The following is a 72,089-nucleotide window of genomic DNA, read 5'->3' as shown; positions in this document are numbered from 1 at the left end:
CACTACTAGAAAAGTGCCGTTTTCCGAGGGAAATAACACCCTGTTTTCCGTCGGAAATAGGGTTTCCGACGGAATTCTATCGGAACGTGTCGTCGGAAAACATTTCGTAGGAAAAATGGCCTTTTCCGACGAAATTTCCGTCGAAAACACATTTTCGACGGAAATCATGCATCGGAAGACAAATTGGGGCCCGGAAAAGTCTGTCGTAAATTTCCGATGGAAACCAAATCCGTCGGAAACTTCTAACAAAAAAAAAAAAACCCACCCACACACCACCACCCACCACCACGTCCAACCCCCACTGCCACCCTACAAGCCAAAAATAAAAAAAAAACCCACCCCACCCCCTCACCACCACGCACCACCACGTCCAACCCCCACTGCCACCCCACAAGCCCTAAGCCAAACTCTAAGCCGCCGCCACCACCTTAACCCATTTAACCCTAACCCACCTAACCCGAACTAACCCACCCACCAGACCCACCACGACCCTAACCCAATAACCTAGATCCACCACAACCTTAACCCATTCAACCCTAACCCACCTAACCCGAACTAACCCACCCACCAGACCCATCACGACCCTAACCCAATATCCCAGATCTACCACCACCTTAACCCATTTAACCCTTACCCATTTAACTATAACCCACCTAACCCATAAAACCCACCACATCCAACCAAACCACCAGATCCGACCACCTACCTAACCCATAAAACCGACCAACCCACCTAACCCATAAAAACAAAACCATCACCGCACCAAGCCACCACAAAACCAATAAAAAAAAAAAAAAAGAAGACAAAAAAAACATACCTTTTTTTTTTACTGAAATTGGCTTCGAATTCTTGAAATTTGGTTTTAATAGGCCAAATTCGATCATGAAAAATATAGATCTACACTTTTCATGGTCGAATTTGACTAAAGAAACCATTAATTTCGATTTTTGACCATGAAACCCCAAGAAATAGAAGAGAAATAAGGAAAGAGAAGAAGAAGAAGAAGATGGAGGAGGAGAGAGGAATTGAAGAGAAGGAGCGGAGGAGAGAGAGAAATAGAGAAAGAGAAGAAGTGGAAGAGAGAGAAAAAGAAGAGCGGAAGAGAGAGAAATAGAAGCTGGAGAGAGAGAGGAGGCTGATGAAAGAGAAGCTGGAGAGAGGAGGAGAAAACCCTAGAAGATTATAAAAGGCCGGGTTTTTTTTATTATATATAATCATATATTCCGACGGATTTTAATTCCGTCGGAAAATTAATTTTCCAACAGAATTTTCCGTCGGAAATTTTCGGCGGATTTTAATTCCGTAGGAAATTAAATATTCCGACGGAAAATTCCGTCGGAAAGTGTATTTATACCGACATATTTTTGTTCCGTCGTAAATTTCCGACGGATTTCTGACGGAATGTTAAAATCCGTCGGAAATAATCGACGGAATAAAAATCCGTCGAAAATTCCGAAGTTTACGACGGAATTTCGTGTCCGTCGGAAATCAGCCTTTTTCTAGTAGTGTATTTCTGTCAGTTCATACTTTAAATCCGTGAATTGTTTCCTCCAACAACTATAACTAAGTTTTCAACTCTATTATACAGAATAAATTCATCAAAACATGTCCACAGCAAGAAACCGCAAGCAGCAACTCCACGCATCATCCGATAGGATTAGCAACTTGCCACTAAACGTCTCACAACAAATCCTTGAATGTTTACCCCTGCAACAAGCAGCGAGGACAAGCATCTTATCCAAGTATTGGAGGAACAAATGGGCTTCGATTTCTCAGCTGATTCTTGATGAGTCATTCTTTACATGCATCCTCGATAAGAGAAGTGAACTTTCTGACAGGTTATTGGCATACAATAAAGCTGTTAATGATATTCTTTTAAGTCATGTTGGACCGTTATGTAAGTTTGTTCTTTACATTCCCTGTTGGTGTAAAAAAGAAACAGACTTTTGTTCGTGGTTACGATTTGTTCATGCTAATGGTGTCAAGGAAATTACTTTGGAAGATTATCGCCGTCCAGCTAGAAACTTTCCAACTTGTTTGTTCTCTTTTGTTAGATTGACACATTTGACAAACGTCAATTGCAATCTTTTATCTCTTTCTCCAACATTTAGGGGATTTTCATGTCTTATTAGTCTAAAGCTCAGTAACCCCTATGAAGTAGGATCTAGTTATAGGGGAATTCCAAGTTTATCTTCATGATTGACAAACTTTGTCAATCTAAGGGTATTTATGGTATTTTACCTTGGTTAGTTGAGGATGTAATTGTCAATTCCAGCAGCTGACTGGATATAATTGCCTTGACTAAGCATCCAACATGTGCAAGCCTCAGCCTTTTTGGACTTCACGGCACATGCCCAAGCCTTATTGGATTTCACGGCTGCCATCTGTTAGGGGTCCAGCCCAAGTTATGGTAAAATGTTCATAATTTTGGTCTTCATGAATGACCCAAATTGCATTACATTTTACTTAGTATTATGAGTCCATCTTGGGGCTTATTTTTGGCGGCTTGTTTAGCAAGCTTGTTAAGGGTAATTCTTTTTAAGAGTGGCCAGCAAGTGTTGTAGGAGTAGTAGAACAAAAACACACACAAAAGTGAGAGTTTTGAGTGAAGGTGGTTTTCAGATTTTCAGGGACAACTTTCATAGATTTGTCCGTCACCAAAAATTCCACTGTTGGATCGTCTCTAAATTGTGACAGCTTACTCCTGACATCAAGGGATTCATTTTGGACGGTTGGATCGTCGTTTTGAGGTCTGGTTTTGTCAGAATCTGCTTCGGACACAACTGCTGTTTTGGGTGAATTCTACTCTTTTGCTCTCTAATTTTGATCTCTTGTTGTTTGTTGTTGTTGGTGGGTTGTTAAACCTTTTGTAGACTGATTTGGGTTTATTTTACCCTCAATTATCAATAAGAGAAGCTAGGGTGGACTCCTTAAACGGTCCCGTGGTTTTTATCCTTCACATCGAAGGGGTTTTCCACGTATAATCTGTGTGTGTTGATTCTTGTTGTTTCTTTCGATTATTGTTGGTATTGTTGTTCATTTGCTACTACCCTTTTCCTGTCTTGGTGTTTCTATATTGGTTGTGTGAGTAATTTGTTTGATTGGATTGAATTTGGGAGTTGATTGTCTTGTGTGTGACATAGTGGGTGTCGTAGTGACCCATATCCGATGCCTAAAACTTGGTATCAGAGCCGAAATTTAATTTGTCACAGTATGGAGTCGACTAGTGGTAGTTCGATGGTTAAATTGACATCAACTAATTATTCAATTTGGAGACCTTTGATGGAAGATTTGTTATATTGTAAAGACTTACATGAACCAATAGAAACAACCACAAATACTAATGGTGGCATTATTAAACCAACGAAACCTGAAAAGATGGATGATAAAGATTGGGTAAAGTTGAAAAGGAAGACTTTAGGGACTATTAGACAATGGATTGATATTAGAATATTCAACCATGTGTCACAGGAGTCCGACCCATATGATTTGTGGAAGAAACTTGAAGGTCTTTATGAGAGGAAGACCGCTCATAACAAAGTTTCATTGATTAAGAAACTTGTTAATTTGAAATTGAAGGGTGGAAAGTTAGTTTCTAAGCATCTTAATGACTTCCAGGATATTATTAACAAGTTGACTACCATGAAGATTGTTCTTGATGATGAATTGCAGGCTTTGTTCTTATTGAGTTCTTTGCCAGGTAGTTGGGAAACTTTGGTTGTGGCTATTAGTAACTCTGCTCCAAATGGTGTGATATCATTGGATGTGATCAAAGAGAGCATGTTCAATGAAGAAATCAGAAGAAAGGAGATGGGAGTTGATAATTCACAAGATGTTGTTATTGAGAACAGAGGAAGAGGCAAGAGTAGGGGTCCCAAAAATCGTGATAACTCAAAGAGTAGGTCCAAATCCAGTGATGGAAGAAATGTGACTACATGCAACTACTGCAAGAATCCTGGTCATATCAAGAAGTATTGTTTCCGTTTAAAAAAGGAACAAAGACAGAAGAATGATTCACAGAAAGAGGGAGATGATAAAAACACTGCAGCAACAGCTTCCAAGAGTGATGATGAGGTCACTTTGATTTGTGCAACTAGTGAGTGTCATCATGTTGATAGTTCAGACACAGAGTGGCTCATAGATACAAGGGCTTCATACCATTGTGTTCCTAGGAGAGAGTACTTCATGAACTACAAGTCTGGTGACTTTGGTAGTGTGAAGATGGGAAATCAGAGCTCAGCAAGCATTGTTGGGTTAGGTGATATTCGTGTGAAGACAAGTGTTAGGTGTGTGCTTACATTGAGGAATGTGCGCCATATTCCAGATCTACGCCTTAATTTATTGTCTGCTAATGTTCTTGATTTAGAGGGCTTCCGACATACTTTTCACTACGTGAAAAAATAAAATAGGCACCGGTTCAAACCCGGCCTAAGGCACCGGTTTGAACCGGTGCCAATGTGGGGGGTGCCAATTACCCCCCTTTTTGGCACCGGTTCAAAACCGGTGCCATAAACAGGTTTTGGCACTGGTTAACCGGTGCCAAAAATACATTAAAAAAAAATTTATCCTTCTTTTGGCACCGGTTAACCGGTGCCAAAAATGTCAAAAAAATAATTTATTTTTTTTTTTGGTTTTTTTTCACTTACCGATTAAATCAATCAACTGAAAAAAAAATAACAATCACAACAAAAATTGAATTGGTTTCAATTTATATAATAAAAAATTTACAATACATAATCAAATCCAAAATTACAATATAGCTCAATTAGAACTAACATATAAATAAATAAATAAAAAATTACATTATAAATCATAAAAAAAAATTATAGTGTAAAAATAGAAAAATTACAATATAGATCAATTACAACTTGCATAATCTTCTGTAACTGCACTAATTAAAACAGAAAAAAAAAAATCAATTGGTAAAAATAAGCTTAAGAATAAATAAAAAAAAAACCCCAAAAATTCAAGTCGAAATAAAAATTTATAATAAATAAAAAAAACCCAAAAATTCATAGTCGAAATTATCAAAAACGAAAAAAAAACCAATTAAAAATCAAAATCAAAATCGGAAAAAAAATCAAAATCGAAATTATCAAAAACGAAAAAAAAAAACCAAAATTCAAATCGAAAAAAAGAAACCAAAAATTCAAAAAAAACAAAATTAAAAACGGAAAAAAAAAAACAATTAATATTGGAACCCAAAAAACCAAAATCAAAAACAAAATCCTAGAAATCGAAAACAAAATCCAAAATCAAAAATCAAAATCAATATTGAAAACCAAAAAACCAAAATCAAAAACAAAATTCTAGAAATCGGAAAAAAAAAAACCAAAATAAAAAACCAAAATCAAAATTGAAACCCAGAAAACCAAAATCGAAAAAAAAATCCAACAAATCGAAAAAAAAAACCAAAATCGAAATTAAAAGGAAAAATCGAAAAAAAAACCAATTACGAAAAACAAAACCAAAATCGAAATTGGTGAATCGAAAACAAAAACAATTAAAATCGAAAAAATAAAGCCAGAACTTGAACTTTGAGAGATTTTGTGGTGGTAGCGGCGGCTGTTGTTGTTGGTGCTCGAACGTTGTGGTGGTGGCGGCGGCTGTTGTTGTAGATCGAAGGGAGAATATGAGGGAGAGGAGATCGATGGAGATGAAAGAATAAAAAAGAACGAATAGAGAGAGAGAAGAACGAACAGAGAGAGGGAGGAGATCGAAAGAAGAATGAACAATGGAGATTGAAAGAACAATAGAGATTGAAAGAAGAATGAACAGAGAGAGAAGGAGAGGAGAAGAAATGGGGGCGGATTAAACGATTTTAGGGTATAAATGTTTAATGCTCCGTTTTTTTTTTAAAAAAAGGGTGAACCGGTTTAGTGGCACCGGTTCAAACCGGTTCCATTTGTATTTTTGGCACCGGTTTGATCTGAATCGGTGCCATTTCTCTTGGTCTAAAATCTCGCCCATTTTTAGGGCGGTTTTTGGCACCGGTTTGGTTTGAACCGGTGCCATTTGGGGGTTGCCTTTTTGTATTTTTCTACTAGTGTTTGGTGATGGTAAGTGGAAGTTGTCTAAGGGTTTGATAACAGTTGCTCGAGGCAAGTTGTGTTGCTCTTTGTATAAGACATACTTGACTGTATGTTCTGGTGAGCTGAATGCAGTTGAAGAGAAGAATTCTCCTAATCTGTGGCATCGAAGATTGGGACATATGAGTGACAAGGGATTGAAACTTTTAGCAGGTAAAACACTGATTCCTGTTGATAAAATTGTTTCTCTTGACCCTTGTGATCATTGTTTGGCAGGAAAGCAGCACAGAGCTTCCTTTTCCAGGAAGTCTACTAGAAAGCAAGCCAAGTTGGAGTTAGTATACTTCGATGTTTGTGGTCCCATTGAAGTTGAATCTCTTGGTGGCAATAGATATTTTGTCACTTTCATTGATGATGCTACTCGAAGAACTTGGGTGTATATGTTGAAGACAAAAAGCCAAGTGTTCGAGGTCTTCCAGAAATTTCATGCTATGGTAGAAAGGGAGACATAAAGAAAGTTGAAGCGTCTTCGAACTGATAACGGTGGTGAGTATACTTCGAAAGAGTTCAAGCATTATTGCTCCCAGCATGGCATTAAACATGAGAAGACAGAGCCCGGTACACCACAATACAATGGAGTTGCAGAAAGGATGAACAGAACCATTGTGGAGAAAGTGAGATGTATGCTTAGAATGTCTGATCTTCCTAAGACATTCTGGGCCAAAGCAGTTCAGTGTGCCGTGTATTTGATCAACCGTTCTCCATCAGTTCCTCTTGGTCTTGACATTCCAAATAGAGCATGGAAGGGGTGTGATCCTTCATATTCACACTTGAGAGTCTTTGGATGCAAGACATTCATGCATGTGCCGAAAGATCAGAGATCGAAGCTTGATTCCAAAACCAACCCATATGTTTTTGTTGGCTATGGTGATGAAGAGTATAGTTTTAGACTATATGATCCTAAAAAGAAGAAGGTTGTGAGAAGCAGATATGTAGTATTCTTTGAGCATGAGACACTAGTAGAAAAAAACAATAAGGCACCCCCATAAAGGCACTGGTTCAGGCCAAACCGGTGCCCTAAACCGGCCCAAAATTGGGCGCAATTTTACACAAATAGAAAAGGCACCGGTTCAACCCAAACCGGTGCCAAAAATAAAAAGAGCACCGGTTTGAACCGGTGCCATTTCGAACCGGGTCAGTTAAATATATTAAAAAAGAACGCCCTTATAAACTACCCCCAAACCCTAGCTAATTCATTAGGTCGTTCTCTTCCTCTCTCCTCTCCTCTCCTCTTTCTCTCTCCTCTCCTCTCCTCCTCTTTCGCCTCTTTATCTTTCTGGATCTCCTACCTCCTCCTTTCTATCATCACTCGAAAACCACCAACAAATCGAAGACAACAACATGCAACAACGATTTTGAGGTTTTTCAATCGATTTCTTGTTTTTTTTTCCATTTCAATCGATTTCTGGGTTTTTTCGATTTTAATTTTTTTTTTCAATTATTTCGATTTTGATTGTTTATTCTGATTTCTGGTTTTTTTATAATTCGAATTTAATAGTGTTTTTTTTTTCGATTTTGATTTTTTCAATTTCGATTTCTGGGTTTTATAATTCTTTTTTCGAATTTGTTTTTTTTTTTTCTATTTCTGGGTTTTTTTCAATTTTTTTTTATTGTGTTTTATTTGATTTTGATTTTGTTTTTCAATTTCAATTTTGATTTCTGGGTTAATTTTCTGTTAAAATAATTGATTATTTTGGGTTAATGCATGCGGTTTTGGGGTTTTTATTTTCGTGATTTTTAGGTTTTTTTTCCTGGGTTTTTTTTCCCATTTCAATTCTCTTCTAATTGGGTTTTTTTTTTCGATTTTCATTTTTGATTTTGGATCTCTGGGTTTATTTTATTTTTGATTTCATTTTTGTTTTTCGATCTCTGGGTTTATTTTTTTTTTTTCCAGATTTCAATTTTTTTTCGATTTTAAATTTTTTGTTTTCTGTGTTTCGAATACTGTGGTTTTTTAATTTATTTTCTGGATTTTAATTTTTTTATATTTATTTTTTGGGTTTTTTTAATCGAATTTAATTATATTTATTTTCTATGTTTTTTTTTTATGATTTTTGATTTTGATTTTATTCGATTTTTTCTGGGTTTTTTTTAATATTTTTATTTTTCGATTTGCTTTTTAACTGATGTTCTGGGTGTTTTTTTTCTTTTCAATTGCTTTTCTTTATTATTTTTTTGATTTTCTGGATTTTTTTAAAAAAAAATTTCGCAGCTTAATTAAATCTTTTTAATCAATTTATTTTGGTTGTTTTAATTGGTGCAGGTACTTAGATCTTAAATTGAAGAATCAAGATGCAAGTATACTGATTTAGATGTTGTATGGGTTTTTTTTTATTGTAAATTTGTAAATTTTTATTTTTATTTATATTGTATTTTTTTATAATTCATATGTTGTAATTTTTTTATTTTGATTTATATGTTGTAATTTTTTTTATTGATCTATATTGTAATTTTTTTTTATTATATATATATTGAACAGATTTGATTTATATATTGTGATGTTCGATTTATATTGTGTATTTTCATTTAATTGTAGTTTATTTAATTTTTAAGAAGAAAAAAAAATTAATTTTTTTGGCACTTTTGGCACCGGTTAACCAGTGCCAAAAGTGGTGAATTAAATTTTGTAGGTACTTTTTGGCACCGGTTAACCGGTGCCAATTTAAAGTTTTGGCACCGGTTTGAACCGGTGCCTTTTTATACCCCTTTTGGCACCCCTCACATTGGCACCGGTTCAAACCGATGCCTTAGGCCGGGTTTGAACCGGTGCCAAATTCAATTTTTCACGTAGTGAGAAGGGTGCAGATCTTCTGAGTACAAGGTATACTCTTACTTCATAATTAACTTTTGATACTACTGATGATGTTTCTTCTCCTATACCTCTTGTAAATCAGTCAGCAGATGAGAATGTTGAGGAGAATCATGAAGATGTTGGTGAGGTACAACCTGATGGTGATGTACCAGTTCATGATGAGGATGGTGTTCATGATGATGGTGGTGGTGTTGATCTTGACGAGTCTTCATCAGATGAGGAAGAAGTTCATGAAGAAGAGGTTCATGAGTAGGGGGAGCAGCCTACCCCTGAAGTTGAGGATACACAGGTTCGAAGGTCAACCAGAGAGCGTAAACCTTCAACAAAGTATCCAAGCTCAGAGTTCATTCTACTCACTGAGGATGGAGAGCCAGAAAACTATCAAGAAGTGTTGTCTCTTGAAGAGAAAGATATGTGGCTCAATGCAATGAAGGAATAAATAGAGTCCTTACAGAAGAATGAAACTTATGAGTTGGTGATGCCTCCCAAGGGAAAGAAAGTCTTGAAAAACAGGTGGGTTTTCAAGAACAAGAAAGATGGTGAGAAGATAGTGAAGCGCAAAGCCAGATTGGTGGTAAAGGGATGCAACCAGAAAAAAGGCATTGACTTTGATGAGATCTTCTCCCCTGTTGTCAAAATGACTTCTATTAGAACTGTGCTGGGATTAGCTGCAAGTCTTGATCTTGAGTTGGAGCAGCTTGATGTTAAAACTGCTTTTTTACACGGTGACTTGCATGAAGAAATCTACATGGAGCAACCTGAAGGATTTGAAGAAAAAGGGAAAGAAAAGTTTGTTTGCAAACTGAAGAAGAGTCTTTATGGGCTTAAACAGGCACCAAGGCAGTGGTACAAGAAATTTGATTCATTTATGACAAGCAATGGTTATAAACGAACTTTGGCAGATCCTTGTGTGTATATTAGAAAGTTCCCTGGAGGTAACTTCATCATCCTTCTTTTATATGTGGATGATATGCTGATAGTTGGACAAGATGCAGAAATGATTCAAAGTTTGAAGAAAGACTTGTCCAAGTCATTTGACATGAAAGACTTGGGTCCTGCAAAGAAAATCTTAGGCATAGAGATTGCTCGTGACAGGAAGGCTGGAAAGCTGTGGCTTTCACAAGAAAAGTATATTGAACGGGTGCTTGAAAGGTTCAATATGAAGCATGCCAAGCCTGTTAATACACCATTAGCAACACATTTCAAGCTAAGTAAGAGAGCTTGTCCTACAACAGAGAAGGAGAAAGAAAGTATGTCAACTATTCCTTACTCTTCTGCTGTTGGTTCTTTGATGTATGCTATGGTGTGTATTAGGCCAGATATTGCACATTCTGTTGGTTTAGTGAGCAGATACTTATCTAATCCGGGTAAGGCTCACTGGGAAGCAGTGAAGTGGATCTTCAGATACTTGCGTGGTACCTCCAAACTTTGTTTGTGTTATGGAGGTAGTAAACCTATTCTTGAAGGTTATACAGATGCAGACATGGCAGGTGATCTTGATAACAGAAAATCTACCTCAGGTTATGTGTTTACATTTTCAGGGGGAGCCATTTCATGGCAATCCAAGCTACAAAAATGTGTAGCATTGTCAACAACTGAGGCAGAGTACATTGCAGCTGTGGAAGCGGGCAAAGAGATGATATGGCTTAAGAGGTTCCTTCGAGAGCTGGGTTTGAAGCAAGGAGAATATGTAGTACTTTGTGACAGTCAAAGTGCTATGGATTTGAATAAAAATGCTATGTACCATGCTCTTACCAAGCATATTGATGTTCGATATCATTGGTTACGAGATGTGATTGAAGAGAAGCATTTGAAACTGAAGAAAGTCCACACTGACAAGAATGGTGCAGATATATTAACAAAAGTAGTTCCCGGGAGCAAGTTTGATGTTTGTAGCAAGCTTGTGGGAATGAGCTTCAAGTGATGATTGAAGCATGTTAGTCTTCCCCGTGTTGGGCTGGAGGGGGAGATTGTTAGGGGTCCAGCCCGAGTTATGGTAAAATGTTCATAATTTTGGTCTTCATGAATGGCCCAAATTGCATTACATTTTACTTAGTATTATGAGTCCATCTTGGGGCTTATTTTTGGCGGCTTGTTTAGCAAGCTTGTTAAGGGTAATTCTTTCTAAGAGTGGCCAGCAAGTGTTGTAGGAGTAGTAGAACAAAAACACACACAAAAGTGAGAGTTTTGAGTGAAGGTGGTTTTCAGATTTTCAGGGACAACTTTCATAGATTTGTCCGTCACCAAAAATTCCACTGTTGGATCGTCTCTAAATTGTGACAGCTTACTCCTGACATCAAGGGATTCATTTTGGACGGTTGGATCGTCGTTTTGAGGTCTGGTTTTGTCAGAATCTGCTTCGGACAGAACTGCTGTTTTTGAGTGAATTCTACTCTTTTGCTCTCTAATTTTGATCTCTTGTTGTTTGTTGTTGTTGGTGGGTTGTTAAACCTTTTGTAGAATGATTTTTTGGGTTTATTTTACCCTCAATTATCAATAAGAGAAGCTAGGGTGGACTCCTTAAACGGTCCCGTGGTTTTTATCCTTCACATCGAAGGGGTTTTCCACGTATAATTTGTGTGTGTTGATTCTTATTGTTTCTTCCGATTATTGTTGGTATTGTTGTTCATTTGCTACTGCCTTATTCCTGTCTTGGTGTTGCTATATTGGTTGTGTGAGTAATTTGTTTGATTGGATTGAATTTGGGAGTTAATTGTCTTGTGTGTGACATAGTGGGTGTCGTAGTGACCCCTATCCGATCCCTACACCATCAACCATATTCTTACGTTAGTCAAACAAATTCTCATCAATTCATGCAAATTTGTTTCAATGTAATTACCCCACAAGTGGAAGAATATGATTTGGGAAGAAGGAGGCATATTCCCTTTGTATATTTACTTTCTTTATATGTATAAATCAACATGCAAATTTGCTTAATTTTCAGTAAAATAGATTTTCAATATTATAGTAAATTTATATTGTAATTCGGTTGATTTGGGAAGAAGGATGCATCTTTTCAAAGTATATAGAATTACTTTCTTTATTTGTATAAATCAACATCTAATTTAATATTGTAGTTAAATTTGTAAGGTGTTATATTTATCTGATATTTTTTTTATAAAAAATTGTAATATATTAATCACCGTCTAAATTAATATTGTAGTTATATTTGTATGGTGTTATATTTATCTGATATTTTTATTTAATTAAATTTTGGTATTTTTATTATTTTCTTATGTTACGATTCAATGTAATTGTAGATATGACGAAATTGATACTCCCTCCGTGTTTTTTTTAAGTATTACAGTTTGACCGGCACATAGTTTTAGACAAATTAATTGAGTTAAATAAAATAATAGGTAAGTGGGGTAGCTAGAGTATTAAAAAATTTTAAAAGAAAGATGGTGGGGTTAATAGTTTATTGAAAAGTAATGAATATGAAAGGAAAGATATAATAAAAAAAAGTAGTTGTGGGTTTGGATGGGGACCATGAGAGGAGAGAGATATAATATTTTAATGCAGTTTTTTTGCCAAAAAAAGGAAGTGTAACACTTATTAAAACACGGAGGGAGTAATGAAAATTTTATGGTTTTTGTTTTGAGTTGGTGGGCATTTGGTAAAAGATAATTTATCAAAGGAAACTGTGTGTCGAATCAAATGGAAGTCAATTGCACTCAACCAAGGTAAATGAATCACATTAAAGTCAATTTAGATCTTGATTTATATATTACTATTTTAAAAAAAAATATCAGATAATATAACACCTTACAAACACATTCAAACAAAGTTTTTTGAATAAAGTGAAAGTCAAATGCATTTAACAATATCTAATTAAGTCAAAAGAAAGTCAAACACCAAACAAAACAAACCTATTTAAATCAAATGAAAGTCAAATGCACTTAACAAAAGCTAATTGAGTCAAATGGAAATCATTTGCACTCAACAGAGCTAATTGAATCAAATAAAAGTCAAACTCATTCAAACATAGCATTTTGAATAAAATGAAAGTCAAATGCATTCGACAAAGCTAATTGAGTCAAATGAAAGTCAAACACATTCACACAATGCATTATGAATCGAATAAAAGTCAAACCCATTCAAATGAAGCTTTTTGAATAAAATGAAAGTCAAATGCATTCGACAAAGGTAATTGAGTCAAATGAAAGCCAAACACATTCAACAAAGCTTTTTGAATCAAATGAAAGTCAATGACACTCAACAAAGCTAATTAAATAAAATGAAAGTCAAACAAAGCTTTTTTAAATCAATTAATTGAATCAAATGAAAGTCAAACGAAGCCTTTTGAAATTAATTGAAAGTCAAATGCTTGAGTTGAATCAAATGAATCTCAAACACATTCAAACAAAGCTAATTGAATCAAATCAAAGTCAAATACATTCAAATACGTTGAATAAAATGAAAGTAAAAAACATTCAAGTGATTCGATACCCTCAAGTGTGGGTATCAATGATCCCTTCTTAAGGAAAGAGACCATTGACATACTATAAACCTCTAAAATTCAGTAAAATGAAAGTCAAACACATTAAAATAATGCTTTATAAATCAAATTAAAGTCAAACTCATTCAAATAAATCTTTTTGAATCAAATGAAAGTCAAATGCATTCGACAAAGCTAATTGAATCAAATGAAAGTCAATTGCAGTTAACAAAGCTAATTGAATCAAATGAAAAATAAACACATTCAAATAATTTATTTAAATCAAATAAAAATGAAATTCATTCAACAAAGCTAATTGAATCAAATGAGCTATTGTGCACAAGTTCCTTGAATTTGATGAAAGTCAAATGCATTCAAACAAACCTTTTTAAATTAAATGAAAGTCAAATGTATTCAACAAAGCTAGTTGAATCAAATAAATGTCAAAACACCTGTCAAACAAGGTTATTTGAATCAAATGAAAATGAAATTCATTAAACAAAGCTAATTGAATCAAATGAATGTCAAACACCTATCAAACAAAGGACTCAAATTTTAATTTTTGTGTTTTTTTTTTGTTACGCCTAAAAAAAATTTAATGTTAAGTGAAAGTCTTATGCAAATCTAGTTGAATTGAATGAAATTCAAATACATTCAACAAAGCTAGTTGAATCAAATAAAAGTCAAATGCAAAGCTAGTTTAATCAAATGAACGTCAAACAAATTCAAACAAGACCTTTTGGATCAAATGAAAATCATATGCATTCAACAAAGCTAATTGAATCAAATGAAAGTCAAATGCGTTCAACAGATCTTTTTGAATCGAATGTAAGTCAAATGCATTCGACAAAGCTAGTTGAATCAAATGAATGTCAAACACATTCTTACAAAACTAACCGAATCAAATGAACGTGAAATGCATTCAACAAATCTAACTGAATCAAATGAAAGTAAAATGCGTTCAACAAAGCTTAATGACTCAAATGGAAGTCAAAAACATTCAAACATAGTTTTTTTAATCAAATGAATTTCAAACACATTCAAACAAAGTTTTTTGAATCATTGAAAGTTTAATGCATTCAACTAAGCTAATTGAATCAAATCAATGTAAAACATATTCAAACAAAGATTTTAGAATCAAATAAACGTCAAATGCATTCAACTAAGCTAATTGATAAAAAAAGAAAGTCAAACACATTCATACAAAGCTTTTATAATTCGAATTGTTATTTGGTGCATTCAACAAAGCTAGTTGAATCAAATGAAAGTCAAATACATTTTTGATTATTAGGGATATAAACAAAATAACTTTATTTATAACTATTTCGAAAACGAAAATGAACATGTCCAACTATTAATTTATGCTCACGATTGTTATTTATATATTTTGAAATGGATTTTCGCTCGTGTTAAAACTAGTGTCACATCTTTTTTTTTCTTTTTTTTTTCATACCCTATATTGAATATTAATATAACAATTCACATAGTCTTCCTCAATACTCGATCTCTATGGTAATCGAAAAGTAATATGTATGTATCTTCTATCTCAATATCTTAGTTTCAATGTACTATGAAACTCACTTGATTTATTTATTTTTCACAATAATTTTACTAATACAGTTATACCACATAGTATTTTTAAATTTCTTCACTCAATTATTAAGATATAATTTATTTTTTGATCTAATTGAAACACTATTTATAAAAGAAGAGTTCATATTTTACTAAATGTTACTTGTACTACATTGCTATGAAGTACCTACCACCAATAAATGCCTTACACTTGTATTTAGCTTTAATGATAACTTCTTGACCAAGAATATGTTGACCCATGCAGATTACATCTATATATACCAGTTAAGTGGCACAAGATTGTCAATATTATCAAATTATCAATCCATTGCTAGTTTATTTCTCTTCTTGCAATGACTAGATGTTGCAGAACAAGAAGTGGAAATTTAGGTCTTATATTTTTCACTCCACCATCCGTGCTTGAATCTGAGATGGATTTCTCATCATTTCTAAAATATCCTAAAGAACCAACTGGTTTCACATAACTTTCATTGGATTTCGGATCTTTTACCAAAATGGCCATTTTAACAAAAGTATTTACTAAAATGGCCATTTATGAAGTTAAAAAATAAAATAACTGAAGTAAATCGATTTCACCTAAAATGTATATAATCCTCTAATTTCAACTAAAATGTATATAATCGTACATGGTATTGTACTATTGCCTGGCTGTGACTTTGTAATAATATATAAAATTGAATCTATGAGTTAAATTATATTTTATATCTCATTGAAATACGAATGTAATTGTAAAATATTGAATGCTATTTTATTTGAGAAAGTATCCAATTAACAAAATTTATATCAATTATTATATCTAAAGTAAATTTCAATACTGATACCAATACATGATTTTGTAAATTATTCATAAGTGAAGTATATGTTTGTAAATTTAGCAAAAATTATTCTTAATACATTGTTTAAGTTGCTAAAAAATTATAGGTAGTAAACTAGTGATGCATAAGAAGCTAGTATATATGTAGTATAGAGTAGGTCATTTAAGGGTATAGTCTACACCCTACACCTCAAACATGCAAAACTTTGTATTGGACATGCAAGACTTCAATTCAACATGCAAGAATAGTTTGTGTTCCACATGCAAAGCTTGTTTGAATTCAACATGCAAGACTATGACCTCAATGATGACTTTGGCTATTATTGACTTCAACAAGAAGACTTGAGTAACAAATGAAGACTTGCATAGTTTATTGTCATGGACTCATGGTATCATGCACCCTTTGATTTTTTTGTCCATTAACCAATAGATGATCTTGGCTTCTATGACAAGTTATTAGAAAATAATTAAATAATTATTAAACGTAGTTCTATATAAATGTATATCATCATTTTATATTTGATACATGCAAAACCACTTCGAAAACGTGTACAACAAGATTATTAATCCATTTAATAAAAAGTTTTTTGATTATTCGTTCATGGCATGATAGTAATTAATTGCACGTATATTTGTAATTAATTAAATAATTAATATTTAAAAAAATATTAAATTTTCAAATAAAATTATTAATGAAACTTGATTAATTTTTTTTTTGGTTTGATTATTGTTTTATCTTAATTAAATGATTTTAGCAAATTTAACCTTTAATTGTATGGGATTAAGTGAGAGGTAATATTTCCGTCAAAAAAAAGGGGAAATTCTCTTTGGTGAACTCTTATTATTTAATTTTCCAAGTGGTGAACATTCTTAAAATTAAATATCAATGGTAAACTTAACTTTTTTATTTTAAATCAATGGTAACATTAATGATTAATTTAACTAAACATTTAACTATAGTTAGTTAGTTAGTTTTTTTTTTTCCACCTAATTCCCCCACTTCTCCCTTCCCCACCCCCACCCACGCCGGCGCATCGGCTGCCCAACCATCCTTCACCGGTGCGCCACCTAACAACCAACCGCTGACCGCCCTAACCACCCCGAAAACCGGCACCCTTCCCTAGTACGTACCACTTTGTTAGTAAACCCTAAACCCAACCCAAAAACACTGCAAAACCCAAACTCATTTAGGGGTTTTAAACCAAACCCAGAAATTGGGTATGGGTTTTAAGGTGGTTTTGGTAGGGTTTAAGGTTTTCACACTGCGCGAAAGGGGAAGGGGACTCGTCGGTTTTCGGGGACGCGTAAGGGATAGGGGTCGAATCGGGGTAGGGGTCAGGGGAGGGGGGCCGATTCCGACAAGGAGAGGGTGGTGTCGGGGAAACGAGTTTGGGTTTTGCGGTGGTGGGAGGTTATTTTCGAGGGAGAGTGGGTGGTCGCCGGCGCTAGGGGGAGAGTCGCCGGTTTCCGGCCGCCGGGAGGGGGCTGGGCAGTGGGAGGGTTTTTTTTTTAATTTAATATAATTAAAAAAAATAAAAAAAACTAACTATAGTTAAGGAAATAACACTTATCAATGGTAATCAATAATTTAGGTTTACTATTGATAATTAATTTTAAGAATGTTCACCATGTAAAATTAAATAATTGGAGTTTACCGGTGAGAATTTCCCAAAAAAAAAAGTGAGAGGTAGTATCTCTCTTTTTTTTTTTACATACTTTATGTTAGCTTATTTCCAGGTAATGATGGATCATTTTATCACATACTGAAACACCTTAAGAAGACACTAATTTACGTGCATAATTACTGCTTCATGAACGACTTTCTTGGTTCATTATCATTTTATTATTTTTACATACCTTATGTCTAGCGTTTTTATCTTCTTTAGTGAGTAATACCTACTCAGTAAGTTTAGTTTTTTTCACAGATAATAAGGTTAGAGATTCTTCTATGTAATATGCTCATTCGGGTACGGTGGTCTCATAAATTTGTTCTTTGTAGTATTTCATTCGTATACAATACATTACTATTGGATTTAGTATGATACATTTATACATTATGCTTTATCCATAGTTGAAACTTGTAAGTAGAAGTCACAATTGACTGGAATGATTAAGTTGTAAGTAGAAGTAACAACAGACATTTAAATTTTAAAATACAAAGGAGTATTTTTTTTTTGGTAAAAGTTGTCAAATTAGCCTTGTAGAGTTATAGTTCCAATCTATTACGGAGTATCTATTAATTAATGTTAATAGTCTTATTGAAATGGTTAGGTTGTTTGTTTGATAGATGGTAAATTGGCTTGTGGTGTGATTTTGATTATTTATCGCAATTCAAATTTAGATTGTATAACGAAGGTCATGACATATACCCACAGTGGCGGACCTAGAAATTTGACAATGGGGGGACAATTTCGATAATTTAACTAACAATAACCTATTTAAAAAAAAATGGGTACACAATACAAGTATTTTGGGTTTGGTTGGGAAATAGGAATAAGGGAATAGTCGAGTGGTATGGTTGAAATAAAACACCAAAAAAAAAAAAAAAGGAGTGATGTTACAAGGGGGATTCGAATGCCATATTATCTTGTGATGTTAATTTCTTAGCAAACATTTGCCAAAGATGCTCGTTGCAGTCCGTGACTCGTGAGTCGTGACCGCGTGGGTGGTACGTGGTTCGTGCCCCGTGGTTGGGAAATAGGAATAAGGAAGTAGTCGAGTGGTTTGGTTAAAATAAAGGAATTTTTAATTTTATCACCTCCAAAAACAACTTAATTGCTTTTACCACCTCCATAAAAAAAGTTTTATTTTATCATCACATAAAAAAAAATGAAAATTGACTTTTACTACCAATCACCGCCAACTAACGGATTTTATCCATAAATTCGTTAGTGGAGCCTATCATGTCCACGTGTCACCATATTATTAAGTAAAAAAATAAATAAATTAACAAATAAAAAACAAAACCCAATAATATGGTGACACGTGGACATGGTACGCCCCTAACGGATTTATGGACGGAATCCGTTAGTTGGAGGTATTAGTGGTAAAAGCCAATTTTTTTTTATTTTTTTTTTATGTGGTCGTAAAATAAAACCTTTTTTTATGGAGGTGGTAATACCAAATTTTTCGTTTTTTACGGTTGGTAAAAGTTAAAATAACCTAAAATAAAACACTCACCAAAAAAAAAGAAAAATGATGTTACTAGGGGGATTTGAACCCTCATCTAGGTAAACCTGAACTTGGGCCCCTTGACAAATTGTTTCTAGCCCACTAACAACTTAGCTAAGGCAAACTTTTTGTTTATTTTTACATTCAATTTTATATAACTATTTTCCAGTTTTATTTTTTTTCCTAAATTTTTTTTTTCCTCTGTTTTTTTTTTCGAACGTGGGGGGACAATGGTCCCCCCTTGTTCCTTCATGGGTCCGCCCATGTATACCCAACATTCATGACATATATTTGCATGGTCAAACCAACAATAAATGCAATTAATGATGACAAAGCAAGTGACGGAGCTGTTAATCATTTCCATCCAAGTTGTATACTTCAACATGTGACTAGGATGCTGATTGGGTTGCTTACTGGACTCCCTCAAATGCAGCAAGCTGATGTGGCTGTGAAGATTGACAAAAAACGTTAATCATGAAGATTAACTGGGCAGCCCTCTTATTAGTTATAACCTGAATGAGTTTAAAGATCTTATTTCCAAATGCCCGTTGCTTGAGCACCTCCATTTATCCTTTACTTTTTCTGAAGGCTATCTGACTATTCGTGCTCCGAAACTACGAGAGTTTTTTCTTGAAGGCGATTTTGTTAAGGATTTATCGTTGGAAGAAACTAGAGCTATAGAAATTTTGTCTCTACGTATTGATTGCCTAAAGTTGCAAGGGAGCAAAAACATAACTTATTTCTTTAGTTGTTTGGCCAACGTTGAAAAGCTCACTTTATGGGTTAGTAAATTTATTTTGAGGTTAAATATAGCAGCTGAAATTTTGCTCCTTGAATTCTTTATTAATCAGTGGTAACTATTGTATAACTGTATGTTTGATTTGCAGGTATACAATTTCAGTGGTTTTGCATATCCAAAAGTGTTTCCAAAGTCACTTACAAGGTTACAAGTACTTGAACTTAAAAATATACCTCTGAATTGTGATTCCGGCATCTCTCTTAGCTTGCTCTCTGCTTGTTATTGAGCTCACCAAATCTAGGGCGACTACATATCCAAGTAAGTTTTTGATTCTAATGTATCTTATTAGCTAGCTTCTCCTTGATATTACATTACTAATCATGATTCTGTCTGTCTTTGTAATATAGGTTATAGACCTTATATTAGGTCATCGAGTAGAATCAGATGATCATCAGTTAAATCAGTTCGATGACTCTTGTATATTTCAATGCCTTAAAACTGTACACCTTTTTGGTATCACAGGATTATTGAGCAAGGAGCTAAAACTATAAGATTTCTACTCGCCTGCTCTCCCGTGCTGACTATTAAACTGTGTATGGCAATGGGAGGTGCCGACAAACAGGCTAATTTCTTCAAGGAGTTGAATCAATGTCGTCGAGCCTCTCCAAATGCCGTGATGATTATTAAAACTTAGAATACGAATGTTGGCTACACTGATCATTTTTTTATGTAACAGATGTTCTTTGATTTGACTTTTGCTACGTACTCTTTTTGCCTTAGAATCTTAGAAGCTGTATTAGTTTCATCTTAACTTCCATTGACTTAAGATATAGCTTATTTTGCCCCAAGATATTTCGAACTTTTTAGTGTGGATACTGGTGGAAATTAAATGATGTATGGTGATTTTAGCTATACATACATTATTGGCTATTTATGATAAATTTTGCATATAGCAGGACCACTATCTTGAGTTTACAGTGATGGCTAGCCACATGATATCAAATGCTTACTTTTTTGTTTGGTAGAAAGGAACTAGATTTGATTACGATAGTATCTTGCAAAAAAAAAAAAAAAAAAACAAAAAAAAAGACTATGATAGTACTCATAGTAGGAACATACATCATTATTAGACAAAATTGAATTGGCTTCAACAACATTACTATAGCTTTGGTTACTCTTATGGCACAACCTTAAGCCAATTCAGCCCACACCATGAACTATATGGAATTGGTTCACTTGGCCCTTGGGTGTACCATAGCAACAAATTATGTTTCTAAATGATATAAATGAAATGACATTATCTACTACGAGTATTACGTATTTTATTTCACATTTAATGATCAATGTAATTTTCATGAACTATATGGTCTTGATTCACTTGAATCCGAGAAATAGCATAAATTAGAGAATCGGACAGTCTTGTATTTTATATCACCTCTAGTGCCTTTTATGCCATTTCATGCACTCAATGTTAGGGTATGGTGGGGGGACGGGGAATGGGCGGGCCTATTTTGGGGGACGAGAGAAAGGGGTGTAAGGTCGGAGAAAGGGAGGGATGGAGGTGTCGTGGCTGGGGGAAAGGGAGGTCGCAAGCAAGGGAGCTGGGCGGTGACATAGAGGGTGGATTTTCCTTTTTTTTTTTTAACTATTAGAAAAATATTTAAACTATAAATGTTCATGCGACAAGGCAAAGTACCCCTTGACCAAATAACCCATAACCAACAAAGTAGCCCCTAATCAGCCACATATTAAACTTTGTAAACTTAGTATCAAAAATATAACATTACCAAAGATAATAAATCTTTTTTTATATTTCATCAAATAAAAAATTAACAAAGATAATTTCTAATTTAACCCTTATCACTGGCTTTGTAACTAGGGTACATCAATTGATATTACTTGCAATTCTATTTTGCATTATATATTTCTCATATTATTATTTAGGAATACGAAATTCTCATTGAATTTGACTGGGATAGTAGATTGGTTGAGCGGCAATCGTGACCTTCTCAGCGACTTCTGAATTTGTATCGTTTTCCATTATAAGGTTTTCTATTGCATCCCCAATCCCATCTGTTATGGAGAATCAGGATGTGCCAGTGCCCGACGTCATGAAAATACCAATAAGACCAGGTAATTTCAAAAAATATTATTATACATTTAGATTTCATTGAAATTAATTAAAATTATACTCCCTCCGTCCCAAAAACAACGACCCATTTCGGTTGATTACGCGGGTATTAAGGAAAGTAGGTAAAAAAAAAAAAGTATATTGGAAAGATAAATTTACATGGAGTTTGTAAAAAAATAGAGAGAGAAAGTAATAAAATAAACGGAGGGAGTATTTGATTATTGAAATAACGATTGTAATTTTTATTTATTTTTGTTTGTTTATATACTACTAAATTAGCTATCTAGCAAATCTTGTAGGAGTTGAGGAAGTGTACTACATTTGAAGTAGACAGTAGTTTGGATTTCGGGTGTACATAGAGATAGTGCACCTCGTGGCTGTGTTCATAGATATTGTTCGTGTTTATGGTTTAGCAAAGAGACACTTATTGCTAACACTCGTTCATTCCTTATTGTTATCGCTTTATCACATTGCTATATTTATCGAGCAATTAGCAATGCTATCAAGTGCATTAGAAAATTAATTTTATAGCATTTTTGTAGGTATGATTTAAAACAGTCAAATGAAGTAAGTCATTATAGTAGATCCAATTTGTCTTATTTTTGTTTGAGTGGTTGAGTTTATATCTCATAAAACTGTGTTAGTTTATAGGTTGGTTAATTTAATCATTCTGTTTAATATAGTATCTTTAATTTAGTCCATGCTCATTGCTCAGAAGCTAATTCAATTCCTAATTTATAAGTATTATAATGTGTAGATTTTGCAACTCTATTTAGAAAATGGAGCATGGACGATCTAATTAGCAATTTGCCCAAAGATGTAAGGTATGGGATCATGGAACGCTTACCCTTAAGAGATGCAGCAAGGATGAGTACATTGTCGAAACAATGGAAAGAGGCTTGGAAAACACTTCCATCTCTTGTGTTTGATGGTGAATTCTTTAGAGAAGTACTAGGGAAAAAACGATATATAAAGCTCGAGTACACTAACATTGTGAGTAAAATACTCTTGCAACATGACGGTCCAATTGCTAAATTCAGTCTTCATATTCCGCGACATATACAGAAACACCCAGATGATGTTGTGCTCTGGATAATGAACCTATCCATGAATTGCATCAATGATTTTACTCTGAATAATTGGAAATACTCATCGCCTTTTAAGTTGCCTTCTCAACTTTTTGGTTGTACCAATTTAACTGTGTTGAAGCTGGATTATTGTATATTCAATCCTCCTAGTTCTTTTAAGGGATTTCCGAAGTTGGTATGCAATTATCTTGAGAATATTCATTTTCCGAGTGATGATGTTGTTGGAAGCTTTGTTGCTAAATGCCCGAGCCTTGAGAAGTTGGTTATACAAGGCGAAGATGGTAATGATGAACTACCAAACCTGGTTATCAATGCACCTAATCTCAAGTACTTGACCATCTCTAGTACATTTCACTCTATATGTCTGGACGGTTCGGAAGCTCTTTCGTCGGTTTCATTTACATTACAGAAATTGGTAGATCAAAAAAAGAAAAGAACACGAAACATGATAAAGTTTCTTACTTCTACATGTAGGATTGAAAACCTTAGTTTCAGAAAGCACTTTGTCAAGGTATGTAAGCGTTTTTTAATTTTTTTTTATTTTAATTTTTAATTTTTATTTACTACGGAGTATCTAGATTTCTTTTTATTTGCAACAAAGAGGTATTTTATGTGAGATACAAGCAATTCATTTGTTGTAAATAAAAAGAAACGGATATAGCTACTAGCTAGTATATCTTTTATTCATGGTTTCCTATATGAATCTCAATCAAAAGAATAATGTGTTTCAACCTGGCGTGTGCATCCTGGATCGAAGTTCTTGGCCGCGTGTGGTGTATCAAGAATGCTACCATTTACCTTTACTCATGTGAGAAATTTACGACTCACAAGCATTAATTCCTCTACGGATCTCTCCTGCGCTGTTGTCATACTACGAAGCTGTCCTAATGTCGAAAAGTTGCAAATTTCGGTAAGTCACATACTTACACTAGCACTTAACATCTAATGATATTTTGCCAACTTCAAATTTGAAGTATCTCATCGTTGCAATTACACCTAAATGTAGGTGAAAATTTCGGAGAATACTGCTGATTCTGTTGAGGACAACTGGAGTTGTAACCTTTCAAGTAAGTTTCTCCAACTCCGTAGCATCGATGTGAGACTGAACAGTGGATCAGCTGAAGAGCTGAAGCTCGTTGAGTTTTTGTTAGCCTGCTCTCCTGTGTTGCATACATTCAATCTCGAGTTTTTTGAAGAACTCGATGTAGACGACAAGATGAAGATGTCAAAGAAATTGATGCAATTTCATAGGGCATTTTCCAACATTACTGTCTTTCTTATCTTCATAGAAGGCAAATGTGATAGATGATGATTATGTAAACTTCATGCTGAATTTTTTATACCAATATAGGTCCGAAACTACCAGATTTGAGCGTTCATTAAAATAGATTGTGTAGCTAATGTTTGTTGATCGGACAAAGCACTGAAGCACATCCATAGTTTCTCTAATATTAGTGGTCCACAATAAATTAGCGTGAACCAGGTTTAACTAAACAAACTCCACTATCATGATATTTTCCTCTATTTAACTCACATTTCTAAAACTATGTACTAGTTATTTTTAGTTGTTACTCTTACAAAAATGTACCATTTTTTTTACGCAAAAGGGGAAAGATATATATATTACATCAAGGTGGTATGAGCAAAAGATGAATAAGGCCCTATTCTCTTCACCTTAAAAAATTAATATTAAGTATAAATAATTTCAGTTCACTAAAATTAAGTTCAATTCAGTAAAGATTATTTTAGTTCAGTAAAAATAAGTTCAGTTCAGTAAAATTAAGTTTTCTTAAAGAAGAATTATAATAGAAAATCGGTAAAAATAATTTCAATTTAGCAAAAATAATTCAATTTAGTAAAATTTATTTAAGTATAGTAAAAATGATTTAAGTTCAGCAAATATAATTTTGTTTCAGTAAAAATAATTTTAATTCAGCAAAAATAAGGCGGAGAGAATGGGACCTAAGTTCGCGCATGTGTAGCAGCCAAATACTTATCCATAAACTTAGTTACTGTAACATAAAAAGCAGTAAGAAAGTTGTTATAAGTTTGTACCAGTTATTTTGAATTGTTACTCTTAAAAATATGAAAGGGGGATCATTTTTCATGTGCTACCCACATGTTTTTGTAATATATATTACTCCCTCGGTTTCCAAAACTTCGAACCTTTTGGGTTGATTTTGCGGGTATTAAAAAAGTTAAACAAAAAGAAGTGAAAGTATATTGAAAAGATAAATTTTAATGTGGTTTGTAAACAAATAGGGAGAGAAAGTAATAAAAATAAAGGGAAAAACAAAATTTTATATGAGGAAGCTAATTTTGCACAAATATTATTGCAAATTAATGGATATTTTAATGCAAATTGGTCGATCATTTTGGGACTAAAATTAGGCCAAAAGGTCGAAGTTTTGGGATGGAAGGAGTAAACATAAATTAATTGCAAATGTTTCATTAATTCATGGTTACTTAATTTTGCAAGTTCTTTTAGGAAAATTAAGGGCATTGTGAATAAATTAATTAATACAATAACAGGCATGTGGGGTTATTGGGGTAATTTTACTAGAGTTTGTAAGAGAGAAACAATAATCAATGCAAATGAGTATAGTGCAATAGTAGGGGAGATAAATTATTTGCCCCCTCCATCCCAAAACAGATTTATTGAATTGAACTAATTGGAGCTAAACTGAAATAAATAGAGCTAAAATGAATTATTTATTAGAGAATGAAATTATGAACTAAATTGAACTTAACTGATTGGAACTGAACTAAACTAAAATTAAGCCGAAAAAAGTAGAAAACAACCTTTAAAATAAAGCACAATGTTAAAAACATTTTTTTAAAACTATCAATATAACAAAAACTACTATCAACAAAATCCATTAAATTATGTATTCAACAATTAGATAAACGAATCTTTAAATTTTTTTATAAAATTACTCCCTCCGTTTTTAAATACTTGCTACATTTCTCCATGCGCGGAGTTTTAGGAGAAATTGAAGAAAATAATAGAATATGGAGGTAGTGGGGTTGGTGGAAGAATTAAAAAATGTAAAAGGAAAAAGTACTGGAGAGGATGGAGGAAAGAGAATATATGTTGGGTCCTCTAGGTGAGTGGAATTAATCTATAAATAAACTAAAAGAACAACCGTTGACATCACATTGTCCATGTGGCAGTTTTATAAGAAAAATTTTCCCGGATAAATAAAAATCTGATGTCATTATATTTTCTTTGGTTTCAAATATCAAATTTAATTTCTCCTCCTCTCAATTTATCTATACTCTTTAATCTATTTATTTTTAATCTATCACCAACTATTGATATCTACTACATCTTTCCCTTATGCTTCATCGAAAAAAATACTTTGATGTATATATTTTTTTCTAATTTCCTTTATATATTACAAGTTTAAAATCACTTTTATTTGCTTAATTAAAATCGTATATTAAAAATCTAACTTTTATGTACATGCTTAAATTTTCATAGCTAATTAACTACTCACTAAACATGGTTAAGGACATCAAAACAACAAGTTCCAATTCGAACATTAAATTAACAAGTTGAGAGGAGTAGTAGGAATAAGGTAGATTGGACATACAACAACAATTAAGCAAGATCAAGAGAGGAATTTAACAATTCAAAGTAAATAAAAACTGAAATTAAAGAGTAAGAGATAGAGGAAAGAGATTACTTAAAATGCTTCAAAGTTCAGAAATTGTTGAATTCAAGAGAACAATCTTCAATTAATCTACTACAATGATTGAGTTTGAGAAAATCTAAGCTAATTAATGAGGGTTGAGAGAAACTAAGGGCCTAAGAAAACTAAAGGGAAAGAAGATGCTAAAATCTGAAGTCAAGCGTTTTATTTATATGCCCAAAAATTTCATCGTAAAATCCGTCAAAATCGGGCTTCAGAACAGGAGGAGCGCCCACTCCAATAAGTAGGAGCGCCCGCTCCTGGGCTCTCTGCATGCCCTCTCCTCTTGCAGTAGTTTGGGGCAGAATGTAGGAAAACAAGGAGGAGAGCCCGCTCCTTGAAGGCTGCACATGTAAAGATAAAAGAAAACTAGTCCGCTCAAAGAAAAACACATGTAAAGATAATAGAATCCTTAAGCAATAAAACCCGAGCATGAGGTATATGCCTAAGATCAACCACGGTCATGACTAGTCAAGGCCTAGCTAACCTTCCCGAATGTACTCAACATTGGTCCATTCAACCAATCTTACCGCGTCCCCAACACAAAGTTCAAATTCCCCCTAATGGTAGTGTACGTCTCATGACTCCTCGAAGGAGCCGGAAGAAAAATAGACAAAAGAAGGTTTAGAACACTCGACATCTCAATGATAAGTACCCTCTCCATATGCTTGTGAACCAACTCCCTCCACCGACTATGGCTTCAACTACTCTACTAACATTACAAAACTCAAGGATTACGGCACAAAGTTAAGGCATGGAGAAAACTAGAAGTGCTTTGCAATTAAACTCAAGCTAAGATAGATAGCACTAAGAGCAAACCTAAAGAGGTTTCTAACTTTGACCCAAATTACAAACTATGAATAAACTTGAAACAAAAACGCACCCCCAAGCTTGTTTAATTGCTAGGGTGGTGGCTGATATGTCTATTCTATATAGTGTTTTACCCCGTCCCGTGGTCATTATTAGTGATGTTTTTGGCTCTTTCGGGCCACTTTTATTACTAATTTGTGTCTTCTAGTGTTTTCGTAGTTTTAGTTGTATTTTACAGGAAATTGCACTCTTGGAGCATTTTTCCGGGCCTTATTGGATCGACTACGGAAGCTATAAGGAAACGATCACTTTTGGAGCCCAAGATCGGTGAGAGCCGGTGACTAAGGGCTCGGTGATTTGGATCACCAGGCATTTGGACCATGTATTCGAGACCCGAGAGGAAATATGGATTGGGCCAAGAAATCTAGCCCAATCGAAGTCCAAGCCTCGAAGGAGAAGACCGGGCCCGATCGGGCAAGCCTAGCACAATCGGGCGGATGTTTCTGGAAAGGCTCTTTTGACGAGCAATTAGTTTCTAATTAGGAGTTGTTTTAGTTAGGTTTTAAGTACGTTTTGGAGGACGATTAATTTGACTTATCTCTTTCTCTCTTATACTTTCTCTCTCTACTTAGTTTTCTCTCTCTTAATCTCTCTCTAAACTTTTGTTCTTAATTCTTTCATTAATTCCAGATTATTTTGGTAACGATTTCTCTTCCTTTAATCTTATTTATTTTATTCCTTTCATCATGATTTATTTTATTGCCTTGATTAGTTTAGTTTTTAATATGTGTGAGTAGTTTAATTTCTAGGGTTTATGGGGATCCATAAATAATATGAAGGGGTAATTTATTGTTGTTGATTATCAATGCTAGATTAATTTCTTATTGATTGGATTAATGCTCTGTGACTAGATTAGGCCTATCTTTTATGCATGAGTTTAACAATATTTATTCGAGAATCGAGAGATAATAATTAATGTTTAGGTCTAGTTTCAATAGGCAAGTTAATTTATAAATGGTTAAGTCAAGATTCGAGAGATGAGATTTAATGCCGATAAATTAATTGTGTGATTGTAATAAGTAGCGAGAGCCCTTTACAATCTGGTTAATTGATGCATTGATGATTGACTATTATTGATTATTGGTATTACATGATAATTTCTTATTGAATTGTTTTAATGTTTTACAATTGCGGCTTGTAAAAGTATAGCAATATTAAATTGATGAATCGAGCAGATGTTAATTTGATATTAGAGGCTATTTTCAATAAGGACTTAGATCTAGTAAATTGCGAGAGCCTGATAGATCTATGTTGATTAATAAATTGCGAGAGCCTGTTAATCATGTTATTTATGCAACGTCAATGATTGATTACTATGTTTTACCCTGGAGTATTATTTATTGGTGAACCTGTGCCCTAGATCCTTTTATATATTGTTTTCTTCCTATTCTCAACCTCAGTAGTTTAGTTCCTTGCTTAATTATAAATATCGGTTACTTAAATAATTTAGATTATATTAATTAGTTAGGAGTAAAAAGACTTGTTTCCCTGTGGAAATCGTAAGTCAGAGGAGTAAGAAGAATCACATAGCCGGTCGCTTTGACTTACAGGGGAATTGGCAGGTGGGAGAGAGCCGTATCCAGGCCAAAACATTATGGCATACTATTTTAGCTCATTGTTTGAGACGAGTAACCCCTCCGGATTTGAGGTAGCCCTTGAGGAAGTGGAGCACATTGTGTCGGCAGATATGAACAATGTATTGGATGAGGAACCTAGTGCGGATGAAATTAAAAACGATCTTTTTCAAATGTACCCTAATAAGGCGCCAGGTGCGGATGGTATGCATGCTTTATTTTTTCAGAAATTTTGGCACATACTTGGCCCTGATATTTTTGCTCTAGTTAAGAATTGGTGGAATGGCTTGGTTGATATTGCTGAGATAAATAAGACGTGCATTGTGTTAATTCCTAAATGTAACGATCCTAAATTTATGACCGAGTTTCGGCCAATTAGTTGTTGCAATGTGATTTACAAAATAATATCAAAAACTATGGCAAATAAATTGAAGATGAACCTGGATGATATTATTTCTGTAAATCAAAGCGTCTTTATTCCGGGGCGATTGATCACTGATAATGCTATGATTGCTTTTGAGATCTTCCACTCCATGAAATAAGGGGGAGAAGGACGGAATGGTACTGTGGCATTGAAACTTGACATGAGAAAAGCATATGACAGAGTTGAATAATGCTTTTTGAAAAGGGTAATGTGTAAGATGGGTTTCTCAGATAATTGGGTGCATAGAATTATGGATTGCATTTCTAGTGTTCATTCTTTTTTAAGGTGAATAATGATATATGTGGATCAGTGGTTCCTTCCCGTGGCCTCCGGCAAGGTGACCCAATTTCACCTTATTTATTTCTTTTATGTGCGGATGTTTTTTCGGGCTTATTATCAAAAGCTTCTCATGAAAAGAAATTAAGTGGTGCAAAAATTTGTCGTTTTGCTCCTAGAGTGTCTCATCTGTTTTTCGCCGATGATAGTATTTTATTTGCAAAAGCTACTATGCAAGAATGTTCAAAAATAGCTGATATTATCAGTTTATACGAAAGAGCATCTGGTCAGAAAGTCAATCTAGATAAGACGGAGGTTGCTTTTAGCAAATGTGTGAATGCGTAAAGAAGGTAGGCTATTGTTGACACTTTGGGGGTTCGTGAAGTTGATAGGCATGAAAAAAATTTGGGGCTTCCTACGGTCATTGGCAAATCAAAGAAGGCAATTTTTGCGGGCTTGAAAGAGACGATTTGGAAAAAAATTGAACGGGTGGAAAGAGAAGCTGCTTTCAAAACCGGGAAAGGAGGTGCTAATCAAAGCGGTAGCTCAAGCAATCCTGATGTACATGATGAGTATTTTTAAGGTACCGGACGATCTTATTGATAAAATTCCCAGTCTCCTATGTCGATTTTGGTGGGGCTCAACCGTTAATCAAAGGAAAATGCATTGGCAGAGTTGGGATAAGTTGTGTCTACCAAAGGCAAAAGGTGGAATGGGGTTTCGAGATCTCAAGTGCTTTAACCAAGCACTTTTAGCAAAACAAATTTGGAGACTTCAATCCAATCCGAACACATTGATTTCGAAAATTCTCAAGGCACGTTATTTTAAGAATTCAAGTGTGTTGGATGCTAATAGAAGTCATGACCCAAGTTTCACTTGGAGGAGTATTTGGGGTGCCAAAGGTTTGCTTCGGGATGGATAAGTGTGGAGAGTGGGAGATGGGCGTGATATTAGAGCTTGGAAGGATGCTTGGATGGTAAAGAATGGCAAACAATTCTTTTTGCAGCAACCAAGTGGCTGGGAGGAGCATACTATGGTAAATGAGCTAATGGTTGAGGGGTGTGTAAGGTGGGATGCTACTAAAATTTGTGAGTTGTTTGACAATGAGACAGCTGCTCTTATTCTTGCTAACCCTTTGTCAACTCACCCTGCTAGGGGCACGATGTACTGGAGCTGCACAAAGAATGGTATTTTCAGTGTAAAATCAGGCTATTGGCTTGCCAGGGAAGTTATGGATGATGTGGGTGATGTGGGAAGCAATGAGGATTGTTAGAGATTAGCATGGAACATACAAGGACCTCCTAAGCTTAAGCACTTGTTATGGGGTGCTGTTAAAGGGAACCTCGCTGTGAGGGATCGACTTGTTCAGCGGCATATCATTACTGAAGCTACTTGTCAGATCTGTTGAGGGGCGGGTGAAACAATAATTTATTCCTTGTTTGACTGACATCAGCTCGAAAAATCTGGAAGCACAGCGAGCTCTCTGAATATTTAATGGATGCTCCAACAGAATCCTTCGTCGCTAGATGGATGTGGCTGTATAGTAAGGTGGAGGGAAGCGTATTAAGGCGTATGGTTGCTCTTATGTGGGCAGCGTGGCGTTGCAGGAATTTAATGGTGCACGAAAATGAGTACCCTGATGTGATTATGCTTGCGGCTGGTTATTGCAGGCTTGTTGAGGATTATACAGAATATGCAAAAAAGGTTTGTCTCCCTGTGATTCCAGCATCTATGGCGAGAAGTTCGGTTTGGAAGTGCCCCCCGCAAGGATGCATCAAAGCTAATGTTGATGCACATGTTCCTGCGATGGGTAGTGCTGGGTTGGGAGTGGTATTCAGGGATGCTGGCGGTCGTATTATGTTGATAGCAACGAGGAAAGCAGAAACTTCCACTCCGGAGTGTGTAGAAGCACAGGCTGTTCGATATGCCCTCCAAATTGCCAGGCGGTTGGACTATAGGAATGTGTGGGCTGAGTCGGATGCGGTGAATATTATCAAAGCTATTTCTTTTGATTGTGTTGGTCGTGCCCCAATTCATGTTGTCTATGATGATATTAGATTACATAGAGTGTGGTTCAATGTTTTTCTTTTTTCACATGCCAAGAGGAATTGTAATACGGTAGCTCACCTAGTTGCTAGGGGGGATACGGGAGGGAACGATGAGGTTGTACGTTTTAGTTCCTTTCCTCAAAGTATTGTAACCTTGGCGGAAATGGACATTTCCCCTTAAATTAATATAATGCTCTATCTTTCTTTCAAAAAAAAAAAACTTAAAAATACTCAAAAATAGAAAAAAAAAATACCAAAAAAAAAAAAAAAAAGTATTTGGTCTCACATGGAAATATTAGAATGCACGTGTTCATATTCAAAATAGGAATAAATGTTTGGAACTTAACAAAGGTAGAAAATCATAAGATTGGTCTGCAAATTTTATTTTTTTTGACAAAGAGATCTATTAATTAAAAAACAAGATTACAACCTAAGCTAAGTAAAAGAAAATAAAACACCACACATACACTAAACTCTAACTCATACAAACTAAACTGAAACAAAATAAACACTGGTAAAATGTGGCTTTTGCAGTTGATGGAGGCCTGATTGTTGGGCGAAATCCATGAACGACAGTGGTAAAACTTGTCAAAACAAACGACACATGTGGTATGCCTTGACATCAACCCATAATACCTGCTGGCTGCACTTATTGGCTCCGGTTTGATACTCCCTTCGTGATTTGATAAATGTTACACTTATTAACTCTGGTCGTATTTTACTAAGTGTTACACATTTTTTTTTTACAAAATAAATTCAATTTAATATCATATTTTTTCTCTTTCATGGTCCCCACCCCAAACCCACTACTTATTTTTTATTATTTATTTTCTCTCACATTTTTTTTGGTACACACAAGGAGTAAGGCCTCGAAAAAGGAAAACAAACTAACAGAAACTAAGGGGGAACAAAACGTGGCAAAGCCACACCTAGTACATCATTATGCAAAATACTCCCTAAGGCTAAGAGGGGACTTGAATAATCTGAAATTTGTTGTTCTAAGGCCTTAGCTTGTTTGGTTGCAATAGAAAATAACTTCCCCTGGTAATTTACAATTCATGGGATGTTATTTCACTCATGCAATTCCTAGGAATTTAGTCTAATTTGTTTGGTAGGTATTAAGGAAATTATAATTCATAGGAATTTTGAATGACCTAGGGGGACCTAGGTAATTTACTTCCTACATTATGTGGGAACTTCAAATTTTGATGAATTTCAACTTCCTCCATTTTGCACTTTGTTTTGTTAACCAAACAACTTATCAATTTTGCATTTCCTCGCAATTTTGAGTGCCCATGGAAATTAATGTATCCAAACAACACCTAAGATACTCCTTGATTGGCTAGCCAATTTGCCGCTTGGTTTACAATAATTTATTAACTCCACTATCTTTCTTTTATAATTTTTTTAATACTCCAACTACCCCACTAACCTTTTATTTTAGGAAAAATTTTAAATTACCACCAAAAAATGTAATAATTTTCGAACTAACCACCCGTTTCATTTTTTATTTTAAATTACCACCCCTAAAATTAAATAAATGCTCAGATTACCACCCATTTCAGAAATTCGGTGGATTTTCCGTCTGTGGGCCCCATCTAACGTTTATTTTGACCTTTTTGACTGATTTTTCCCCCGATTTCTCTCTTTAAAAACGCTCTCCTAACTATAATTCACATTTTTCTCTTTTTGAAATTTGGTAGAATTTGGTGAAGAAAATGTGAATTAAAGTTTAGAGAGCGTTTTTAAAGAGAAAAATCGAGAAAAAAAAAATCAGTCAAAAAGGTCAAGGAAATTGTTAGGTGGGGCCTACAGACGGAAAATCCACCAGATTTTTGAAATGGGTGGCAATCTAAGCATTAACTTAATTTAAGCGGTGGTAATTTAAAATAAAAAAATTAAACAGGTAGTTAATTTAAAAATGGTTATATTTTTGGGTGGTAATTTAAAAATTAATCTTTATTGTATTTAAGTCAATTAAATTGCCTAAATCTTTATATCGGTGTTAGTGTAACACTTAATAATACACTCAGGGAGTATTGGTATTAAAAAAAAAAAAAAAAAAAAAAAAAAAAAAAAAAAATCTAGTGGTGCAATATCATAAGCTCTATTCTCCTTAATTCTAATATATAAAAACAATAACTTTATTATAAATCAAATAGTTGATGAAGTCTTAAGTATTTTTTTTTATCGAGTAATTAATTAAGAAAAGGATTGATAAATACTTGTACAAATGTATGTAGTACTTTGTATTATCTAAATAAGGTTAGGTCCCGTGTTATGCACGGTAATTTAATTGACTTAAATGTAATAAGAGGTAAGTGGGGTAGTTGAAGTATTTAAAAATTGTAAAAGAAATATAGTGGGATTAATAGTTTGTTGAAAAGTAATGAATGTGAAAGGAAAAATATCATAAAAAAGTAGTAGTGGGTTTGGGTGGGGAACATGAGAGGAGCGAGATATAATATTTCAATGTAGCTTTTTGCCAAAAAAGGAAGTGTAACACTTAAAAACACACGGGCGGAAATGAAAAGTGTAACACTTAAAAAATCACGGAAGGAGCATATCAAAATTTTATGACTTTCGTATGTTATATTTATATCAAAATTGAATACTAAAGAACAACAACAAAAATAGTTGGAAAAATTAACATTAAGAATAATCAACATGTATCGTTCTTGGAAAGTATTATTGAAATATCCATGGACTATTACTTGATTAAAATTATATTCATAAATTATATATTCAAGGAAATAACAAAAACATCATTTGTTGATTTGATATGTGTATTTCATTGTTTAAGGTTGTAGCTTTTATTACATAATCAATAATAAATCTTGTTGTACTTAATGTATGTACGTAGTACATAAAATGTGTTTCTTAAAAAAAATACTCCATAAGTCATAAATTATGTTAAGAATGTTATTTTGTAAGTTTATAGCTGTCAATATGATATTTTATGTAAAGATACATTAAATCTCCCTCAAAAAAAAAAAAAAAAGATAATGTTATTTGTAAATTTTTGTCCCACCATAAAATTTCAAACCTGCAATATATAATTAAAGAGGTAGAAATATATATAAGAACAATTATTTCATTGATAATTTGTGGGGTTACAACTCTCGTAGATCTCTTGATTCCTCTCTCAGCTCCAAAGGGTTAGAGTTTTAGTATGTTTATAGTACGAGGCCTTGTCGGCTTAAATCCATACTATGCACCTACAATGTTTGGTAGTAGGGAGGAGATGGGGTCTTTGTGACTTGTTCCATCTGAGCCTCCTTTAAACCCTATAAATGACCTTCTTTATATAGAGTGTCATAGAGTAGTAAACAAGATATCTATCAAATATTTTACGAGATCTTGAAGATAATATCTTATATTTTTTTTTGATATTATCTCCTTATTTACAAATATCTGACACCTAATAATTAACAAAATTTCGGTGTCAACAGATACATTAAATCTTCTATTATACTTTTTACCTAATTAGTACCTTAATATTTGTTTTTTAATTGAATTTTTTTCCAAAAAAAATAAAAATTAAAATAAAAATTAAAAACTAAGGACACACCAGAAGATGACACGTGTCATTGTTGGTGTGTCTTTTAGTATATATAGTTATTGATTGATTGATGATTAGGATACGAGGGAAAAAGTATACTTTTAAACAGTTCAATAGTACGGGTATATGGATTGAGAGTACAAGGGGCGAGTTAAAATTCTAGGTAACTGAAATTGGAAATGAAACAGTTAGGAATGGGTGGATCCAAATCGAAATTAGATTTGATAGTTTCAATTTTGGGTAATAATTAAGGAACTAGTTGACCAGTTGTAATTAAGGGCGAACAAAAATTCTAGGTACCCGGAATTAGAGCTTGAATGGTTAGGAACGATGCGTCCAAATTTGGAATTGACCCGATGGTTTCAATTTTGTGTAATAAATTAAGAAACCTGTTAAAACCGGTTCTAATTCCAAGTCTCAATTTTTTTCGACCTGATACGTTTGGGACCTGATTACCCAACATATATTAAACTAAATTTTTTTTTTTTTTTTAAAAAACGAAAATATGTTGAAGGCATATTGTTGGTAAAATAAATAAAATATATAATTAATACCTAACATAATTCAATTAGCTTAATTCCAATTCTGAATTTTAGGATCTAGTTCCAATCAATTATGAGTTTGATTTCTAAAATTTTAACAAAAGATGAAAATTTAGTTGTGACTTAGCATAAGAAAGACAACTTTTTTTTTGTTTGTGTGTTTCACCCGATTCACCATTTGAATTAATCCGGATTCGATAATCAGTTTTGAATGGTTAGGTTCCAATACCCTCTCAATTGTTACTGTGAAGGATCGAACACAAATTTTCTTTATCAAGTGTAGTACTAATCACCGCTATACCAACCGTAAATTGCGAATGGGTAAAGACAACTTCTTTTTTCGCAGTCAAAACACTCAAACTTAACTCACTTTAAATGTTTAAAAAAAAAAAAATCACTTTAAATGTGGAAAACTCGAAGGTCGAAACCAAAGAAAAATTAAATTCAAATAAAAATTCAGATTGCAGAAACAAAAATTCACCATCTCGAATTCACGATCATCTTCCCGGTGATACCTCTGCTCTCTTCAAAGTAATAGTTTTCTTTCACAAATTTCGTTTTTTATGTGTTAAATAATAATTTTTATGTTCTGAATTGTCAATTTTTTTTTGTTCAATCAATTTGTATATCTGTTTATTTTTTTTCAATCAATTTGTATAGAATTATTACTCAATTGTAAATTTGAAGGATTATTTCATATCACAGTCGGTTAATTGCCAACGAATTATGGGATAAAATCAATTGATATTTTTGGATTAGGGTTATTAATTACAAGTTAAATTTTTATTTTTTAAAAAAAATATTTGTTTCATGATTTCTCAGAATGTTTGTAAATTAGGGTTTTGTTTTGTGAAAGCTTATATCTTTATTGATCATTATAATTTAGTCTCATTACAAATTAAGTCGTATGTAGATTCATCATATATTGATTTTGTGGCCAAAATTAAATCAGCTCATATCAGATTTCATAGTGTAAAATAATTAATTTAACTGATCAGATTTTATAATGTGATTTCAAAATTAATTATATTAAATTAAATTTAATAATCCCTTCTATGCATAACTTTACTTTTGCATTTTCATGGTCTCCATGCCCTTGTTTGACCATAAAGATTTTTTGTGATGCCCTTGATTATTTATAAACTTTACATTGACATGAATTCGACAAGATAATGTTTTTGATAATATTTAAACCACCAATAATGAAGTGAAGGTATAATGTGATGTAATTGCCAATTTTCTAAAGATTTTTTTTATGAATAATCTTTGTTTATGTTCTGTTCTTATACATCATATGTCTTGGAAATTAAATCAACTAAAACGAGTACGTACTTTAGGTCAGTCGGAATTTTGTTTTCTTTTTTATTCTAGCTGCCTCTGGATGTTTTTGTATTAGCAGTATCAAGTATGGCTCATAGTGGATCCAAGAAAAAGAAGAGCCTTGAAACTCAAGTTGATATGCACTATACTAGATTCAAGAAAAGGAGGAGCCTTAACAATCAAGCTGATATTGATGATATTGATAAGATTAGTGATTTGCCGCGAGATGTGTTAACCAGAATTATGGAATGTTTGCCCCTCCGGGATGCTGCACGAATGTCTGTTGTTTCGCGTAAGTGGCAGGGCATTTGGACTTCAATCCCTAGTCTTGCTTTTGATGCTCACTTTTTTGCAAGGGTTCTTAGAAGAAGTGTACCTGAAACCCATCAATTTTGCAGCATTGTGAGTAAAATACTCTTTCAACATGAAGGTTCCATTCTCAAATTCACATTGTGGGTTCCTCCTGTAAAAACTTGTCCTGATGTTACTCAGTGGATATCCTTTCTTTCAAGATCCGGTCTTAGGGAGTTCGGCCTGTGTAACATGTACCATACGCCTCTTAAGTTGAGCTGGCATCTCTTTTCTTGTGATAGCTTGGAAACTTTGAATCTTTATAACTGCATATATAGTCCTCCTCCTAATTTTGGGGGCTTTCCGAGGCTGACGAGCCTGGAGCTTTGCAGAGTCAATATAGTGTGCTGGACACTCAAAGATGTAATTGGCAGTTGCCCTGTACTACAAAATCTAGTTTTAAAAAACTTTTCTGGTATGGAGGATAGGCATCTTATTATTGATGTTCCTCTCCTCAGAAACTTGGTTGTCGATGGTGCATTTGCTTCAATCGATGTTACAGTTTCTGAAAATCTTGTGTCAGCTTCCTTTGTTCTACAGAAAATGACAAAAAATTGTCCTGAGGAAGGGAATTCATATGATCTGATCAATTCTCTTGCAAATTCTAGTAAACTTGAATGGCTTTGTTTAGGTGGTCATTTTTGTAAGGTGAGTGGAAAATAAAATGGTGCTTGAATTGTTAATACCAAACCATATTCCTTATGTTCTAATCCTTCGATTAATTCGTGCTTCAAACATGTTATGGCTGCAGGTATTGTTTGAAAAGCAAAACCTTCCTAATACTTCTCCGAAATTGAAAAATTTGGAGTTGCTGTCCCTCCATCTGAATGATCTAGATGATTTTTCTTCTGCAATTAGCTCTATTCAGAGCTTTCCTAACATTGAAACGCTTGATATCTCTGTAAGTAAATTCTTTTTATGTCTAGTTCCTGTTAGCCTGTTAGGATCGCACTTTAAATTGTTGTATGATTCATTGATTCATATACAATCAAGATACCAAATGACTTTGCCAACATTGGTAATTCTATCTATATGATACATTGTACTGTAATAAATTTATTTTTTATTAAGTACAAGTATTGAAATTGTTTATTTCTATGGAGCATATTTCAAATTGCAAAATATGTACTGCAATATTATAAATGTGATTTGACTGTTTCTATCGTATACAGTTAATAACATAAGGTACTCATAGTTAATTATTCTCGTGAATCTCATTAGTTTTTTTCAAATTCTAACTTCTAAGTACATGTTATATTTATAGGTTAATACCAGCAAAAATCTGGATAATAATGTGCTAGTTTACGATCCTGACTTTATATTACATCACCTCCGTTGTGCAAAAATTGGAATTTGGAGTGCTTCCAGTACAGAGCTCAAGTTGATTGAGTTTTTGCTTGCGTGCTCTCCTGTGCTTGAGAAGTTATCGATATCATTGACTATGCCCCTGAAGCAGGGCTCTCACTCCAAGATGTCGACTCAGTTGAACAGGTTTCGTAGAGCATCACCAAAGGTGGAAGTCATCTGTCCAGAGCGTAAAGTCTTTCCAAAGAAATTACCTCATGGGCGCTATCAAGTATCATTCACTTCATCTCCGACTTCTCAACATATTAGTATAGATTCGTCGTCCTCTGACTACATTGAGTATTATTCAGATGCATCTTCTTGATCAGACTAGTTTGTGGTTTTGTATGTAATGATTTGGATAGTTTCGGGTTTAATATGTAGTGATTCTGCTTTTGTGATTTTGTATGTTTAGGGGATTTTTGTGATTTTGTAGGTGGCGAATTGGATTAGTTTGTGATCAGTATTCAGTGGTAATAATGTTCTGTATGTACTGTGTAATAAGTCTAATTAGTTTGTGAGTTTTTATGATTTGTACTCGTATCTCATAAATAATCAGAGATATAAGTATATAACGATCTCTTTCCGGTGGTTCTAGTGTTACTTGGTGTAATAATCGCTCTTTATTTGAATATTGCAAAAAATAACATGGGTAGTAATTAAAATTGGATTGCCATTTTGCATACGAATTTTTCCTTCTGGTCTTTTGCAGGATCTAGTGTTACTTGGTGTAATAATCGCTCTTTATTTGAATATTGCAAAAAATAATGGGGGTAGTAATTAAAATTGGATTGCCATTTTTGCATATGAATTTTTCCTTTGTCCCTAGTCCATTCTCCCTGTCCGCCATTTGCTTTTTTACAGCCTTTTATTCACATTTAAAACATAAACATCCCTAATTTTATATGCATAAAATTTTGAAATTGAAATAATAAGGCAAAAGCTCATATCTTCACTAGGGTAGGATTTGCTATTGTAGGTTCTCGACGACGCAAGACATTGGGGCTCGTGCTGCAGCTCATATCTTCACTACGGTAGGATTTGCTATAGCTAGAGGAGTGAGGGCTCAGATTGTAGCTCGGCTTCCCACTAATTTATTGTAGGTTGTATGACTTTTGTTTTTGAGATATAATAATAATAATAATAATAATAATAATAATAATAATAATAATAATTGATGGGTTAATTTTAAAGTTGTCATCATTGAAACGATTAATAGAATAAGGGAAAGTTTTAAGGGAGTAATAAGGTTAGACTGGTAAAAAAGATTAAGGCCCTGTTTGATTTGATGTAAAAGGTTTTCATAGAAAATGAATTTCCATTTTTTCTTATTTTCTTTTGTTTGGTTTGTTAAGGAGTGGAAAACAATTTTCAAGGGTGGAAAATTTCATCCTTAATGATGGAAAACATTTTCCTTCCAAAAACAAGGGAAGCTACATTTTCCTATTTCCTCCTTACCTCTTTTTTTACTTCCCTCTCATTCATCCTTACATTTCCACTCCTATTTTTTATTTTTCTTGGACTTTTCTTGTATGTGAACCCAAACAAAGAAAAACTAATTTACAATTGTGTTTTTTCTTGAAAATATGTTTTCCATGAAAACTAATTTTTCAATGAAAATGTGTTACATTAAACCAAATGGGCCTAAATGTAAAGGAAAATTCAAGTGAGAAATACACCACTTGACCACCACACTATTGCAGGCTTTGCAGCACTCTTTATTGACTCATTTCTCTCTCCTTCCCGCCAATTCTTCTGCATTTCTCCAGGTAATTTCTTTTCCCAATTTTTAACAATTTCCTCTAATTTTCTTATTATTTTATTAAATCATTCTTCATATGTTTTAGTAGTTTGTCAATGATCTTCGTTCAATTTGCCTATTTATGCATATGATCATTCCGATTTTTTTTAATTTTTAGTTTAATGAAGTTATTTTTTGGTAAATTTCTGGGTAAATATGGTGAATTACGAAGGAAATGTGAGCTCATTTCGATCATATGCATTGATTTTTGCTTTTTAGGGTTTAAGTTTTGATTTCTGTTTTACAAATTCGTTGTTGATGGAAATAAGCAATTTTCCTTTTATTAGGGATTTTGGTACTGTTATAATTTTGATTAATTAACATTTTATGATTGAAGATTTCTATTAAGTAAGGTCTAAGATGTTGCTGTAAACTTAATTAGTAAGTTTAAATAAAGCAATCATCAGAATTTTGTTAAGATGTGATGAGTTGTCTGGATATTCAATTTAATCTAGTTGTGGGTAGGTGTTCTTCGAATAATCTTGATTGCGATTCGTGACCACGGATTTTGATATTAATATGCCAGTGTTGATTTATGACTTAGCTCTATGAATCATATGGATGTAGGTGTTCTTCGAATAATCTTGCTTGTGATTTGTGACCACGGATTTTGATATTAATATGCCAGTGTTGATTTATGACTTAGCTCTATGAATCATATGGGTGTAGGTGTTCTTCGAATAATCTTGCTTGCGATTTGTGACCTCGGATTTTGATATTGATATGCCAGTGTTGATTTATGCCTTGGCACTATGAAGTATGAATCATATGGGTGTATGTTCTGTTCCGATTTACACTATTCCAATTTCCTGTAGTATGAATTGAACTATTAAACTATGGTTGTTTTCTCTGATTAAGTCCTGTAGTTGATTTTGAATGTTCAAATCTAGTAGGTAATGGACCATACCAGAATTAAGATCAAAAGAAGCAATAATGACACTGAAGCTGATATAATTAGTGATTTGCCGAGGGATGTGATACATGAAATTTGGGAACGCTTGCCTCTCCGTGATGCTGCTAGAATGTGTATTCTTTCACATAAGTGGCAAGACATTTGGACTTCAACCCCCCATCTTACTTTCGATGTTCACTTTTTTACTAGTGTGCTCAAAGAGGAAGTACACGAGGCTCTTAAGTTTTGCAGTATTGTAAGCAAAATTCTCTTTCAACATGAAGGTCCCATTCACAAGTTTTCATTGTTTGTTCCTTCTTTAAATGCCTGTCCAGATGTTGATCAGTGGATTTCCCATCTTTCAAGAAATGGTCTTAGAGATTTTAGCCTTTGGAATGCATGCATGGCGCCTCTTAAGTTGAGCTCGCGTCTTTTCTCCTGTGGTGACCTGGAAAAATTGAAGCTTCACTTCTGCATATTCAGGTCTCCTCTTAATTTCGAAGGCTTCCCAAAGCTGACAAGCCTTGAGCTTGACAGAGTTGTTTTAAGATACAAGACTTTCAAAGATCTAATTGGCAGTTGCCCAGTACTACAAAAATTAGTTTTAACAAACTTTACTGGTTTGGAGCACATGAACATTGTTATAGATATTCCCAAACTCAGATACCTGACTATTGATTGGGTATTCGGGTCACTTGATGTGAAATTTTGTGAGAATCTTGTGTCAGCTTCGTTTGGTATTCAGAAACTGGTCGGTGTTCACAAGGGGTTCTTAGGTGATCTGGCTAAAGTTCTTGCAAATTCAAGTAAACTCGAAAGGCTATGTTTTAGAGGTCACTTTTGTAGGGTAAGTGGTGCTTGGATAGCTGATAAAAAATTAAATCCATGATTTACTTTATCCTTACTGATTAGATTTTTCGAATATGTTATGGCTGCAGGTTTTGATTAATGCAGGCAGCATTCGTAATACCTTTGATAAACTGAAATATCTGGAATTGTTATCACTTCATTTCGATTCTCTGGATGACTTCTCTTCTGTGATTAGCTGCATTCAGAGCTTTCCTAACATTGAAACACTTAAAATCACTGTAAGTAACTCATATCTATGGTGGGATCTCTGTCTCCACCTATGTAGTTCACTCTGTAACTCAAAATTGGTTGAAATTTATGTTTAAGTTTCCAATTTGGGTATAAAGTAGATGTATGAATGTATCCATGTTTTTGGTAAAAAGTTTTGTCACATGTCTATTACCCTTGTCGGAGTGTTCAGGTTCTGAGATGGATTTTTGAGAATTTGTGATAAATGAAGATTCATAGAACCATAGAATTGATTCACTCTTGTGAATGTATCAACAAATAAGGCTAATACGTGAAGTTCTAGCTCTTTTACCATCGCAATTGTAGATTCTGGAATCTTAAAATTATGAATTTTTTTGTACTAAATTTATACGAAGTATTACTGAGTATAGTTGATAGTTCTAACATGTGAATTTCACAAAATACTTTTAGGTAATTTCAAGCACAAATCTTGCTGGAGGTTTAGTGGACTCCAAATTTGATTTCACATTACACCACCTCAGGTGTGCCAAAGTTGGAATTTTGAATGCTTTTACTACAGAGCTGAAGTTGATCGAGTTTTTACTTGCTTGCTCTCCTGTGCTTGAGCGATTATCTGTACATACACCCCTCCTCAAGAAGACTTCTCGGTCAAGGATGTTAATGCAATTAAATCGGTTTCGTAGAGCATCACGAATGGTGGAAGTCATTTGTCCAGAGAACACATTGCCAAAGAGATCTGTTCATGTTGCCATCTCACCTTCTACTTCAGATTCGTCTTCTGATTCTGCTTAAGAGACTAGTGACTGGTATTACTTAATTTACTTTCTTGTTTCGTAAGTAGCCAACACAGGAGTGAATGAATGATCCTTTGGTTGTTATACATAAGCCTTACAAGTATAGTTTATGGTTTGTGTCTCGTTGTTTCATTTCTTTTGCTTCTGGTTTCGCAGAAGAATTTGCTTCAATACATTACTCCCCTGATGTTATATTATCTGTAAATTAGGGTTTTGGAGGAATTGTCATTTAAGGGGAGCTTTTTGTAATTAATTGTTACACCAAGGAAATTGGCTAAATTTAGCTAGTATAGTACGAATGATTTTACTTTAAAATTTCATAACAGGTTTTTGTGGTGTTTTAAACAAGTCAGGGATTGTTGAAACGCATGATTCTGAAACAAATAATCTTCTGGTCATCCCCTCATATACTGATTGCCAATTTGCCAGTGTTTTGAGCCTGTCAATAGCACGGAAAATTGCCATTGCCAGGACATATTTCGAAGACTGGAATTGTTGGAGATGAGGCTAAGCATTGAAAAGAGGCTAACAGGGGAAGGAAATCATAGGAAAAGTAACAATGAGTGAAGAGCTCACTACATATTACATAATGTTATTGTTGCAATGCTTGAAACGTTACAGGACTTGTTGCCTGGTAACAAGTTATGTTGCAGGACTTGTTGCCTGGTAACAAGTTTATAGACAAGTAAGATAATATTTAGTTTTTTTCACATTATTTTTACCTATCTTATTAGTCTTAGACTAATCTAATATGAACTTATTAGCTTGTACTTTATATTCTTTGAACTTTTACATCCTTATCTTATCCTTCCTATCAACTTATACTTCAACTTATATTCTCTAAAATTATTATTATCTTATAGGACCTTATTTTCGTATTTGATGTTTTATAACCTCCATACATGTACTCTATGATATAAAAGTTGGATAAAACAAGAATTGACCAAACTTTTACCATGATATCTCATGGCTCATTGACAAATTTAACTAGTATCTTACCCTGTACTATTTAAATATAGTATCCCATAGTAACAAGTAGGATCGGAGAGAGTAAAATAGAAAACGAATACGGAGTACCAATCAAATACAGACACAATATTTTGAGACACTAAAAAAGGAATACACACAATATAGTTTAATAAGGTGCTAATACATAAATTTGAAAATAAGTAATTTTTTCACAAATTTCAAAAGGTTGTTCACATAGAGTTATTGGATGCCCATAGGCGATCCCAAAATGACATCCTGGTAGCTAGTTTGCAGTCCAAAAGATTCTAAGTCACTGGCTAGAGCTTTAATACAAATACGGGGAGGATGGACTCATGGAGTATCTAAATTACGACATTCCAAGGAGTAATAGTATTTTTCTCAGCATACAGTCGTGATTATTATCTCAGCATTTGGAGAAGCTCGAGGACATAGCATAGCCTCCAAGGAGAAACAGTATTTTACTTCAGATCCCATTTGAGAAGTGATCTCATTCAGCCCAATAGTCATTTCCTCCAGAACAGGAGACTGAGCTAGAATATATTGTATAAGCTGCAGCTCACTGCGCAACCCCAACATACCAAGGAGTTGCACTTTTCTGAGGCATTGAAAAATGTTAGAGCAATCAATCTGCACTGGCTGATCATCAGTCACTTCTGCAAATTGGGGAACCTAATTTTTCAAAATAGGCAATTTTATATGAGTTAGATTATGTTAGGAAAGATTAGGAGAATATTATTCATTGTTATCATATAAATTAGTTTCCTTAATTATAGCCTTAATTTACTCAAGATAATTCTTAGAATATCTTGTGATGTTATCTTAGGAAGCTATGTACTCTACATATATGATTTGAGATCAATGAGAACAACTCAAGCTTTGAGCCCTTACACTTTGACGTGGATACTCTGAAGATGTGTTTTGCTATCGTTAATGGCCCACGGATTCAGCAATTAAAATCCTCCATTGCTCGATGTGAGCAGTCCAAGACTATGTCCGTTGCTTCGTACTTTGGCAAATTGACTGCCTTATGGGAAGAATTGAACAACCACGAACCTATTATTGCTTGCTCTTGTTGTGATTAGTGTACTGCAGGTTCAACGCACGAGAAGCGTCGGGATACGGCTCGCTTACATGAGTTTTTAATGGGGTTGTGTACTGACTTCTATGCTCAGACTCGCACAAACATTCTTTCTCAAGATCCGTTGCCTACTCTTGATAGGGCGTATCAACTAGTCTCGCAGGACGAACGAATTCGTCTTTCCACTCCCGTTCCAAAGGAGCAGCCACCTGCTGCGGTGGGGTTCGCTCTTCGAACCAGCCAGGGAAAACTGAAGCCGGCAGCCTCCGAGGATAAACAAGACAAGTCCGGATTGCTCTGCTCCTATTGCAAGAAAACAGGACACCTTGTCTCTGGATGTTTCGAATTGAAAGGATTCCCGGAATGGTGGCCTAACCCCTCTAAGCGCGGCAAGGCTAGTGCTAGGAGACGTGGGCAGGCTCGAGCAAACGCTACCACTGCTGGGTCTGCGTCAAACAATACTGAGGGTACTGGCAGCGCTTCACAAACATTCACCGCAGACCAATGGAAAGCAATTGCTGGATTTATTGGTAATACAAAGGTTCCCGATGATCGATTGAATGGTGAGTTTGATAATGCTTTGTGGATTGTAAACACCGGTGCTTCTAGACACGTTACTTGTGACAAGTGGCTATTTGATACTCATCTAGTTTCTAATTGCCCGGTTGGTCTTCCGAATGGTAAAACCGTATATGCCACAAAGGAAGGCTTGGTTCGATTGTCTTCAAAAATTGTCCTCACACATGTGTTATTTGTTCTTGATTTACGTTGCAATTTAATTTCGGTATCACAATTAATTGATGACACAAATTACACTGCCCAATTTAATTCTAATATGTGTGCTATACAGGACCAGTCGAGGGAGCTGATTGGAACGAGTGTTAGGCGAGATGGACTGTTTTATTTCGAAGGAAGAGCATCGGTACAACATGTGGCTACGTCGGAGTCGTCTGCTTTGTTAGAACTGTGGCACAAGCGTATGGGTCACCCTTCGGAAAAAGTTGTTAAGCTTCTCACTCCTCTTTATAATTGTAAGGGTAGTTTAAATAAAGCATGTGAAGTGTGTTTTCGTGCTAAACACCCTAGAAATAGTTTTTCATTAAGTGAAAATAAAACTACTTGAATTTTTGAAAAAATACATTGTGATTTGTGGGGTTCTTATAGACATGCATCGTCTTGTGGTGCTCGTTATTTTTTGACAATAGTGGATGATTTCTCTCGTGCGGTTTGGATATATTTGCTTGTTGATAAAACTGAGGTGTTTCGTATGTTTATGTCATTCGTAGCAATGGTTGATAGACAATTCTCTCAAATAATTAAAATCGTTCAAAGTGATAATGGCACTGAATTTAATTGTTTGCGTGATTTTTTCAATGCAACTGGCATATTATTTCAAACCTCATGTGTTGGCACTCCGCAACAAATGGTAGAGTTGAGAGAAAACATAAACACATTCTCAATGTAGGGAGAGCTTTGCGATTTCAGGCAAATTTGCCGATTTATTTTTGGGGGGAGAGTGTTTTAGCTGCTGCCCATTTAATTAATCGCACCCCCTCTCCTCTTTTGCAAAATAAAACCCCCTATGAAATTTTGTTTGGTACTTCTCCCTCTTACACTACTATCCGTACCTTTGGGTGTCTTTGTTTTGCACATAATCAAAAAACTAATGGAGACAAATTTGCAAGTCGGAGTCGCAAATGTGTATTTGTGGGGTATCCTTTTGGGAAGAAAGGTTGGAATTTATTTGATCTTGACTCGAAAGAATTTTTCGTATCACGGGATGTAAAATTTTTTGAAGATGTTTTTTCCGTTTCATGATCCGGTTTCTTCAAATATTGTCCCTGAAAATATAGTGCCGATACACAAAAATGTGGACTTTGACTTTGTTGATGTGACCTTGGACGATAATTTTGGGTTGGAGTATAGTGTGGGCAATGATTTTTTCCAGCAGCATAGTGACCAACGCACACAGCAACAAGGGGCAGAGGATATCGCAGGTAGCCCGCGGCTCGACCCTGCAGGCCGCAAGGAGGGTGCGGAGCCCGCTGCCAGCTCCTACAGCCAGGCAGAGGAGTGCGCAACCGACCCGCGGTAGGCACCTGTAGGCTGCGGGGAGGGTGCATCCCCTACTGCCGAGCAGGCAGTCGCAACACAGCAGCTAGCAGACCCTAATCAGCCGCCCACAGCCAAGGTTCAGCATCCCCTTGAAGATTTAGGCCGGGGTATGAGACAAAAATTCCCCAATGTCAAACACCGAGACTTTGTTACGCATACGGTTATCACAAACAGTCCATCTCCATCTCTCTCTCCTAACACTCCGTCTCCAAAGCATCCCTCAGGTACTCCTTATCCTATAGTGCATCATATTAATTGTGACAGTTTTTCTCCATATTACCGAAATTTTATTGCAGCTATTACTTCTGGCAAAGAGCCAAGGTCTTTTAAGGAGGCTATGAAAGATGCAGGTTGGAGAACATCAATGCAAAATGAAATTCAGGCTCTTGAAAAAAATGGCACATGGACAATGGAGAATCTTCCACCTGACAAACGAGCTTTAGGGAGTCAATGGGTGTACAAGATCAAATATAATTCTGATGGAAGTATTGAACGTTTGAAATCCAGATTGGTCGTCTTTGGAAATCATCAAAAGGAGGGCATTGACTACACCGAAACATTTGCACTTGTGGCTAAAATGGTCACATGGTCACTGTTCGTGCTTTTCTTGCTATTGCAGCTTCTAAAAATTGGGAGCTTCATCAGATGGACGTTCACAATGCTTTCCTTCATGGTGATCTTGAAGAGGAGGTCTACATGAAACTCCCTCCAGGTTTTGAGTCATCACACCCTAATAAGGTATGTCGCCTTAGAAAATCCCTATATGGCCTAAAACAGGCTCCTCGATGTTGGTTTGCCAAACTTACTTCTGCATTGAAGGCATATGGTTTCGTTCAGTCATACTCAGATTATTCTTTGTTTACTTGCACCAATTGTCGCACACAAATTAATGTGCTTGTGTATGTTGATGATTTAATTATTTCTGGGAATAATTCCGCTGCTCTAAGGGCATTCAAGGCATATCTCAGTGACTGTTTTCATATGAAAGATCTTGGTACTCTGAAATACTTTTTGGGCATAGAGGTTGCCCGTAGTTCTTCTGGTTTATTTTTGTGTCATTTTTGTGTCAGAGAAAATATACTCTTGACATTATTTCAGAGGCAGGATTATTAGGTTCTAAGCCCGCCGACTTTCCTATGGTACAAAACCACAAGTTTGGTCTAGCTAGTGGTCCCGTACTTTATGATCCTGAATCTTATCGCAGACTTGTCGGCAGGTTGATCTACCTTGCAGTCACTAGGCCGGATTTAGCTTATTCGGTCTATATTTTATCTCAGTTCATGCAGGAACCAAAAAAAGAACACTGGGAAGCAGCTCTACGAGTTGTTAGGTATCTCAAAGGTACTCCGGGTCAAGGGATTTTGTTACGATCTGAAAGTGAACTCACTCTGCAGGGTTGGTGTGATTCAGACTGGGCTGCATGCCCCTTAACCCGAAAATCTTTCACAGGATGGCTGGTGTTTCTAGGCCTCTCACCTATCTCTTGGAAGACTAAAAAGCAACCAATTGTTGCTACTAGTTCGGCAGATGCAGAGTATCGTTCCATGTATTCCATCACTTGTGAATTAAAGTGGTTGAAGGGTCTTCTTTCAAGCTTGGGTGTCCATCATCCCAAAGCTATTCAATTGTTCTGCGATAGTCAGTCTGCTTTGCACATTGCAAAAAACCCGGTGTTTCACGAACGAACAAAGCATATTGAAGTTGACTGTCACTTTGTTCGAGATGCTATTATAGACGGGCTCATTGATCCCTCCTATGTTCCTACTCATGTCCAATTGGCTGATATCTTCACCAAAGCATTGGGCAAATCTCAATTTGAACATCTTCTTCCCAAGTTGGGCGTCTTCACTCCACCCGCTCCAACTTGAGGGGGGGGGGGGTGTTAGGAAAGATTAGGAGAATATTATTCATTGTTATCATATAAATTAGTTTCCTTAATTATAGCCTTAATTTACTCAAGATAATTCTTAGAATATCTTGTGATGTTATCTTAGGAAGCTATGTACTCTACATATATGATTTGAGATCAATGAGAACAACTCAAGCTTTGAGCCCTTACACTTTGACAGATTAACTTGAAAAGACAGAATAAAGTATGCTAATGAGTTAGATTAACTTGAAAAGACAAGTATAGAAATTAGGTTGCTGGAACAAACTTACTTGAATGGATAGTTTCTCCAACCGTGGGGAGCTAGCAAGCAAGCAAAGAACAAAAGACATGTGGGCTTGCTCATACAGTCGTACATATGCCAAAATCAAAGTTCGTAACCGTCCCAATCCTTTTGGAAATTTTTTTGGGGGTTTATAGTGATAGGTTGACTGCAATTAGCAAATCCAAAAATCAACAAAACTGAATGAGCGACTTAGCTGCTATAAGTTGAAACATCAAATACAGTTTACTTACCAGCCAAAAACTGTCGTTTAGAACGAGAACCTCAACGTTGGCCAAACAATCGAAAATATCATCCAGGCAGCCATAATTCCTCAACCAAATTTCCAGGACTACTGTGTTAATAACCCTAGTATCTTCCAAGAATAGACTATAAATGAAGCCCCTCACTCTCAAATTCCTAAGTTTTGGAGCATGAATTGTCAAATCCATCTCTTCATTAATCACTAGATGGAGGGTCTTAAGTTGTGGGCATCTTGATATAAGAGTTTCCAACTCTTCATTATTTTTAGAGGAGTCACGAAAATAGTAGCCTCCCAATTTAAGATAAACAAGGCATGGAAAGCCCGTAAAAGTTGGTGGAACATAGAGGAGTTTGCATCCGGTAATAGTCAAACGTGTTAAGCTCGAACAAGTGAACAAACATGTAGGCAAATTCATTTGAAAACCCAAAAAATAATCAAGAGTGAGTTCTTTGAGATCACTAGCACAAACATATCTTACCCACGTGTATATTTCTCCTACGAACCAAAAGGGAATATAAAGCACAAACTTAGTTATCGGTCCATCATGACTAAGAAGTATATTGTTGACAGCAGTTGAGTATGTCAATGAAATACTTCTTAACAGCTTCTTCTAGTCGTAAACATTCTAGGATTTTATGTGTCAAATCTAGTGGCAAGTTGCTGATTCGATCAGCTTCTTCCATTCCACAGCTTCGCTTGTTTATAGCAGCTCCAATGGCAAACATACGTACTATCAACTACTATAAGAAATGAATGACAATAAAGATTAGCAATGAGAACTCAACAGGAGGATGAGGAAGTGGGATGTGAATGTATAAATAATATTAGAGCTGTACAAACTTGGAGGTGGGAAAACAAGATTTAATTTCAAGTGAAGTCTTATTTTATTTTATGTTTATTTATTTTTTTGGAAAGAAAACGTTAGGCAGGCATTATACTAAGTCAATTGAAGTTCCGCCAAAGTTATTATAAATCTTTGGGGAACATTATTCTCAAAACTTATTCTCAAAACATACATATATTAGCTCATATCATCAACATCTCCTCAAATATAAATGGGTAATTTGAAGTGAAGTTGATAATTCATGTAGGGAATATTTTCAAATTTTATTAGTGTTAATGGTATTATCATTATATCCATAGAAACACAATTCCCATTGACTCATACTTGCCTTGAAAATGTGTGATCAAAGTTCAGTTCCTAAGCCTAAGTATAGTCAGATAGTCACATTGTTCCAACGACTTCGTTCTTGGCTAGTGGCTATACTTGGAAATTACAACATGGGCATGTTTAGCTCACCATAATTTTCCTTATCTTATTAAAACTTATTTTTTTAAATCAGGTCTCGGAAAAAATATACAAAGTTGGATCTTGTTAGATTCATAATAATGTACTCCCTCCGTCCCCTTCTGATAGTCCTTTATGGGCATTTTTCACGGGAATTAATAAACACAAATAAGAATAGTAAAAGTACATTGGAAAAGTAAATTGACATTGGATGTGCAAAAAAGTAGAGAGAGAAAGTAATAAAAGTATATGCAAAAACAAAATTTATATAGAAAATTTAAATTTGTACAAATATTGTTGCAAATTGGAGGGAATTTTGGTAAAAAAATTAATATTAATGGTTGTTGGAAAAAGCAAATGGGGTGAACATTTTGGGACTAAAATTTGCCAGTAAGGAACTATCAAAAGGAGACGGAGGGAGTATAATTTATTAATATGTAATTATCATAATCTTTTCCCTACAAATTAAAACAACTTTAGCAATAAAAACGCACATAAACGATAAAACTTATAATTATTATTTTATGTACTACAAATAGAAACAACAAAAGAAAAATATTAAAATTGAAACTCATTAGAAAAAAAACAAATAAAAAACAGTCGTATGATTTTAGAAACATTGGCAATCAATCTCATAATCGTAGTTGAGTCCTTACATTACCAAATAATATTCGCGATCCAAAAATTTTAGAAAACAAGGGTGCTAAAAATAACAAATTGGCAATCAATCCATAATCATGGTTGAGTTCTTACATATAGGAATAGTGAAAATTGAAGAGAAATTGAGATATTGAAAAACAATGGAAGGAGATTAAATTATTTATAGGCAAAACCAAACTTGAAAAATAAATTTTGAAGGCTGAAAAGTTGTTTATGTAGCAATTGGTGGTATTTGAAGAAGGAGAACAAAAAGTATGTGGAAAATGAAAATTTTATGAGCGGCCAACCACACAAAAAACGCGCTAAAAAAAAATTGGAAATATTAATTCCATAGTTGCATTAAGCACTTAAGCAGAAATTAGATCATGGCAAATGAACGCAACATTCATATACATCATAGTCTAGGACTACACACAAAATCCTAGAAAATCATTTGAAAAAACCAATTAAGAAACTAAACACTCATTAGTCATTACCGTAAAGCTAGCTCATTTTCCCCAACTCAATCAAACAAGTTGATACCAGCTTTAAATTAACACTATAATAAACAAAATTAACCATCAATTTTACAAATTTTAAGAGGGAAAAAAAAAAAAAAAAACCCTTGAATTCTACCAACAAACAGTAATTAAAAGCAACACCAAATTATAAAATCACAAGAATCTCTTATCTTTCACTAGAAGAACAAAAGTTATAAATTAATATCAATAGTAGCTGTAAATGTGAGAGAACTTCTTAATAAAGTAAATCATCGTCACATGCATTAAGTTGGATAAAAAGGAAAAATAAACAATCACTCAAAATAAATAACCTAGAATAAAAATTAGTTCAATCTCCCATTAAAGCAATTCAAAGGGAAATTAAAAGTTTATGTCATACCCAGAGAAGTAGTGCTTGAAATCGGCAAAATCGAGCATGAGAGAGATGGAAATCGGTTGATAAACTTGTAGCAAATTAATAACGAGGTACAACCGACGAAATTAGCAACCAAGGCGAAGACAGAGAAGCACCAAATAAACTTCACCAAGAGTAATGAATAATAAAGTGGGGGAGACTTGCTAGAACTTAGAAATGTAAATTGTGGAATGCACCTTTTATAGACTGAGTGAAAGAATTACGGAGTACAACTTTTATAAATACTTTTTTTAAAATAAAATTCGGGTGTATAATAATAATCGTGCATTTGAAAATTGCTTTAAAATACTTTCTCCGTTCCTTATTGGTAATCCCTTATGGTCAATTATTAGTCCTAAAATGATGATCTCATTTGCTTTTTTTAAGTACCATTAATATTATTTATTATCAAAATTTCTTCCAATTTACAACAATATTTGTGCAAATTTAATTTTATCATGTAAATTTTGTTTTTCCATGTATATTTATTGCTTGTTTTTTCTACTTTTTTGCGTACTCAATGTAAATTTATATTTCCAATGTACTTATACTACTGCTTATTTATGTTTATTAATTCCCTTGAAAATTGTTCATAAGGGACTGTTATTGAGGGATAGAGGGAGTAATTTAAAAGTTACTCTTTTCGTGTTTTCATAAGTGTACACTAATCAAATGCGCTCGTATTTTTAATATTTTATAACCAAAATTGGCCTCAACACCTTGAACTATGGTTTGAATGCAACAAACACTCTGAACTTTGACTAACAGTTGAAACATCACCAACTATTAATTTGGGTGTAATGCGTGACATTAGTGCATGGTTTTTTTTTTTTTTTTTGGCACTATATAAACTGAGATAATTTAAATAAACGGATATTTCATCAAATGCCACTGAGTAATTTAAAAATTCACCAAATGCCATCGGACTTTTCAGAATTCACCAAATGCCACTGTATTTTTAAAAAATTCACCGAGTGCCATTAATGACTAACGACAGTTAACTCCGTTAGTCATTAAGGCTAATTATGCCACGTGGTGGCTTATGAGTGGTTGCTTATTAAATTAGTAAATTAATTACTTAATAAAAAACTTTTTAAAAAAAAAACAGCCACCATGACCCAGCCCCAACCACCGTCTGTCACTGCCACCACCATATCTCCGCCTCCAGCCAGTTCCCACCGCGGCGCAACCCAGCCTAGCTAACCCACGCCGACGACCGCACTGGCGACGACGCAACCCAGCCTAGCCAACCCACGCCGACGACGCAACCCAGCCTAGCCAACCCACGCCGACGACGCAACCCAGCCGCGATTCACAAACTCTCTTTCTCCCTCGACAATCCCTCCCCTCCCCACCGCCGATGACCAAACTCCCCCCCCCCCACCGCCGATGACCAAACTCCCCCCCCCACCGCCGGATCCCTTAATTAAAACCCCAAAATCGAAATCTAGGGTTTCGACACCTTAAACCCCCAATATCGATTTCTCATAATTCGAAGCCCCTTCCCCGCTCCGGCGAACCCAAACCAGCCCTTCCCCTCCCATCTCCACCCCCCTGAACCACCTCACTTAAAACCCAAAATCGAAAACCTTAAAATTGGAATTTAGGGTTTCGATTTTGGAGATTTCAATTTTGGGGTTTTAGGGTGTTGAGGATGGTGGTTTAAGGGGGGGAAGTGGATGGAGATGGTAGGGGTAGGGGGAAGGGTGGCCGCCGACACCAAAGAGGATGTTGGTCGTCGGTGGGGGTGGGGGCAAGGGGTTGGGCTGGCGTAGGGGCGGTGGTGCCGTGGTGCGGTGGGAAGAGTGGCTAGGGTTTTTTTTTTTTGTTTCCGATTTAATTTTTTTTTGTTTTTTTTTTTGAAAACTTCTGATTTTAATTTTTTTTGATAAATAAAATAATAATAATAAAGTGAACCAATTAGAATACACCACGTGGCATAATTAGCCTTAATGATTAACGGAGTTAACTGCCGTTAGTCATTAATGGCATTCGGTGAATTTTTTAAAAACTCAGTGGCATTTGGTGAATTCTGAAAAGTCCGATGGCATTTGGTGAATTTTTAAATTACTCAGTGGCATTTGATGAAATATCCGTTAAATAAATAAAGTGTGATTGATGGCACACATTGCGCTCAAATCTATAGTTAGTGGTGTTCTAGCTACTAGTTAAAGTTCAAGATATTGGCTGCACCCAAACTATATTTTAGGGTGTTGATTCCAATTTTTCCATTTTTTTATATCATATATTTCTCCTTTTATAGTCACACCCAAACTCATTACTACTTTTTTTTTATTATTTATTTTCTCTTAAATTTCTTACTTTTTAATAAATTATTAATTAATTCTGTTACCTTTTTTTTATTATAATTTTTTAATACACCCACTACTCCATTTACCTCTTATTTTATTTAAGTCAATTAATTTGTATAAATGTGTCAATTAATAAAGTGTAACCCTTTTTAAAATACAAAGGGAGTTTATTAAATTCTTTTCCATATCACTTAATTTTTCTCACTCTAGGGGAGGTGGGGGGGGGGGGGCGCTTGGGTTGAGAATATTAAATCAAGGGGTAATAAAAGTCAAATCAAGTAAAATTAAAGTAAACATAGGAGAAGGAGAACTAGTGCTGATGTGATTGTAAGAAGATTTATATAGTGATGGTGTAGTGATGGGTGAAAAAAGGGAATTATTACCTTTATTTTGGGTGTAATAGGTTACATTAGGGGGGTGGAGTGGATAACCTATTATCCTCATTTTGAAGGTAATTATTCCTCCACTTCTCTCTTCTCCTTATGACACTACAACCTTAATTCACTCATAAACACCTTGTCTCCTTACAATAATACCGCTAATCAACTACTCTGTATAATTTACCTACTTTAACTTTTATTACTCCTTTAAGGGCCTATTCTTTTACGTTGAAATTTAGCTCAGTTCAGTCCAGTTTAGTTCATCTCGGCTCAGTTCAGTTCAGCTCAGCTCAGTTCACTTCACTTCAGCTCCTAATTTCCTTCTCTTACAAAATATTCATTTCAGTTCAACTCAATTCAATTCAGTTCAGTTCATTTTAGTTCAGCTGAGTTCAGTTAATGAGAACATGCCCTAATTTATTACCCACATTTTAAGAGAGGTTATCGGAAGCAAGAAGTGAATTTGTTAGAATAGATAGAGTTATTTCTTGCACGTTCCCAAGAACGCTCAGAGCTTCCGCTACATGCATTGATCATTCTCTCTTTTCAGTAGTAGGGAGGGGCTCAATACTCCTACGTTACATTTCTATTCTGACCAACCAAAGGGCTGGATTTGTCTCTGTTATCAAAGAGATTTTTTGCTTGTTTGATTAAATTTCAAAAAAGAAAGTTGAAACTCCGAGTTTGCTTGCTTTCACCTTCTTAATTGCATTATTCCTTCACATTCCACGTTCTTGTCTTTTAGTTTCTTCTTTAAAAGCCTTAAAGTCCTTAAAGTCTTTATCCTTTATTTTCTTTATTCCCTTCAATATGTCTTTTTGTATGGGAATTGTGCTGAACGCCTCTAACTATCAAACCCAAGAGCACCTTATTAATTGGCAATTACGAATTCAGAAAAAATATTTAACGGGGTCAAAATACATTTGATTAATTTTAATGGGGTCAAAGTAGGTAATTTTTATGAAAAAAAACTCAATTTTAAAGTCATTACCTCATTGGACATTTTGTTGGCGACTATCCACCAAACCTTATCCTCATTCGAGGGTTGGTAAACACTCAATGGGTCACTAGAGGGGAAATTAAAAGCACTTAACTGATCATAACCAAGAGCGCTATGCTTGTTACACGTTATAAAAATGACCAATTTTACTCCAGCAAAATAGGAATACACTACTCCCTCCGTCCTTAAATTACATTCCTATTTCTCTCTATTATGTGAGGAATAAATGCTAGAAGTACATATGAATATAATTTAAGGACGGATGGAGTATTAAATTTTACACAAGTGTTAGTGGACCAACTCAACCAAAAGCTTAAGTTGATGGTTGAGGCCCAGGAATATGTTTTATACTCTATCACTCCCCCTCACACGAGAGCCCGTTTGGGCTAGAAGTGTGGATGCAGCATGGGCCCTCCTCATACCCAGCGCTTAATATTCTACTTGAAAGTGGGGGTGAATGAGATTCGAACCCGTGACCTTTGTGTAACGCTGGCTCTGATACCATGTTAGTTGATCAACTCAACCAAAAGCTTAAGTTGATGGTTGAGGCCCAGGAATATGTTTTATACTTTATCAACAAGTATTATGTAGGCTATGTAGGGATTGAACCTACACCATGTACATACACTATAATACTATATATAATATATTGTTCTACCATTGAGCTAATAGTGTTGAAGTAAGACATACGTTTTTCATTTCTATCATAACAAATGGCCATACAATCACATATTTAAGGCAATTGACCTAGTATTCTCATAGGGAGAAGGGGAGAGATACCGTTCCTTGACTGTGTTCCCATCAAGGCATCAATATGCTTGGTAGTAGTTTTAATAGTCATTTCCTTACCTCTTCTACTAGCACAAAGATATTAACAATATAATAATAGCTCAATACACTTTACATGCAAAATATTATATTAATGAGTAATTCTAACATGTTTAATTTAATTATTTTAAACATGAATTGCTTTTGTTCTTATTTACAAAAATTACCCTTCAAGTGCTTAATGTCAGCCCTAAAAAGGTCATTCTAGATACATGCTATCAAATTATGCAAGACAAATCATAATGTTGAAGCTTAAGAGTTTTGATGATGATGAACACAAAGAGCAAACTTCAACTAATAAGATTTCTCTAAATGTTGTAAATAGAACATGTGAAGTAGACTTTGGAAGTGGAAGAGTAACCTGCCTATGAAGACTCAAGGAGACTTCAAGGAAAGTTAAACAAATAGAAGAAGAGTTTCTCAGTGGAACTAACTGAGTTCCCTAACATAAACATTAAGACAGCAAGTTCAGAAGCATAACTTGGCCTGCGTTGAAGACAACAAGCAAGTTCCACCTGCGAAGTTCCAGTAAGGTACTTGAGAAGTGAAGACAGTAGGAACTTAATCCTGGACTGCGTGAAGCCCAAGTATCCTAACCTACAGCTTTTGACAAAACAATATAAGTTATTTTAAGTTTATAATTTTAAAGATTGTTGTAAATATGTTAGGTTAGTTTATGCATGGAATTTATTAGAAGCTTGGCAAGCTTATAAAAGGAAAGTATATAAAAGATAAAGTTTCAGTTTATGAAAAGATTTTCTAAAAGATTTTATTTTATAAAATCCGATTTTTAAAACATATTATTCTTTTCATAAATCTATCTTTAATAAGTTTTTCAAAATTTTTTTTTTCACAAAAGATTTACAAAAAAACATGTTTTATGAAATTGGAGGTTTTGATAAAGTCTATCTTTTGAAAAACCTACTTAATTAATAAACGAGATCATCTTGTATATAAGGAAGAATTCATGATGAACACAAGTGGTGAGTTGATGTATGAAGAATCTGAAGAGAACTCAATGGTGTTAATTTGTCGAGCTTAACTTTATCATATTAGTTTCGGATTTCATGTGTAGCTTTCCTATCACATATTAAAAGTCAAGTGTTTGTACTGTTTTGGTTTGGGTGAGTGAACTGTTTATTGTATACAATATTGTAGGCTTCTATAGTGAAGTTGAGTGAGCAAGTACTTAGGGAGTACGAGAGAATCTAAGTACGAGATTTAGGTTAGGTAGAATAGGGTTCTATTTTGTAGCAAATTCATTTTGGAACTTGTGAGTTTAGGTCTGATTATAATAGGTTGTAACTGGAGAGTTTGCCCTATTATAGTGAAGTATTTTGGTGTGTAAAATCTGTTAGAAGGGTCGTGGTTTTACTTCTAGTTGGGCCCATCTAGAAGGTTTCTTCGTAAATTGTATGTTGTGCAAGTTCCTTTTACATTTTTAATTTGTTTTATATTCCGCAAAAAGTAGTTGATAGGAACTCATTAAAAATTCGCCCTCTCTTGTAGTATTCTTCTCAACTAACAATACAAGTTTGGAATTAGATGCATCACTTTCTATAAATAGTTTTTTAAATTCAGATGCAACACTACATGACCTTATTTATTTGTTTTTCTTGCTCTATCTCTCTTCACTGTACTCCAAAAATAATTGTGTAAAAGTTTATAATTACAAAAATGATGTATATATAATTTTTACATCCGATGGGTGACTTAGGATCACTTTTACAATTTTTAGAGTCACTTTTACAATTTTTAGGGTAACTTTTATTCATATTAGAGTAACTTTTATTCATTATAGAATGACTTCATAACGTATCTATTTATTTTAAAAGTTTGTGATATAACGCTACTCCGTAGTAAAATATTCTTGGACGGGTTCTGTGTTCGGTTCATCTATAAAATACATTACTACTGTAAAAAGTTTGATGGTTCTCTGTTCGTCAGTTCTTTCTTGGCTTGCTTACTTCGATTCTATCTCGTCCTCGGTCGATTCCGTCAATTACAAGCATTAATCTAGGTATGATCACACAAAATAACACTTTCCCTTTAAATTACTTTAATAGTTGAGTTAATTTCAATTTCTAGGGTTTCTATTTCGATTAATTGCTTTTTTGATATCATACTAGATAACGACAAGCTGATTTGTATCATTATGAAATCTCTCGGCTTTTCTTATTGTCAACTGTTTAGTTTACTTGGGACTTTTAGTTTGTTAAAAGATATGAATTCTTGTAATATCATAATCTGATGTTGCTAGTACAATTCAAGGGGTTTGTCAAAATTTGTCAAATTGATTGTTATTTTTGTTTATAATGTTGTTTATTCAAGGGTTTTGTCAAATTGAGTGGTTGTTTTCTATCTAATTTTATGGTACATTATACTTCATATTTCACAAAGTGGATAAACATAGAAATTGTGGAAATTGCAGCAAGGCGAGGCATCGTTGGGGTGGTCTAAGAGGGGCATGGCCCCTGTGGTGCTTCACCCTACTCGCTGGTCTAAAGTCTAGTCGTCGTTTTCCAATGTTGGCCCTATATGTTTATTAGACCGGCCTCCCTCACTCAAAAATGGCCTGATAGAATTTTTGTTTTTCCTTTTTATTTCAAATCATGTTATAATCTCTGTTTAGTGGGAGTATAATTCAGTCTAATCAAAAAGAAAAGAAACTTATACTGGTTACTAGGTTAGATGTTGTCTCAGTTATTCGAGTAGTATTATCCAGATTACTAGCATCAATAAAGATTGAGAAAATCTGGACAATTTGAAAGTATTGTAACTCAAAATGCAGTACTTTATAAGAAGTGATTGTGAAGTGAAGGCCTCTTGCTAAGATGTAGCGACTGAAATGTAAGAATTTCTTATAGTTTGGCTTTTAGCGAACTGGTTGTCGATTCATTGAACTTGTTTAGAGCTGATTAGAAATATATACGTATCTAGAATTTTAATCAGGGTGGTTTTGAGCATATGTCAGCCGAGGTTTACTCAATTAGTTACAGGGAGTTATTACATGTTAAAGTTATAAGGGTTACTTTGTTAGTATAGAGGTTATTATATCAATGTTGTAGGAATTACTTTGTTATTTAAGGGTTAGCAGTCATTGACAACATGATATTCGATAGTTCAGATTATTATACATGTAAATTCAATTGCTTTACACTACTATTATTCTCTTATTTATTTTAAAAACTAACTAAATTAGGACATCCAATACTGTTTTTTATATACAGCTACCGGAAGAAAAAAGAATGTTACCCTAGGTATATGGCTGGTGAAAAATTTGCCGACTATTTAGCGTAATCAAGTCATTTCTCAATGGCATGTGCTCAGACATCTGAAGTTAATTTTAAAATTATAACATCTATTATTATTTGAGAAATTGAGATTTGAGATGGAGCTCTAGAAGAGATATACTTTTTCTGTCCTTTTATAATCTGAGAGATTTTACATGCACCAATGCGTGTCTAATGTAGCTATTGTTCTTTATCTTTCAGAAATCTATCCACAAAATCGTATCAGTAAGCTTCCAAAAAGTATAATACATAGGATCATGGAATGCTTGCCCTTGGAAGGTGCTGCAAGGATGAGTATACTGTCCGCCGAGTGGAGAGAATATTGGCGAACAATACCTGCTCTTGTGTTTGATGATCCAAGATTATTATGTCGGTCATTACATAGTGATGACATATGTAACACTCTCCTGCAACACAATGGTCCCATTGTCAAATTCGTTCTTATAATACCGTATATTCATTTGACGAGTGCTGCACCTTTGATACTATTCATTTCGACGAATGACCTAAAGGAATTCACTGTGATAAAAAAGATGGGTGATCTTCTTGAATTGCCTTCTTACATTTTCTCTTGTGCCAATCTGACTAAGTTGACGCTTGGTAGATGCAAGTTTAACCTTCCTCGTTCTTTCAGTGGTTTTCAGCATTTAGTCAGCATAGATTTTGAGAACGTTGCATGTCTCGACCTTGGAAGCTTTGTTGCCAAATGCCCGCTTCTTGAAAAGTTAAGTTTAAGAGACATCGAATTAGGTTCAAATACATTTAAACTAGATTTTAATATGCCTAAGCTCAAGTACTTGAATATGTCTGGCATGTTATTCGATTCCATTAATCTTGATGGATGTCAAGGTATCTTGTCGATCTCTGTCAGTTTACAAAAATTTCTAAATCTTGATGAGAACAATGGAACAAAAGAACTTATCAAATTCCTAGAGCGTCACAGTAGAGTGGAAAGCCTCTGTTTCAACAAATATTTTATTAAGGTCAGTCTTATTAACTATTCCGTCCTTAAATTTACAATCTTTTTTCAAGGTTTCTAGTCTGAATATTTATTAATTTGCTTCAATCTCATTCTTGAATACATTGTGGATCAAAGTTTTTGGTTAAAGGCGGTGCATTATCAAGGTTTCCTGCTACCTTTATTCATGTGAAAGATCTGCAGCTGACAAGTATTGATTCCTACTTCGAACTTTCCTTTGCTCTTGGTGTAATTCAAAGATGTCCTAATGTTGAAAGGCTTAGGCTTGATTTTTTTGTATGTTTCGAGTACCATGCATGACTAGAGTAGTATATATGTTTCTTATGTGATTTTTTGTTAGTCACATTGTTAAAGGAAGTATGAAAATATCGATAATTGAAATCATTGGAAGTCCATAGAGTACGTTTAAGCTCGTGTTTAACGATTGTGATTTGTGACTATCATTATAATGAGATATTATAGGTTCAAATTACAAATATGATCCATTATATGTCACCTTGAAAAATTGCAGTAATTAACCTTTGCATTTTACACTTGATTTCAGGTAACAGATGATGTAATTTCCTTTGCAGATGTAAAGGGTTATCGCATCATATTTATACATTTCCTACGAATTTCTCCAACTCCGTACCATTTATGCCAGATTTCATACTAGATCAGTTGCACACCTCAAGATAATTTGGTATCTAATTGCTCGCGCTCCTATGTTGGAGGTAATCAACCTTGAGATTTATGGAATATTCACTGCGTATGACAAGATGAAGTGGTCAAGAAAATTGAGGCAGCTCAACGAGGCATCTTCTTACATTGTAATTATTACCTTAATGTCTAGGAAAGTTGATGACGATGAAGATGAAGATGAAGATGACAACTCTGGTTATTCTGATTCTGATGAAGGTACAGGTTCAGATTCAGATTTTTCAGATTTTTGATTTCAAATGATGAGGAAAGGCATCAATGAGTTTTAATATTGGTTAAATAATTAGAGTTAAGCATACAAATGGTTATAGTCTTTTGCCATTTATGACCTTTTGGTGATTGTATTTTATTTTATTTTTCACCTTTTAATGATTGCATTTAAAAAAAAAAAAAAAAAAAATCAATTTAACTCACCCAAAACTCCAAAACCAATCTAACAATGAAGCAGACTTTGAGCTACCTTTGACTACTACCCATGTCTCATATACCTACACTGATCTAACTAAAAATACCCCCCTGGAGAAGACCTTTTGTGTGTGGGACAACCTCTGGACCAAGTATATCTTGTGACCATGAACCCCTTGATACATGTCATGGAGATGTAATTGGAGTCTATGCTACCACCAATCTCGGATCCCCCAGCTTTGGTGGCGACATTGCAAATTCCCAATGAGTTTAAATGCCTCTTGCGTTTTATTAGCCAAGCATATATGTCATCATTAACTTTTACCCCATTTCTATGGAAGATAATTTACTGAATTTTGCTCTGGATTCACTACCTATCACATGTATGGTGTGGAATGTTCAAGGTGCGGGGAGTCGTAATTTTATTTCTTCTCTTTGTGATTTAGTGCGTGCAAACCAACCAAACGTCTTAGCTCTTGTTGAGACTCACGTGGGAGGACCAAGCAATTAAAATCGCTTCATTGTTGGGATATTCTGGTCACACAAGGGTGGATGCGGTAGGCTTTAGCGGTAGTATTTGGATGTACTGGAAACCCAAAGTTGTCACTATAAGTCCAATTGCGCACCATAAACAGTATATCAAGACGGAAATTTTGAGGATTGGCATAATACTGTGGTATTTCACAGCGGTATATGCAAGCCCGGATCCTACTCAAAGGGTTCAACTATGGGATGAACTCAAATCTTTTGCGGCAAATCACAATCATCCGTGGCTTATAGCGGGTGACTTCAATGTCACTCCATTACCATCCGAAAGGAATAGCTCGTGTCATGAAACAAACAGGAGATCAGCTTAATTTAATTCTAAGATTGAAGACATGGACCTTCTTGAGATGGAATTTTCGGGTGCAGCTCACACATGGGCGAGGGGTTTAACCCTTGAGACCGACTCGTCAAAGTGGCAAATTAGACAGGGCCCTATGCGACGAAAATTGGGCTCTTCGATTTGAAAAGGCCTCAATGAAACTTCTCACCGCAATTCACTCATATTATTAATCATTGCCCTCTATTCATTTCTCCAATGGTTGTTCCATTGCAAGATTTACATCAATTGCTCAGGTTCCAAGCAACATGGTTTTCTCATGAACATGTTTTTTGACCTTGTTTCTGACAATTGGGATTCCAATAGCTTTCACATGCCTACTTTAACCAATCTTTCTAATGATTTTCATATTTGGAACTAACATATATGTCTTTAGTAATATCTATAAACACAAACGAGCTCTTATTGCTCGATTGGGAGGTATCCAAAAATCTCTTGTGGTTAAGGTTGGCAAAGGCGTGCTGAAATTGGAGGAGCGGCTAAGAAGAGCGAGAGCTTAATGTTATTCTTGATAAGGAAGAGGTATCAAAAATCCCGGGTAGATTGGAATACCACATTGTTTTTCACTTGAGTACCATTGTCGGACGGTGGAAGAATAAAATCCTTGCAAAAGAAAAATCGGAAGGTCAGGACAAATGTGAGATTAAGAATCATTTTGTTCAATATTTTACAATATTTTTCACAAAAGAAGGCTAACTGAATGATTATGATGTACCTCAAGACGTCTTCCCTACACTCTTAAATCACGATTGGAACTTGCTTACAAAACCTTACTCGAAATTTGAGATTAATGAAATGATTAAGGAGATGGGGGCTCTCAAAGCTCTAGGGCCGGATGGTTTTCAAGCTCTTTTTTATCAAAAAAATTGGGACTTGGTATCTCCTACAGTCTACAATTGTCTACTTCCCATTCTTGAAGGGAAAGGCATACCTTTGAATTTCAATGAAACCTTTATTGCTCTTTTACCAAAGGTGGGTCAACCCGAATTAGCCTCACAATTTCGATCGATTGGTTTATGTAATGTAGCTTACAAGATTATGACTAAGGTGATAATTAATCGGTTGAAGCTTGTGTTACCAAATTTGATCTCAAATACGTAAGCAAGCTTTGTGCTTGGGCGTCAAATCACTGACAATATTGTAATCATGCAAGAGGTTCATTCTTCATACTATGAGGGAGAAACAAGGTGCTAAGGGTTATATGATGGCTATCAAGATCGGCTTTGAAAAAGCCTATAATAGACTTTAATGGTCATTCATACGTGACACGCACTCTTGTTCAAATGAATTTGCCTGTTACAATGGTTGATCTCATCATGGAGTGCATCACCACCGCTTCTCTTTATGTCTTGTGGAATGAAGAACCATCTCAAAAGTTTAAACCAAGTAGGGGGATCCGTCAAGGTTACCATTTATCTCCCTACTTGTTTATTTTGTGTACGGAGCGCTTATATCAGGTTATTGAAGAACCTATTTCTCATGGTTTCTGGAAAACAATTCATGCAAGTCGTAATGGACCTATTCTATCGAATCTATTTTTTACAGATGACATTGCATTGTTTTCGGAGGCCAATGTTAACCAGGTTGAACTTGTCCGCACATGCTTGGTTCGATTTTGTGATGCTTTAGGCCAGAAAGTGAGCCTACCTAAGTGACGTGTGTTGTTCTTAAAATATGTTTCTCTTTCGGATCAAGAAGAAATCGAGCAGCCTTGGGAATGGAGGTAATCGTAGACTTCGGTATGTATCTTGGAATGCCTACCCTCACTATTAAGGTCACCAAAGATACTTTCAGCCACCTTTGTGAAAAAATAGACCGTCAGCTTGGTGGATGGAAGTCCAAATATTTATCTCTAGCTAGCCATATAACATTATTGGCAAAATCCACGCTATCTACAATGTCCTTTTACTTTATGCAATCAACAAAAATACCTCAATCTATTTGTGAAGACATTGACAAAAAAACTAGAAGGTTTATTGGGGTGGTAGTGAGGATACAAGGAAGGTGCATCTCCTCTCTTTGGAGATGTTGCAATGTCCAAAAGAGCTAGGTGGTGTGGGTTTGGTATCGGGTTAATAGGCTAATGCAACCTTTCTAACCAAGCGAAACGAGTTTTGATCGAGCCAAACTCCCTTTGGTCACGAGTTCTTAGAGCTAAATACTGAAGGGTTAGTTCTGATGTTGACATGTTCAAGCCTAAGCAAGGAAGTTCGAATGTATGGGTAGGAATCACAACAAATGTGCAAGTCTTGAGCAAAGGTATGAGGACTGCTATAGGTAATGGGCCGCAAACTTTGTTTTGGGATTACTTGTGCGTGGGATGCTGATAGACCCCTTAGGGATCTTGCTATTGCTCCTATCCCTGATAACCAAGCTCGATCTACGGGGGAGAAGATGTGGGTGGCTAATCAGGGGTGGAGGTGGAACATATTCGCTTCTTTTCTTGATTCGGATACACTCAAATTAATTCAACACCATGAGGTTTGTGCTGATCCTAATATAGGTGATTTAATTTATTGGAAGGGAGACTCTAAGAGTCGATTTACTATCAATTTGATTCTTATTATTATGAGGCATGAAACTGATTTTCTTGATGAAGAGTGTTGGAATTTAATTTGGAAATCCCTCTTACGGCAGCGTATCCGGGCCTTTTATGGCTAGCATGCCATGATTGCTTGCTTGGAAATTTAAATTGCTTTAAAAGACATCTTGTAGATGACCCTAAGTGCTTTATTTGTGGCCATACAGAGAAAACCTCTTTGCATATCCTTCGAGAGTGCCCAGCTGCGCAAGGCGTGTGTGGCGTATTGTTTTAACTCGTGATTTGCCTCATGACTTCTTCAATAAGCCCCTGAAGGAGTGGCTAACGCACAACTTGAAAGAGTCAGGTAATATAGATGACCAAGGGTGGAAGACTTTGTTTGGTATTATAGCTTGGTGGGTATGGAGATGGAGGAACTGTTATGACTTTAATAGGAGTGATGAGATTCCAGTTGACATAGGTGCATTTATTCGCATCCGAGTTGATGAAGCCTTTCGTAGTATGCAAGACCAAGATATTAATGCTAGTCCAAAGTCGATTAAAAAGCAAAATTTTGCAGCCCTCCAGCTTTGGTTGGTACGTACTTAATTGTAATGGAGCAGCAAAAGGAAGTCCGGGCTTAGCTAGAGGTGGTGCTCTTATAAAAGATCAAGAGGGGAAGTTCATATCTGGTTTTTCTATGAACTTTGGTAGATGTATAGCATTTCGAGCCGAGGTTCTAGCTCTAACTCGAGGTCTAGAATTGGCAAAAATTTGCAAATAACTCATCTAGAAGTCTAGTTAGACAACTTGGCTTGTGTGCAAATCCTAAGGCAGGGGAAGGCTCCTAATGGTGAGAATTCATGAGATTTCTCGATGCATCAACATACTTAATAATGACAGTTGGGAGGTAAAGGTTGCTCATATCTTTCGTGAAGAAAATTGCGCGGCGGAATAATTGGCTAACCGTAGAGTCACTCAAGATACCGACTTAGATATTCTTAATTTTTATCCCGTAGGTCTTGGTAGTATTTTAAAGGAGGATGTTCAGAGTGTGGCCTTTCCACGCCTTGTTCCTCCATAATTTTTATTATTTAACTTTTCGTTTGCTGCTTTGTTTCTTTTTTTGCGTTGTACGTACTTTTCTTTTCTTTGTAATTGGCTTTGCCTCATTTGAATTAAAAAAAATGCCAAAATATAATCACCTTTGGGAATTTTTATACTAACACAATCTGATTGAATCCTTTAATCATCAAAATTATTATGGAATTTTTTTTCTCTTTATAAAACACTTTTTTTTCCCTAGAAACTACCTTATAATTTTTTTTCCCGTTTAAAAATACACCTCTTAATTTTTATTTTATTTTTTTTCCGCGAGAACACATCTTATGCATGTCGAATTCCGACATTTGACCTTGTATTCCGGGATTGTCTTGTTACTTAAGAGGCACATGATCTCTTAAATGCACCTTTTTTTCCCTGATTAACCACCACCTTTATTTAATTTCATAGTCTTCAAAATACTTTTTAAAATGTATATATGGCATCGTTTACATATGGGTTAAAATTACAAAGGCTCAATATTAAATGAATCCAACAAGATATTATATGATTATATTTTTGAGATTTTATAGAGGCGAAGAGAGTATTAAGGGATTTTTTTTTTCGAGGAGGAGTATTAATAATTGGAAAATGTTATACATAGCCCTGAGAGTTATATTTATGCATTAAAAATACTACTTCCTCCGTCCCCTTTTGATAGTCCCTTATGGGCATTTTTCACGGGAATTAATAAACACAAAAGAATAGTTAAAATACATTGAAAAGATAAATTGACATTGGGTATGCAAAAAATATAGAGAGAAAGTAATAAAAATATATGGGAAAACAAAATTTACATGCAAAAGTTAAATTTGCACAAATATTGTTGCAAATTGGAGGGAATTTTAGTAAAAATTTAATATTAATGGTTGTTGGAAAAAGCAAATGGGGTGAACATTTTGGGACTAAAATTTGTCCATAAGGAGCTATCAAAAGGGGACGAAGGGAGTATAAAAAATTGTTTGAATTTCGGAAATCGTGACAAAACGCACTAATTTGCGCGTGTTTTTGTCATGAATTTCTATTTTATACAATTTTCAAGAGTATATTTAATGCTCAACCCTAAGGGCTTAGGGCTACATATAACATTACCCATAATAATTTATACATGATGATTTTGGGATGACTGTCAACTTGTCTATGTCTCAATTCGCACATCATTCAACCAACAATTCATATTCAGATTGATTTAGAGCACCTTGGAATGGATCTCCAATAAATAAATGTGCCGCCTCGTAAAATAAATCACAAGTACTCCGTATTTTCTTTTTTAAATTTTCCATCTAATTCAAATTACAATCACTTTGGTAAACCAAGTGTATTTATTGATACGTGAACTACAAAGACATTAATTGACTGGAGTATTTTTCTTGGGATGATTAATTGACTACAAATGTAAAACAAGCATTTGTATGATTTATTCATACTTTTCCTTTCAAAACTTCATCTAAACATGGTTTCGCCTTCAAAGATGATACCGAAGAACATCAAAAGCAGAAACGATCGAATCAGCAATTTGCCCGAGGTACTTATTGATAAGATACTCCAACTGTTGCCACTTAACGAAGCAGCCAAGATGAGTGTATTGTCCAAACAATGGAGGACCAATTGGTGCTGTCTTTCGAGACTTGTTTTCGACGAGGATTTCTGGTATCGGCTGAAGAACAACCATGGAGAAGTAGATAGGGAAACATACATCAGCATCGTCGACAATATCTTCCTCCACCACCAACGACCTATTCACTGTTAGGATTAGTGTGGAGATAGATAAATACATGGAGACATAAGGAGATTGCATAGAAGCTGCCTTATTGTTAAGGTTCGACCAAACTTGTGAAAAGTTCGGTCGAACCCGGTTTTAAATCAGTAGGTGCACCAGTTTTCATTTCTAGAGGAGGAGTGACCAAACCCAAGGAGGTTCGACCGAACTCTGGGTAGGTTCGGCCGAACCTCCCTGCTCCCTACTTCGTCGCTTCGTTTTCGGCTTGTGCGATTTGCCTTAATCTTAGCCGTTTGATTGTATTTTCTACCTAGACTATATATACCTTTTCTAAGCCTCTTTGTTGAGTATTCACAAACATTTATACACATAGAGAGGTTTTGAGAGGGTTTGTGAGGAGCATTTGAATTCTATACAATTCATGGTTGTAATTCTTGAGTTCATTCATCATCAATATTACTCCATAGTGCAAGGGTGGGTTTTTTCTCCCGGTTCTCGGGTTTTCCCACGGTAACATTGTCTTCCTTTTACTTGCTTTAATTCCTTCAAAGTTGTTCTTGATTGTTATGCTTGTTTGTTCATTGCTATTGTGGGTTGATTGCAAGTTAGTTGAACACTTTAATCCTTACATTCACGAGTTCTACCTCGAGGCCCCCTACATTGAAGGAGATGAATATTATGGTTGTATAAAATCTTTAAATCTTAATCCTTGGCTAAGTTTTCTTTCAAGAAATGGTGTCAAAAATATTATCATTGAAAATAATCAGGAGATGCCGGATATCTATGTACCTTTGCCCTCTCATATTTATTCCTGCATTGAATTGGAGGAATTGATACTGACCAAAGATATTATTTTAAAACCTCCGCCCACTGATTTCAAGGGCTTTAAACATATTCGCAAACTTGAACTCAGTTTTATATTATTAGAGGGTGATATACTAAGCAGTTTGATTGCGAATTGCCCCAAACTTTCTGTACTGATTCTCAAAGATTTGTCCAATCTGAATAATCTTGTTATAGATGCACCAAAACTGGAAAGCATGAGTTTATCCGTTTCTTCTGTTGGATTGTTAAAACTCAAAAATGTTCCCAACCTTGCTAGAACTATTTGGGATAGTATATCAACTACTACTGACCGCAAAACTACTGAAATAGCTGATGCTATAAAACATCTTTCAGCTTCTTGTGAACTCAAATCGCTTCCCCTAAGTTCCCTTTCGTCAAAGGTAAGTTTTATGGCTAAAGGACTTCTTGTATTGATTTGAATTTATTACTCCATATGCTTTTAAAATGTTATTATGCTATAAAATTTGATGCCTTTTTATTGTGCAATTTTGTGCAAGGTGTTTGTTGCAATACAAAAGAAGATCTCGTTACCGTGGGCACTTACACACCTGCATGAACTGTCTCTCGGATTACTAATTAAATCGGATGACTTTAGTATATTTTCTTCCACCTTTGATTTTCTTCGAAGATGCCCATCCATTAAGAAGTTCACTATCGATGTAAGTATATAACCTATTGACTATAAGTTTTACCATTTTCACATTTTGTAAAGGAAATTTTGTTATCCTCTTATACTATACTCCGTGTAATATATCAACATAATTATGTTTCTTCTTTTGTGAACTAAAACTTTGTAAACAACCGATAAAAATGAATATTAGTGATAAAAAATTGAAAAATAAATATTCTTTATGTTCTATAGCGCTCCTCTATTCAAAATGAAAACAAATAAAATAGGATGGTTAGTTAAACAAATAAAACATTTTTTTAAAAAAATGATTTGAAATTTGAACCATGGCCTTCACTTGTGGGATGTTCTACGTTTTAATCTAATTTGTTCACTTTCTACCAGAAAATTAAAATGAAAATATGGATAAGACTCTGAGGGACGGAGAGAGAATTATTTATTTATTTATTTCGGGGTTGGGAAGGAAAATTGCATAAAGAGGTAAAGGTTCTCTTTTGATTTAGGATTTATAGAAAAGGGTGAGGTCGTGAGGATAAATGAGAAATGTGAATTATTGTCTTTTTGATGTGCTTTTCAATGTGTATAGGTTGGTCGTCTACTTCGTCGTCCAAACCAAAATGTGGAAGTTGAGCATAACTATAACTATGAAAATAACTTAAAATTGGGTAATCTGGTTGAGTTGGATATTAAGGGCGTTACAGGATCAAATGCTGAGCTCAAATTCATTAAATACGTGCTCTCTTCTTCAATTGTTCTTCGAAAATTGACTATCAAAGTCAGAGGAATTGATGATGTTGTAGAATTGAAGCTGCAAAGAGAGTTGAATGCATTTCAAAGAGCTTCTCCGAAGGCACAAATTATTGTTTCATAAGAAAAACTGGGTATCAATAACTTGATCGTCATGACTTCATGTAGTTATTTTTGTGTGAAACAGTAACCTTGCTTTGATACTTCTCCTAATTTTATTATTGTTAAAATAGCTTTTTAGAAAAAAAAGTCTTAACAACTGAAATTAATTTGGATATGTTTGGGTAAATGGCGTAGCATGGTAAGTTAACTCCATGACTTAGATGCTTGTCAAAGTTTGCACCAAAAAAAAAAATGCTTGTCAAAGTGAAAACAAATATATTACGAGTAATATGTATTCTAATTTTTCATGGAACTATCCCATTTATCAAACTATTTGCATACTTATATTATTCGAGTGTGTTATGTCACCATTCGTAATACCTTTGAGAAACTGAAAATTCTGGTGTTTCTATCTGTTTATCTGGATTATCTGGATGACTTCTCTTCTGTGATTAGCTGCATTCACAGCTTTCCTAACATTGAAATAGTAAAAATCACTGTAAGTATCCCATATCTATGGTGAGATCTCTGTCTCAACCTATATAATTCACTCTGTAACTCAAAATTGGTGAAGTATGTGCTCAAGTTTCCAACATGGGTATTAAGTAGATGTATCCATGTATTTGGTTGTAAGTGTTGTCACATGTCTATTACCCTTGTCTGAGTGTCAAGGTTCTTGGATGGATACTCGAGAATTTGAGATAAATGAAGATTCATAGTACCATAGAATTGTTCACTGTTATGAATTTATCAAAGAAATACTAATAAGGTTAGTAAG

At 34.7% G+C, this 72,089-nt stretch overlaps 5 protein-coding genes across 6 annotated transcripts; all 5 read left to right on the top strand.

The window, feature by feature from the left end:
* The first annotated feature begins 21,734 nt into the window (after window positions 1–21,734).
* Window positions 21,735–24,184, top strand: LOC110738192 (F-box/FBD/LRR-repeat protein At1g13570-like). Its single transcript, XM_021918598.1, has 3 exons — window positions 21,735–21,789; window positions 22,545–23,386; window positions 23,882–24,184. Exons 1-3 carry the CDS (start codon window positions 21,735–21,737, stop codon window positions 24,182–24,184), a joined length of 1,200 nt encoding a protein of 399 aa, XP_021774290.1.
* Window positions 24,185–36,048: 11,864 nt separating this feature from the next.
* On the top strand, window positions 36,049–39,577 carry LOC110720775 (F-box/FBD/LRR-repeat protein At1g13570-like). Of its 2 annotated transcripts, XM_021899822.1 has the most exons (4): window positions 36,049–36,397; window positions 37,266–38,185; window positions 38,289–38,438; window positions 38,802–39,577. In XM_021899822.1, the coding sequence occupies exons 2-4, from the start codon at window positions 37,274–37,276 to the stop codon at window positions 39,204–39,206; spliced, it is 1,467 nt and encodes a 488-aa protein (XP_021755514.1). In that variant the 5' UTR covers window positions 36,049–36,397; window positions 37,266–37,273; the 3' UTR covers window positions 39,207–39,577. The 2 variants fall into 2 exon arrangements, with proteins under 2 accessions (XP_021755514.1, XP_021755508.1); XM_021899816.1 differs by having other exon boundaries at window positions 36,049–38,185.
* A 2,001-nt stretch (window positions 39,578–41,578) lies between these two features.
* Window positions 41,579–43,796, top strand: LOC110695014 (F-box/FBD/LRR-repeat protein At1g13570-like). The gene is made up of 3 exons (XM_021872227.1): window positions 41,579–42,421; window positions 42,513–42,662; window positions 43,084–43,796. Exons 1-3 carry the CDS (start codon window positions 41,579–41,581, stop codon window positions 43,423–43,425), a joined length of 1,335 nt encoding a protein of 444 aa, XP_021727919.1. The 3' UTR covers window positions 43,426–43,796.
* Window positions 43,797–60,875: 17,079 nt separating this feature from the next.
* On the top strand, window positions 60,876–62,987 carry LOC110694933 (F-box/FBD/LRR-repeat protein At2g04230-like). The gene is made up of 2 exons (XM_021872152.1): window positions 60,876–61,663; window positions 62,204–62,987. Exons 1-2 carry the CDS (start codon window positions 60,938–60,940, stop codon window positions 62,312–62,314), a joined length of 837 nt encoding a protein of 278 aa, XP_021727844.1. The 5' UTR covers window positions 60,876–60,937; the 3' UTR covers window positions 62,315–62,987.
* A 6,771-nt stretch (window positions 62,988–69,758) lies between these two features.
* LOC110738123 (F-box/FBD/LRR-repeat protein At1g13570-like) lies at window positions 69,759–71,333 on the top strand. Its single transcript, XM_021918523.1, has 2 exons — window positions 69,759–70,214; window positions 71,049–71,333. The coding sequence occupies exons 1-2, from the start codon at window positions 69,759–69,761 to the stop codon at window positions 71,331–71,333; spliced, it is 741 nt and encodes a 246-aa protein (XP_021774215.1).
* The last annotated feature ends 756 nt before the right edge of the window (window positions 71,334–72,089 follow it).

Source organism: Chenopodium quinoa, unplaced genomic scaffold (genome assembly GCF_001683475.1).
Source record: "Chenopodium quinoa cultivar QQ74 unplaced genomic scaffold, ASM168347v1, whole genome shotgun sequence".
In the NCBI taxonomy this organism is placed as follows: Eukaryota; Viridiplantae; Streptophyta; class Magnoliopsida; order Caryophyllales; family Amaranthaceae; genus Chenopodium; species Chenopodium quinoa.
The sequence above is the reverse complement of the archived record's forward strand: the minus strand, read 5'-3'. Positions and strand labels throughout refer to the sequence as shown.

Excerpts from the sequence above, each read along its gene's own strand:
- LOC110738192 (XM_021918598.1), top strand. The coding sequence starts at position 21,735 with ATGGAGAATCAGGATGTGCCAGTGCCCGACGTCATGAAAATACCAATA. Across the intron at positions 21,790-22,544 it reads GAAAATACCAATAAGACCAG|ATTTTGCAACTCTATTTAGA; the intron begins GTAATTTCAAAA and ends TATAATGTGTAG. Across the intron at positions 23,387-23,881 it reads TCAGAAAGCACTTTGTCAAG|GTGAAAATTTCGGAGAATAC; the intron begins GTATGTAAGCGT and ends ACCTAAATGTAG.
- LOC110720775 (XM_021899822.1), top strand. The coding sequence starts at position 37,274 with ATGGCTCATAGTGGATCCAAGAAAAAGAAGAGCCTTGAAACTCAAGTT. Across the intron at positions 38,186-38,288 it reads TAGGTGGTCATTTTTGTAAG|GTATTGTTTGAAAAGCAAAA; the intron begins GTGAGTGGAAAA and ends TTATGGCTGCAG. Across the intron at positions 38,439-38,801 it reads TTGAAACGCTTGATATCTCT|GTTAATACCAGCAAAAATCT; the intron begins GTAAGTAAATTC and ends TTATATTTATAG.
- LOC110695014 (XM_021872227.1), top strand. The coding sequence starts at position 41,579 with ATGGACCATACCAGAATTAAGATCAAAAGAAGCAATAATGACACTGAA. Across the intron at positions 42,422-42,512 it reads TTAGAGGTCACTTTTGTAGG|GTTTTGATTAATGCAGGCAG; the intron begins GTAAGTGGTGCT and ends TTATGGCTGCAG. Across the intron at positions 42,663-43,083 it reads TTGAAACACTTAAAATCACT|GTAATTTCAAGCACAAATCT; the intron begins GTAAGTAACTCA and ends AAATACTTTTAG.
- LOC110694933 (XM_021872152.1), top strand. The coding sequence starts at position 60,938 with ATGGAATGCTTGCCCTTGGAAGGTGCTGCAAGGATGAGTATACTGTCC. Across the intron at positions 61,664-62,203 it reads TCAACAAATATTTTATTAAG|GTAACAGATGATGTAATTTC; the intron begins GTCAGTCTTATT and ends ACTTGATTTCAG.
- LOC110738123 (XM_021918523.1), top strand. The coding sequence starts at position 69,759 with ATGCCGGATATCTATGTACCTTTGCCCTCTCATATTTATTCCTGCATT. Across the intron at positions 70,215-71,048 it reads TAAGTTCCCTTTCGTCAAAG|GTTGGTCGTCTACTTCGTCG; the intron begins GTAAGTTTTATG and ends CAATGTGTATAG.